Source organism: Silene latifolia, chromosome X (genome assembly GCF_048544455.1).
Source record: "Silene latifolia isolate original U9 population chromosome X, ASM4854445v1, whole genome shotgun sequence".
NCBI classification, from domain to species: Eukaryota; Viridiplantae; Streptophyta; class Magnoliopsida; order Caryophyllales; family Caryophyllaceae; genus Silene; species Silene latifolia.
This window is the reverse complement of record NC_133537.1, coordinates 296,262,843-296,334,931: the sequence shown is the minus strand read 5'-3', so window position 1 is coordinate 296,334,931 and position 72,089 is coordinate 296,262,843. Positions and strand designations below refer to the sequence as shown.

The window sequence follows — 72,089 nt, the reverse complement described above, 5'->3', positions numbered from 1 at the left end:
TGTTGGAAAAATATGGAGTTTATCATAGAAGAGGCTTGGCTTATCACCCACAAACTAGTGGCCAAGTGGAGGTTTCCAACCGTGAGATCAAGTCCATACTTGAGAAAGTTGTTGCCAAATCACAAAAGGATTGGAGTATGAAGCTCGATGACACCTTATGGGCCTACTGTACCGCGTTTAAGACACCTATTGGTACCTCACCATATAGGTTGTTCTATGGAAAGGTGTGCCATCTTCCCGTTGAGATGGAACAAAAGGCTTTTTGGGCAATTAAGGAGCTTAACATGGACCCGAAATTGAGTGGAGAGAAGCGGCTATTGCAACTCAATGAACTTGATGAATTCCGTTTGCAAGCTTATGAGAGCTCCCGTCTCTATAAGGAGAAAACGAAAAGATGGCATGACAAGAAGATCTTGAACAAAGAATTTCAAATTGGTGATAAGGTCTTGTTATTCAATTCCCGTTACAAGCTATTTCCGGGAAAGTTACGATCACGGTGGACCGGTCCATATACCGTCACAAATGTCAACAAGTTCGGTTCCGTTGAAGTGATGACCACCAAGGGCGAAAAATTCAAAGCAAACGGTCATCGTTTGAAGCTCTACCATGAGAATGTGATCGTTGGTGTGATAGAGGAAATGACCGTTCAACCTCTACCAAAGAAAGCTTAAACCGACTCAAGCTCTTTCGTCGTGCGGGACGTTAAACCAGCGCTTCTTGGGAGGCAACCCAAGCTTTTTATTGCTTTAATTTATTTTTGTTTTTAATTTTCTGCAATTTATTGTTTTTCGTAGATTAGTAATAAAATACTCGACTTGACGATGTTTCTTTTTGTGATTTTTAGGTGAAAATGAAGAAAGAAAAATTTGGAGTGAATTTGACACGCTTCCCCATGCAAGAACCCCGTTCGGGGACGTGGTTTTCGAAAAAAAAAAGAAAATAATTCACTTCCGTATGCAAGCAAGTCAATGCGGGAAGAGGCAGTCAACCCCGATCGGGGTTGGGGGGGCCGATCGGGGTCGTGGTTCTGTGACTTTTGTGGTGCTATTTGACAGGTAAGTAAAAAAAAAAATTCTCTCATTCTCACAAACCCGACGGTACCTTGCTCTCCTCTATCTCCATTATTTTCTTCACTTCTTCATCTAAAATCACAAGGAAACCTCAATTTCTTCTTTGATTTGCAAGATTCATTCACCCATTAACATCAATTTGGTAAGTTTTCTTCTCTTTTCTCTTTAATTCATCCATTTCAATCAATTAATTGGATTATGCAAACCCTAACTCAATTTGGGGGAATTCGATTTTGTGCTTTTTAGTGCTAGAAATTGATTGTAGAATGCTTATTACATGTTTGTAGTATGAATTAGTTCACTAATTCATACTATTATGTCTATTAGGATGAATTTTGGTTTGCCTTAAGATGAATTTTTGTCTTCAATTTCAGAAAAATGGCACTAAGAAGACCTCCTACCCAAAGTGCTTCTAAGAGAAGGAGAGGTGAGGCGGAATCCTCCCATGCTGCGGAGGATGTGCAAATGGAAGAAGTCCCGGAGTGGCAAGACCCGGATTTTCTGGGTGTGATCTTCAATTCACAAGCTCAATACAACAATTGGGCCATCTTGAAGAGCAAAGGTATGAAACCAACAAAATTTATCAACCAAGCTTCTTTAAACAACATTGGAATTGAGAAAAATGTGAAAGCTTTGTTTAAAAATCTTGGTATGAAGCATTGTTACACAATGAATTATAAGACCTTCCCCGAACTCAACCTTGAGTTCTTGAGCTCTTTCGAGTTTCATAGGTCTAGGAAACCCGGTTTTGTTGTTTTTGTTACCTTTCGCTTGTTTAACGAAGACCATAGAATGGACTTAGGGGACTTTGCCGCTATCTTTCAATTGTCTCACAAGGACTTGCCCATCGAATCACCCGATGATTATAACCCCGTTTTGACTTGGGATGCAATCTCTCACTTGCCTTTTCCGGGTTGGGATCATACCCCTCATCAATTTATTCATTATCCTGACATAAGGATTTAGGAAAGGTTTATGGGATGGATCTTTTTTGGGAGAAATGAACCTCACTCGGTGAGGAAGATTGAGGTAGAAATTTTGGGTGCTTTCTTGAATGTTAATGGTGCTGAGAAATGGGGAATCAATATCCCCTACCACTTTGTGGTCCACTTGACCAAACAATGTAATGTCAAGAATAGTTGTATTGTCTTAGGAGGTTTGGTCACTAAGATTGCACACCACTTATGTAGGTTTAACCAAGAGAATACCAATTTGAGACTATTGCTTGAGTCTAGGGAAAAGGGAATTGGGCTTGATTATGAATATTTTCTTTCTTGTAATTGGTTTAGGGATGCTTACCCTAACATGGTTTGGAAGATAGGTAGGCAAGACTCCATTCGTCTACCCGAAGAAAAGAAAGAAATTAAGGCTTTAGTTCACACTAAGCCTCATCGTGGAAGTGACCCCTTCACTAGACCTACCTACCATTTAGACCTAAGAGATGAGCCACCTACCACGGTTGAGAGGCGTACGGGATGTCAACCCTCTCAAGCACGTCACTCCACCTCTAGCATTGAGTCACCATCTAGCATAGAAATGATGTATATGATGCGGGAAATGAACTTAGGTGTAAATCAAATTCGTGATGACCAACGACTTGCATTACATCCTATTTATGATCATTTTGCTAGGCAAGGAGTTGTCCAACCCGAGGGGCCACACCCTTCATTCTATACTTATCCTCCGGGTGGATTTCCCCCCCCCCCCCCTCCTCCTAACAATGATGCAGGTACATTTTCTACATATGAACCCAGTCCGGATTTTTGTGGTTCGGATTATGGTGTTGAGGCATTATATGGAGGATATGGTGGCTATGGTGGGATTAGTAGCTATGGTGATGGTCTTGGTAGTGGCCAAGATATTGGTGAGTATGTCACTCCTCTTCAAGAGGATGATTCAAGTGGAAGTGGCCACCAAGGTGAATCAAGTGGTAGTGGTAAGAAGAAGAAGAAGAAAGGGAGGAAGTGGTTCAATTTTTGGCCCTTTTCTTAGTTGATTGATGAAGAAATCCCCCGAATTCATGCTAGCTTGGGGGGAGGGGGGAGGGGGGGAGGGCTAGCGAGTCGAGTAAGTTTTAATTGCTTTGCATATTAGTTTAGATCTTGCAACCCATTAAACATAGCCTCTAGTCCTTCTTGTTTTGTGCTTTGAGCCATTTTTATGGTTTGATTGGGTATTTTGAATAGTTGCCACACTGAGGACAATGTGATGTTTAACTTGGGGGGGGGGGGATTGCATTTGCATATAGTGTAGTTTGCATGTAGTGTAGAAAATTTGAAAATTTTTGAGAGAAATTTTTGCTTTGTGCTTGTTTGTAGCCTACTTTCCTCTTTGCTTATCCTAATAATGGCTTGTTGCTAATGATTTATTCTTTAATGATGGGATAATAGCTACATGGGGACGTCTTGACATAGTAGGTGGGAGATGGGGAATGAACCGAATAGGCTTGATCTTGACTTGTGGCAAGCTAAAAAATGGTGAGGTAGAGCCTCTTTAGACCGATGCATCCATATCCGGTCTCTCTTAGGTGAGTGTAGGTGTCTCCTTATAATGTGTGTTTCATCAAAACGCACAAGTATGGTTCTCATGTCATTTCTTGGTTAGCATGCATTCATTTGTTATAGCATTTTGGAGCCATTCACATGATATTTTAGCCTTTTTGACCCCTTCACAAAATTTATCCCTAGCTACATCATTGAAATTGCCTACCCTTGTTGAGCTAGTAGCTTAGTTGGATAGTGTTTGGGTGCTCATTGGGATATGGTTTATTGTTTGAAGTCATGTGAGCTTGGTCTTAATGCTCAAAAAAATGGAAAAGAAAAAAAAATGAGAATGAAAAAAAAATGAAAAAATGAAGAAAGGAAAAAATGAATGAATGAGAAAGCATGAAAGAAAAAAAAAAAAAAAAGAAGTATGCATTGAAAAGAAAAGAAAGAAAAGAAGAAGAAAAGATGTGAGAAATTCTCAAGCATTATTCATTTTATTTTGGAGAATTTTCTTATGGTTTGAATTGCAAGATTGAGTTAGAATTGGGATTGAGCATCCTTGCATTTTGGTAGTTGTTAGCTTGACTTAGCTCCACATTACCATAATTCCTTTGTTCCCCCTTCTTACCCATGTTTATTTGCCTTCTTCCTACCCATTTGGCTTCTTTATCATGCTTACATTTGATTGTCTTTGCTTGCTAGTTTTGACATGTCTACCATATTAGATTGCGGGCACATTGTTATAAGTTGAGGATAGTTGAGTGTTCATTCACAAAATTGTCCTATTCACATATAAAGAGTTTGAGTGCCCCGTGAGAGTCCATAAGTCAAAAGATCGTGCAAGAGCTTAAAGGTTCATTCAAAGTTTTTCATGCTATGCCGTCGTGTAAATCTCATCCATGTTTTGCTTTATTCCTTGCCCACGTTGTTTCGGGTTTCTAAATCATTATGCTTAGCTTGTTTGGGATATAGCAATTGATGGGATTTTGTTTCTTGCTTGGGGACAAGCAAGGGTTTAGCTTGGGGGAGTTTGATATGTTCATTTTATATATACTTTTACCCCTCATTTTAGCTCGGTTTCTATTATTTATCATACTTTAATTAGTATATATTTGAGCTAATCTTGTGTTCTAGGTGTATTGTTGGGTTTGTTACGGTTCTGTAGGAATCTAAGCATTTAGAGGCTTTTTCCTATGATTTTATACACCAAGTTCACTAAGCTAAACAAGACCAAGTATTGGACTAAGTGTGTAAAGTTGCTTGGGTTTTGTATGAAGATTTAGTGGATTGAAGTAAGAAATTACAAATGAAGCCAAGTGTAAAGTCAAGCCCAAAATAAAGGTCCATATTAAGGTGCAAACATTGGATGCCAAGAAGCTTAGGATGCTAGGAATTTAGAGCATTACCGGGTGATTAAGGAGCATTAAAACACGAGCATAGAGATTACTAGAGTAATTAACCAAGGAATTAAGGCAATTAATCAGAAAACACACGACCCCGATCGGGGCCGCCCAACCCCGATCGGGGCCGCATGCTCATTGATTTCTTACGTTTCCTCTTCCTCTCCTATAAATAGGAGAGGTATTCCAAGGTTTAAAATCTCATTTTTCACGTCTAAGTTTACTTACAATAGCCTCAAGCATTATATTTTCTCTCATTAGTTTTCTCATTTTAATTTACAATTTGTTAAGCATTCCATTAGTTAATCTTTCAACATTTGTACTACAAACTATTGTTCAAGCATTTGATATTCAAGCATTTGGTTATTTTTATTTGTTCTTCCATATAAGTTCTCTTCCATTAAGGTATTTCTAATTCTAAGTTTGCAATTTCACATTACTAATTTAGTTACCACATAATTTATAATTAAGTACTTCATTTTACATTAGCATTATTCCTTTTACATGTTATATCATCTAATCCATATAAATCATACAACCATGTTTAGCATTTTTTACAATTTAGTTTGCAATTTACATTTTAGTATGAGTAGCTAAACTTCCTAGTCTAAAGGCTAGGGGAGCCATGCAAAATCAAATATATAACATGTTTAAACAGGTTGATAATAATATTGTTTAATTGTTTACATCACATGTTTGCATTGTTACGTTTAAATCTTTGGTTATCGGCCGTAATCGTAGATTAAGTTCGTTCATTCGTTCTAAAGTCGAGAGGCACGGAATTGAATTAGACTAAGCATGTGTGGTAGGACGACCTAGTCATGGACGAGAGTTTCTCTAGGACCCGGTATATGGTTGATACTAATGTCGTAAGGTGGGTATCTCTAAGCCTAAACAATTGACAAAATTATTAATACCGAACTTATCATAATCATATGTTTACCTTTGCATGTGTGACCCGAACCCTTTAGACTCCCTTTTTAATTATATAATTTACATCATAATTTTTAATTAATCATCAACCAAACAAACCAAACCCAAATCGAAGTGGACCTTGATAAAAATCTACCCATAGCAATTCACGACGTAATTCCCGTTTCCTTGTGTTCGACCCCTATTACTACATTAATTTGTGTCTAGGGAAATTATCTTTGCATAGGTACGCGATAAACCTATCAAGATGCCCTTGAATTGTCTGCTGACTCGCGCCTAAACAGGCTAATCATTTTCCAATTTTCAAACCAGGACAAGCCTGTTTGCATCCCCGGATGGCTCGCGCCTATATAGACTGCCTGATGCAGACCCTATTCCCTTCCAGCACTTGTATAGGACGATCCCGACTTCGAATAACCCGAATATAGGATGGATCAGATGATAAATCTGCTTTTTTACATTGTATTTGCAAAACGCCTTACTAAGACAAATGGATCACGTTATGCACCATAAACCTAACTCGGTAAATGGATTTTTAATTTCCGTCTTGCATGTAAATCAACATTAAATCCAACTTGACATCAAATACTTGATACTTGGATTAAATAACCGACATAGAAAACTCACATGTTAGGTTCAAACTTGTGGATGCGCATTCATGCATTTACCCGTTTTATCAACTTTCGCATTTAACCAACCAAGATCGATCAGTAGAGGCCGCTGCCGCGGGCGGGATTGGGTGTCTGACTAAAGGGCTTCCCAATACGTACCTTCACCTCTTACTCAGAAACTTTGGATAGTGAACGACCTTATCCAGGGCGTACGAGAGTCATTCTAGAGATAGGATGCTAAAGAGGGACGACTCCTTATCTTTAGTACCTATGTCAAACACCGCTTTTTGCCTTGGTTGACCTAGGTATAAAGTGGATTCGAACGGGTTCCAAGCATCCCACAAATACTTGGTGGCGAATCCGAACATCTCTTACATCGTTTCGAAACCCTTGCCGAGACGAAACCGACCGATCTAAAACGATCCGATCGAAAGCATTTTTACGCCGCCGAGCGTGGCTTTCAAAAAGACTGTTATACGTCCCCACCAGCGTGTAGGTGGCTATGTCCACAGGATTAAGATGCAGCTAGCTTTGGGATACAGGAAGCATGTGGTTCGGTTACATAGGGTACCAAAGGATATAGTGTCAGATCGAGATGCGAGGTTCACATCACGGTTTTGGCAAGAGTTGCAGGACTTGATGGGGACTACCTTGAAGATGAGTACAACATTTCATCCTGCGAAAGATGGTCAGACTGAGAGGACTATCAAGACTTTAGAGGATATATTGAGGGCTTGTGCCATGGAGTTTGGTGGAAGTTTGGAGGATAGGCTGGATTTGATCGAGTTTTCATACAACAACAGCTATAACACTAGTATTGGGATGGCACCTTTTTAGGCTTTGTATGGCAGGAAGTGCGGGAGTCCGGTATGTTGGGATGATAGTGTTGAGGTTGTGGTCTTAGGGCCACAGATGGTGCAAAATATGATTGAGCAAGTTCACGTGATTCGCCAAAAGATGAAAGCAGCTCAGGATCGTCAAAAGAGTTACGCGGATATGCACCGCACGGACATTGAGCTCATGGCAGGTGACAAGGTCCTTTCAAAAGTGTCACCTATGCGAGGAGTGATGAGGTTTGGTAAGAAAGGGAAGTTGAGTCAGAAGTTTATCGGCCCGTACAAGATTCTAGACCGCGTAGGTGAAGTAGCTTATCGACTAGTTTTACCACCATCCCTTGATCGGGTCCACAACGTGTTTCATATATCACAACTCCGGAAGTATGTGAGTGATCCATCACATGTGCTTGAGGTTGAGAACATAGAGTTAGACGAGTCTCTAAATTATGCTGAAATTCTTAAGGAGATCTTAGACCATAAGGTGCGCAAGACAAGGAATAGGGGGACCATCTTACTTAAGGTATTTTGGTCTAATCAAAATGTGGAAAAGACCATATGGGAACCGGAGGTGTCCATGAGAGAGCGTTTTCCTCACCTTTTTTATCAGGTATGTTTGGTTACGGGGATGTAATCGTTGTCTTTTAAGGGGGATAGGAGATGGTCGCGTGCATGTTTTGATTTAGTTTGAGGTCAACATGGTTGTGTTGTTGGCATATTTGAGCTTGGGATGAGTTGTCTTGTTGTTTTTGGTTGGTGTTGTTGGTACCTTTGAGTAGTTGTGGTTGTTGTCTTTGGGTAGTGGGTGTTGTTTTGTTTTGGCTATGGTATGAACTTCGGGGACAAAGTTCGTTTAAGGAGGGAAGACTGTAACACCACTGTTTTCTGGGTCTGGTTACTCAGCCGAATAGGGCTAACTCGGCCGAGTTGAGTGTCGTGTGTTTCCAGGAACACTCGGCCGAGTAGTGTAATACTCGGCCGAGTAAGGGGTACTCGGCCGAGTACTCTTGGTTGTGACACCCCCATATACCAAGGTGCCTTACCAGGAGCACCCTAGCATGAGAGACCGTCACCATCTCGCTTGCCAGAGGTTAGTATATCAAGTTAACAATCCTAAACACACTTATTAAAGTATAAATGATTAAAGTTTACATGATCCAAATCCAAAAACCAAAGTACTACTATGAAAGTTCAATAACTAAGACTGAAAGCTAAATCTCTTGACAGCGGAAGCTAGACTCAAGTGATGACTCCCCACGACGGCCCTATAGCTAGTGAACATCATCACCTGTCACAATCTACTCACCATCCGCGAATGGATCACCACAGATTTACAAAACAACAACGGGGTCAGTTACTGTATAATCAAAATAAGACAAGTAAAAAAAGGCAAACTGTTGATCATCATCCACCTCCAACTCCCGATCTCACATAGTAACTGACTACACACTAAAGTGTGTAGCCCTGCCAAATTATCCATCGCAACAGATAATCCTCACCGCTAGTAGGGGACCGCAGCCAATCCGCACCTAAGCCCCGCTCATCAACGAGCGATAACCTTGTTCATTAATGTACACATCCCCTCCTGTGGCGGGTTCCACAGAGGGCAAAACTAGGGTGTGAAGCCACTCCCGCAAGTAACTCCACTCAGCCGAGGACGCACCTCGCGAACATCACCATCAACCATCACAACTCCAACACCCAACTCCAAATCAACAGTCAGCAGATAATCACAATATCAATCGTACAGCAATCACAATACAATCTTAAATAAATTAACAGTAAACTGAGTAGGGAAACCCTACCTTAGCACAACTGCAATGAGACACAAGAAAAGCAATCTAGAATGGCTTCTCTACGAAGTCCTCACCTAACAACAATCACATAAACTCCAATTACCATATGCAAAACCCCTTTTCCCCCAATTCACAAATTAAGGCAAACCCTAAAAGATCAATCTATTGAACTAATGAAATCAAGGACTTATCGACACCGACGATAAAATGAATGATGAAGAAGACTTGCTAACAATCCACGCACTTGAGAGAGATTTGGAGAGGATTAGAGTTACGTTGAAATGTTTAGGTTTTGTGAAATGATTAGAAACTGTTAATCCACGATTATATAACTCTAACCCTTTCTAAATCAAACCGCGGAAATAACACCCGTCAGACCGGATACTCGGTCGAGTATAGAGTATACTCGGCCGAGTACCCTCTACTCGGTCGAGTATTCCCATACTCGGCCGAGTATTCCTGGGCAGTAAACTGTGCAGAAACACACGACACCCTTACTCGGCCGAGTAAGCCATATTAGGCCGAGTACAGACTTAGGAAAAACCGTAGTATTACATTGGTACTCGACCGCGTAATCGGTCTGACGAGATTTATTTCCGCGGTTTGATTAAGGATGATTAAAGGTTATATAAATCGTGTTTTTATAGTTTCTATTCATTTTACCAAAACCTAATTACATTCTATAGTTCTCTAATCATCCTTAATCACTCTCAAGGCAATTGATCTTTCGTGAGTCTTTTGTTCATCTCTTTAGCATCAGTTTGGTCGGTAAGTCACTAGTTCCTTATCTTTTGTTTAGTATTGTCTTTTAGGGCTTTGCCCTAGTGATTGGATTTGGGGAAAAAGGGTGATTGGCAAGTTTGTGACTAGATTTTTATGATTGTTGTTAGGTGAAGGATTTGTAGAAGAATGTTTCTAGCATCCGATGTGTACTTGTGGTTCGAATCAGTGATAAGGTAGGGTTTTCCTACTCAGTTGCCTGTTTAATTGATTTAAGATGAATTGTGGTATTGGCATGATTAGTATCGTAGTTGGAATTGTGTTTCTTGGTTCTTGAAATTGTTGTTGCTTGTCTATGTTTGCGAGGTGCGTCCTCGGCTTAGTGGAGTCATTTTCGGGAATGGCTTCACGCCCTTGATTCGCCCATTGTGGTAACAAAGGGGGGATGTGCACATTAACGGACATGGGTTATTACTCGTTGCGATGAGCGGGGCTTAGGTGGCCAAGGCTGCGGTCTCCCACTGGCGGTGAGGATTACGTGTTTCGATGGGTAATCTGGCAGGGCTACACACTTAGGTGTGTATCCGGTTACTGGATATGGTTGGAGTTGGGAGAATGATTATACAGATGGATTGGATTGCTTTGATTGTTTCTTTGTATTGTCTTATTTTGATTACTCAGTTAACTGACCTCGTTGTTGTTTTATAAAACTGTTGTGATCCATTTGGGGATGGTGAGCAAGTGACAGGTTATGATGATTTCATGTTAGCTGCGGGAACGAGGATGGGATGTCATCACTTTGAGTCTAGCTTCCGCTGTCACGAGTTTAGATACTTTGTTTTGATGTATTGGGTTTTATATTATTTTACTTTGGTTTTCAGTTAAGATGATATATTCATTAAACATTATTTTTTAATAATTGTTCTTGGATGGTCACTTTTGATATACTTACCTCGGGTAACCGAGATTGTAGCATCGTTATATACTAGGGTGGTTCTTGGTAAGGCACCTTGGTATATGGGGGTGTTACAATTTTATTGGCTTGTAGAGGATTCTTTTGAAGGATAGCTTATTGTTGATTCGAATCCAGAAACAAGTTAACGCGTGATGGCTTGACTCGACATTTCATTTCGTTTTATGAGTAGTTGCATGTATATTATACATTTTATCGTTTTTTCATGAATTAATGTCATATATAGTTTTCGGAAATGGTGTTATTTGACTCAAAAGTTTCTGATGGTTTTCTTATGTCAAAGTGTTTATATTTTTGAAATCTATCATAATCACATGTATTAGAAATGAAATTGTTTGTATTATTGTTGTTATTATTCTATTTTGATAATTATTGTTTTAAATTACTAAATAAATAAATTTCATTTTTGTGTTTATAACATGGTCTTATGATATATTTTATGACTTTAGATGATGAGAAACTCATTCAGATATTTTGTTCAGTAATTATTAGCCTTATTACATTATTTTAGCCAATTTAGTGTTTTTTTGTAATAAATATGAATTTCGACTATTGTGCTTCACAAATTATATTTTTCGTTTTTATAATACATTTAGAAATAATAAAAAAAAATTGTAGAATTCAATTTGGTCATAAACTATTTTTAGTTGTTTAAATCGTGTTTTGCGGTTTTGTTGATTTATCGTTTTAATTACGTTTTAAATATCATTTGAATTGATAAATTCACAAAACTTATTATTCTGGCAGAGAGTGATGAAAATAGTACTCACATAATTTTTCGTGGTTTTATAAAGTATTTAACATATGTGGTAAAACCGAGTATTTTCTTAATAAAAATCCAATTTTTAGAAAAGGGCATTTTGGTCATTTAAATACATTTCCAGAATATGCAATAACCCTATTTCGATATAAATTATTGGCTAAATTATTTTATTGGATTAGCAAAATGATTTAATAGTAATATAGGATTACCCGATTTAGAAATGGCTCTATAAAGTTACTATTTATGACCTTTCTAAACGTTACTATTAGGATATTATTATTGTCTAGGTAAAATGAGTATTATTATGGAATAGTTCACTAAAAATCTGTTATAATCAACCCGAGCCAATATTAGTTATTTTGATATATTAAATAGTTTAACGGTTTTCTATTTTTATTAATTATTATTTTTAGTATATAACTACCTTTAGTAACCTTATATATTTAGCAAGTTTTTATTTTTTAGAATGTTACTATAGTTATGGAGTTTTTATTTTAAGAATGTTTCTATTTTAAGAAGATTTCTACTTTAAGAAAGTTTACACTTTTGGAAAGTTACTATATTTGAAAATTACTATTTGGAAAGTTTTCTTTTAGGGAATTTGTATAATGAGTATCATTTGAAATGGATTTAAATAACTTATGGAATAGGTAAGGTGTAAGGTTTAGAATAATAAACTTAGTCTAAGCTATGTCACGATTCCTGGGATTATCTTTACACCCAGTTCAACCACTAATCCAACCATAATTGAATTAGTTCTATAGTTGTTGACAAAACCGTATACCTAAGTTTATTATTCAAAACCTTATACCTTATTTATTCCATAGTTATTTATATCAAATTGTATTCGCTATTCAAATTCCTTAAAAGAAAACTTTGCAAAAATAGTAACTTTCAAATATAGTAACTTTCCAACGAAATTTTCTTAAAGTAGAAACCTTCTTAAAATAGAAAGCTTCTTAAAACAGAAACTCCATAAATATAGTAATATTCTAAAAAAAATAGAAACTTGCTAAATATAGAAGGTTACTAAAGGTAGTAATATACGTAAAATAGTAATTAATAAAAATAAAAAAATCGTTAAACTACTTAATATATCAAAATAGCTAATATTGGCTCGGGATGATTATAACAGATTCTTAGTAAAGTATTCCATAATAGTTACTCAGTTTGTCCTAAGGGCACATGTTAATAAGTTCATTAGAGAAAGTTTGTTGAGAATAAATCATGAAAAATACATGTACAAACTTACATTTACCATAATTAGTGAAATATTCTCAACAAACTTTCTCTAATTAACTTATTAACATGTGCCCTTAGGGCACATGTTAGAAAATCCGATGTTTTAATATTAACATTTAGAAAGGTCATAAATAGTAACTTTATAGACTCGTTTCTAAATCGATTAATCTCATATTATTATTAAATCATTTACTAAACCAATAAAATAATTTAGCCAAGAATTTATATCAAAATAGGGTTATTTCATATTCTGGAAATGCATTTTAAATGACCAAAATGCCCTTTTCCAAAAATTCGATTTTCATTAAGAAAATACTCGGTTTTACCAATTATGTTATATACTTATAAAATCTATTTCAACTCCTAAAACTACGAAAATTTATGTGGGTACTATTTTCATTACCCTAAACCAGCATATTAATTTTAGTGAATTTATCACTTCAAATGATATCTAAACGTAATTAAAACCGATAAATCAACAAAACCGCAAAATACGATTTAAACAACTAAAAATATTTTCTGCCCAAATTGAATTCTACAAAAAAAATTATTATTTCTAAATGTATTATAAAAGCCAAAAATATAATTTTTGCAACACAAAAGTCGAAATTCATATTTATTACAAAAACAACACTAAATTGACTAAAACAATGAAATAAGGCTAATAATTACTAAATAAAATATATGAACGAGTTTCTCATCATCTAAAGTTATAAAATATGTCATAGAACCATATTCTAAACATAAAAACGAAATTTATAATAATTTAGTAATTTAAAATAATAATTATCGAAATAAAATAATAACAACAATAATACAAACGACTTCATTTCTAACACATGTGATTATGATAGATCTCAAATATATGGACATTTTGACATAAGAAAACAACCAAAAACTTTCGAATCAAATAACACCATTTTCAAAATATATATATTACACTAAATCATAAAAAAGCGATAAAAATGTATAATACATACAACTACTCATAAAACGAAATGAAATGTCGAATCAAGCCATCATGCGTTACCTAAATTCGCTGTTCTAACAATGAAGTACTCATTTTTACAAGGATTTTGACGATAGCCTTCAAAAACAAAAGCATACATATGATTAAAATCATATGACAAATAAATAGAAACAATAACTAATTAACGGCAACGATTAAGGGTGATTAATTACCCTTTAGAATTGGATGAAGAATGGAAGAAAAATCCTTTGCTAGCACCTTAGATGCCACGTCCAAAGAAGAGAAGAAAGGAAGGGTTTTTGCTTGTATTTTTCTTATTTTTGCAAGAGAGAAATAAAATGTGCAAATGCTATAGATTATAAGTGTAAAATACAAATGAAATAATTCACGGCTCAATAAAAGGCAAAGAGGGAATCTTTTCCTTATCAAAATGATCACACAATTTGCAAATGAGGAAAGGATTTGATGGCTTACAAGATGTGCCTAAAATAAAAGATGGTCAAATAATAAAAGATGTTACACATCTAGTTATTTCGGTCACCTAGCTTGAGCTCCAAGCTTTGATATTTTGAAATATGTGATCTTAGATGATCATTCGAATTAAAGTCGGTCCATTTTTACCCCGGTCCAGATTCTCTCCATTTCCTTTCTCTCCATTTCCTCAAAAGAAATGGACATCCATCTCTTATCAACGGTCCGGATCAAATATTGTGATGATCCAACGCTTGTAATCGTTTCATAAAAATAAACGTTTAATGGATGGTGAGAGAAAATATATTAAAATATATTTGTATTAGAGAGAAAATGGAGAAAAGGTAATGGAGAGGATTTAAATTCATTATTACCCATACATCTTATGTGGTCTTGAAAGAGTGCAACAAAAATAAAGATACTGGTAGTCAGCGAAGTTTCGAGTATTCAATCAAATCCCACATTCACTTTACTGTGGTGATTTTTACTCATAACGGAACAAAAAATACACAAGTTTTTTTGGCAACTATTTCGAGGTGTTATTCACACCCAAAATCAGCAGAAAAGGCTAAAAAAAATGCAGCTGAAATTTCGAGGAAGAGTAATGAAACATAACAAATAGTTTAAGCTTTTACCCTGTACACCAAGAATACCCTCAAAAGTTGTCACAAGAATGGCTTAATGAAACCCATCACTGTCTGTGAGATCTTTACAAACTACTAAGTAGAATGATAGTAGTAACAGCTTTAGAACAAATTTACTCTGAGCTTAGGCAGAACAGCAACCAACCTTCTTCACCTCTGAAACATCATCCTTCCCAACATGTATGGTCTGTCCCTTGGGTAAAGCAGCTGGATCACCTCCAATATCGAGGGCCCTACGACTGACAACATGATATACTTGACTGAGGACCTCTGTAAATGCATTTTCGACATTCAAGGATTCTAAAGCTGACGTCTCCATGAAAAAGAGATTCTCTTTCTCGGCGAAGCCCTTAGCATCCTCAGTAGAAATAGCGCGCAGGTGTCGCAAATCTGCCTTGTTCCCAACAAGCATTATCACGATACTATTATCGGTGTGATCACGCAATTCTTTCAACCATCTTTCAATATTCTCAAATGTGACGTGCCGTGTAACATCATAGACCAGCAGTGCACCTACGGCCCCTCTGTAGTACGCACTGGTGATCGCACGGTACCTTCAATGAAGAGGGCAAAGAGCATGAATACACTTAAAAACACTAATATAAAATTATATAGCACATGCACATCTCAGAGAGCATTTCACAATAGAAAATATAAAGGTCCCTAGAAGTGATTACAAACGATAAAATGGTCACAAACATTATGAGTTATGACAATTAATAATAACAAGGATCACTGTCAGCATAAAAAAATGTAGCCTTTTTACGAAAAAATGTACACATTTTCTGATAAAATGTTACCATCAATTTTTTTTGTTAAAAAGTGACAACTTTAGTATAACATTTTATCATTAAATTTTTACTTTCTATTAAAAAATGTTGACATTTTGTGGCCTTGGGATAAGGGTATGATTATTGGTAAGACTCACCAAAGTCTTAAAACTCTGCCACATCAGACTCACCTCAGACTCCATACATTATAGTCAGACTCCCTCAGACTCTACTTTTCCATTTCACTTCTTTTTTTTACAAACTTAATAAAAAAAACAAAAAGAAATGACACATGGGATCCACTCATTGGATAATTTCCTTTGAGAGTGGGGTCGACTCACCCAAAGTCTTAAGTTGAGTCTTGCATTTGCAAGACTCAACTTAAGACTTTGTCAAGACTTTGGTAGATTATTGGTTGTCTTGAGTGAGTCTTGCCTTAAGACTTACCAAAGTCTTGTCTCAAGACTATCAATAATCTTACCCTAAGACCGTCTAAAGAGAGACCTACTCGCCTAGTCCTCCGGGGCTCACTTTAATATCCGAGTAAAGTTATATTAAAATAAAAATTTAAAACTATTTCACAGAAGAAATCATGTAAATTATAAAAATGGTCAGAAACTGATGCACACCAGAAACCTGAAAGAGGAGATTAAACAAGAGCTGACTCAGAATTTGCTGCAAGATTGGCAGACAATGGTCGCCAATTTGCCAACTTAGGTACGCACGTGAGCCGTGTTAATTCTAGTCCCATAAGATCAGTCAGGTATTTTCCCAGTTCACTATTTTTTAGGAAAATTATATTACATCCATTACTTCAAGTACATTTGGGTAGTTTTATTGTGTACTATTATTATCATTGGGGTAGTTCATTCTATCACATTCAAAGATTTGTTGAGCCAGGTACTTAGTCCGAGCTTTCCTTGGCCATCTCAAACTTTCCTTGGTCTAAAAGAGAAGAAAAATGTGCTCAGCTACAATAGTCACTACAAGTTCAACATGGAAGGCACTAATGGTTGAATCTTAAGAAACCCCCTGCAAAATGCATTTATAGACCTACATCGTATTTAAAGCAATATGTACTGCATCGCAACCAAGTTATAAATGTGAAAATTAAGGTGTTTCCTCTAACAAAACTGAGAGCATTTCTACAATGAACAATAACTATGGCCATTGCAAGACGTGACTTAATTTTCACTAAAAGCCATAAAACATCCAGTGATGTTATAGATTTGCCTTTCTGATATTAAAGATTTTCCATTTTACCATTTGAGGGATATTAGATCATAGAACATTGGCATCTAAGCAAGTCATTACTCAGAACACATATTTTGAGTGAGCCATATACTACACAATCGTATTATTCAGAGACATCAATAAAAAGTTTGCAAGCATATAAACTCAAATAAGAGGCACGCTGTGTATTACTGTCCCGGCTGCGAACACACTTAGACAGGGATGACCTATACTCAGGTCATTCACAAGTAGTCATCTGCGCCATTTCGTCAAAGATTAACATTCAATCTTAAGGTTACCACCAACTGCACCGTAGTACACACAGAAAATTTCTCCATATAAGCACGCTATTCGCAATGCATTGCAGAATAGTCAACCCACTAAACAATATAACAAACCACCCAAGCTAAATAAACAAAACAATCAAAATATCACTTCCTTTATTCCATTTGACTGTATGCATTTTTCCATTAAGTGAGAGGGATTTTCAAAAACGTATACAAACGACCCGCCATCGATTATCCAGCCAAGTTACAGTACAAACTCACTATCATCGGTTCTCAGCTCGTAACAACACCCGGTCTGCCTCCCTCAATACGATTAAGAAACCACAATTCAATGGCATAAGCTCAATGTGCATATAGTCAATCAACCAAAATAATCGTCAAAACCTTGATCAAAATCAAGATACACCCTACAATTCCTAGTCAACTCTCATTGAACAAGTCAAAAACTCCTCAAAACACACTATTTTTTCCACAAACTACATCAATTTTTTACACAATCACTAGGAAAACAAATTAACAATCAATTCTAAAACTAAACAAAAGTATCAAATCATGCACAAAAAAAAAGTACCTTTCTTGACCAGCAGTATCCCAAATCTGAGCTTTGACGATCTTTTCATCAACATGAATACTACGCGTGGCAAATTCAACTCCAATTGTCGATTTTGATTCAAGGCTAAATTCATTACGAGTAAAACGAGATAAAAGGTTGGATTTTCCGACACCGGAATCGCCAATCAATACCACTTTGAATAAATAATCATAATCATCATCTGCTCTATACGCCATTGTTGAGTTTCAATTCTAGGGTTTTTGTCTGTCTTCAATTCTTCGTGGTTCTTAGAATTGACAATGTAGAAAATGACGAAAATTGATGAATGTCAACGAATGTTACAGTAATTTTAAGATTGATTGAAGGTTGAGAAATTTGAAAATGGTGGAAGATGATCGTGAAATTGGGGGTTTTAAGGTTAAGCTCAGGAAATGTGGATGTTTATATGTTGGTGGGAAGGATGTCAGATAAATTATACTCCGTACTGGACTTTTATTCTACGTAGCCGTCTTCACGTATTCACGTCGTCGCATGACACTTGATAGTTAGTATTAGAATTCTCATTCCGAGGAACTAGCAAAGTGTCCCAAAACGTTTGGGCATGGGTGGATTTACAGTCTGACGTTTTCATACATGTAATAAAATTTTGTTGTTTTTCGGTTGAGAATAACTAAATTAAATGGAGCTGAGTTGAACTGAGCTGAATTGAATGAAATTGAGGTAAGATGCTGCTTTTTTAGTCTGAACTGAACTGAATGAGCTGATCTGAACTGAATGAAACTTAAATAAGAGTTAATTTATAAAGGGATGAACTTAACTCTATGAAGCTGAACTGAATAAAGCAGAGCTGAAATTAAGTTAAGAAAATTAAGGTCTTACCACCAACAACCCCCCCCCCCCCCCCCCCCTCTGTAAATTGACCCGATTTTCGAATTCCGGCAATAGAAGACAATTTATTAAAAAATAATAGTTTTTTGCCCCTCGATAGTATCAAATATGTCGTGTCTAGTACGATAATTTTAGATTGTTTATTCAAGTATTGGGGCCAAGTTATGAGTTAATCTCGGACATACCGGCTTACTCTATTTCTTTGTAGTTTGGGTCACAAAGGACTTAGTCTTGGATTGATCACCTTTTGAGGCAAAGGAAGCAACCATATCAAAGAGTCAAGGTGAAGATTTCATGTTGTTTCAACCAAGATAAGAAGTCCGTCTCAAGCAAGCAATGACCCCTTTACTTCCACTTTACTATTGTTTTAGTTTAAAGTTAGTAGAGTCAAAGTCTAGGGTATAAATTGTTAATTTAATAGGTTAATTCTAGTATTTTAACGACCTAGTATTTTCTTAGTCAAATTTTGGCGCCGTTGCCGGGGAAGGGCAACATAGCTAAAGGCTTGATTGTTAATTACATGTTAGTTATTTTTCTTCTCTTTGTTTTTGAAAGTAAGTGGAAGTTCTAACTTGTGTGTGTAGTGCAAAGGTTTATGTTTAGTCCTCTACAAAACGGTGAATCAACCCCCGTTGAAGAGGACTCTTTTGGAGCATATTCGTGGTTATTTACCAATCCGTGGTACCAAAGAGCACAAAGGGAACATCGAGTAGAAGAAACACCTTCGGAAGATCCTATTAAAGTGAATCCGATTGAAGTAGAGTATCCCCCTATGGCGAATGACACGAGAACCATCCGGGAGATAAGAGCAAGGAATTATGATGAGCAACCTTTATGCATCACCTATCCTCCCTTAGGAGCCAATGCAAATTTCGAACTCAAAGGTTTCTTCATTCATAACTTGCCCAAGTTTCATGGCCATGCGGGAAATGATCCAAACCGGCAGCTCTCGGAATTTCACATGATGTGTGAAGGAGCCATTCCGAATGGAGTGACGGAGGATCAATTCAAACTACGGGCCTTCCCATTTTCCTTGTTGGATGCGGCCAAAGATTGGCTCTTCTATCTTACTCCGGGGTCCATAAGAACTTGGAAGGAAATTAAAGCGGCCTTCCTTGAGAAATTCTACCCCGATTCACGCCACAACCGTGCAAAGAAGGCCATTACCACAATAGAGCAAGACAATGGGGAAACCATGTATGAGTATTGGGAGAGATTTAAGAAGTTGGTGGCTCAATGCCCATACCATGGGTTGAGTGATGATGACCTTCTTGTGAACTTTTATGAAGGTTTAGGTCAAGATGATCAAAGGATGGTCAATTCCGCTACCGGAGGAGGTTTGGAGAATTTTTCCATAGTGGATGCCAAGGAAATCATTGAGAGACTTGCCTCAACTACAAGAAATTATGGTAGAACTCAAAGGGGATCAAGAAATGCATCTTCAATGGGAACCTCCTCCTCATCTACTCAAAATCTTGAGCAAAGTGTGAATGACTTAACTCACCTAGTGAAGAATATGATGGTGAACAATCCAAACAATGATGGAGGTCAAATGAATCAAGTGGAATGCAACTATTGCCAAGGTCCTCACTTGGAGGAAGCTTGCCCCATTATGATTGAAGAAGGAATTGGGGTGGAAAATGTAAGTGCAATGGGTTATGGGAATTACAATGCTAGGAATCCTTCCGGGGGAGGATATTACAACTATGATCCTAGTGGCAACACTTATAATGTTGGGAGTAGAGACAACCCTCGACTTGGTTGGGGTGGTGACACCTCAAAGAGCTTTGTGAATGGCCAATTCAACCACTTGAGGGACCAAAATTCCCGACAAGGTCAAGGTTCAAATTCTCAAGGAAATACGAATGGGAATTTCAACAACCAAGGTAGAAACCAAAACCAAGGTCAACCATCCCAATTTGGCAATCAAGGTAACAACACCAATTCTCAAAAGGAACCAAGTGTTCAAGACTTGCTTAAGAACATTTTGCAAGAGCAAGTTAAAACAAACAAGCGGTTTGACAAGATTGAATCCGACAAGGGTGTTAGTGATGCCAAGGTTGCCAACCTTGAGGTCCAACTTGGACAAATTGCCCAGGAACTTGCCAAGCAAAACCAAAGGAATTCCACTTCTATTCCCTCCACTACATTTCCTCCTAGAGAAAATGCTAGTGCTATGACATTGAGGAAGGGGAGAACCTTAGAATCCCCTCCCAAGAAGAAGAGAAGGGGCAAGTCACATGAAAGGGTTATTGAAATTGAAGAGCAAATTGAAGAAGAGCTTGTGGTTGAACAAGAGAAAGGGACATCTTCAAAAGTTAATGAGGAAGAAGAAAAGAGCCCTTTGAGCATTGACAAAGAAAAGGAGGGAAGCACCAACACAAAGGATCAACTTGAAGAGATTGAAAAAGAATATGAACCGGAGGTACCATACCCAAGTGCCCTCACAAATCCCAAGAAGTTTGATAAAGACTCCGATCTTTATGAAAATTTTAGGAAATGTGAGGTCAACATCCCTCTGTTTACTATCATCAAAACCGTTCCTAGGTATGCAAAGTTTCTCAAGGAACTTTGCACCCCTAAACGGAAGACAAGGAAAGGAGTTGAAAGAGTCACGGTTAGTAGGCATGTCTCGGCAATTTTCAAACAAAATCTTCCCAAAAAGTGCGATGATTCGGGCATGCTAACTATACCGTGCTCAATTGGAGGCAAAGCTTTTGCTAGAGCTATGCTAGACTCGGGGTCCTCTATTAATGTCATGCCTTACTCAATTTATGAGACCCTAGAATTACCTCCCTTGTCCAAGACCAATGTTGTGATCCAATTGGCGGATCGCTCTACAATTCACCCCAAAGGTCTTGTAGAAGATGTGTTGGTAGAGGTTGATAAATTCATGTTTCCGGCCGATTTTTACGTTTTAGACATGGAACCGGATTCCAAGGCTACACCCCTTTTGCTAGGGAGGCCTTTCATGAGAACCTCCAAAACCAAACTTGACATGTATGATGGAAATTTGACCATGGAATTTGAAGGGAAAGTTTTGAAGTATAATGTGTATGAAACTATGAAAAAGACCGATGATTTGAGCTTTTGCTACTTTCTTGATAAAATTGAACCTTTGGCAAATCGAGTTTACCAATTGAATCATAGGGACCCACTTGAAGTGGCCCTCACTAACGATGTCGAGAAAGAAGGGTTGCGGTTTTTGTTGTCTCATGATGTGCAGGAAAGTATAGAGGAATTGGAGAAGGAAGAACCCTTGGAAGAATCTAAGGAGGAAGGAGAAATGAGAGAAATTGAGGAGGAAATCCCGAGCCAGAGCGCAGCCTGCGCACCACGGCGCAGCCTGCGCATCTCACCAGCGCAGCCTGCGCAGTTCCCAGCTCCACCAAGGCTTGTTTTTCCTCTTCTTCTTATGACTATCAAGTCAAATTCCTTCCTCTAGATGCCTCCCTTGAAACACCACTCCCATCCATTATAAAACCACTCACCCCCAATTTAAAACCACTTCCCGACCACTTGAAATACATTTTTCTTGGGGAAAACAACACTCTACCCCTTATAATCTCAAACCAACTTGAGAGTGGCCAAGAAAAGAAATTGGTGGGTGTATTGCACAAATACAAAGAAGCTTTTGGGTGGAACATTGCGGATCTCAAAGGGATAAGCCCAAGCATTTGCATGCACAAGATCCGGTTGGAGGGAGAGGCAAAACCGGTGAGGCAACCACAAAGAAGATTGAACCCACCGATGATGGAGGTCGTGAAGGAAGAGATCATCAAATTGCTTCAAATGGGAATCATCTACCCCATTAGCGATTCTCAATGGGTAAGTCCCACTCAATGTGTACCTAAAAAGGGTGGTGTGACGGTAATCGAGGGCAAAGAAGGAGCTTTAATCCCCACCCGGATTCAAACCGGGTGGTGAGTTTGCATCGATTATCGCCGCCTAAATGCCGTGACATTCAAAGACCATTTCCCTTTACTCTTTCTAGACCAAATGCTAGAGAAGCTAGGGGGGAAGGAATTATATTGTTTCTTGGACGGATATTCCGGATACTTTCAAATTCCCATACGTCCGGAGTATCAATCCAAGACAACATTCACATGCCCTTTCGGAACATATGCATACCGAAGGATGCCCTTCGGTTTGTGTAATGCTCCGGGTACATTTCAACGTTGCATGGTGAGTCTTTTCTCGGATCTAGTAGAAAGAGTCTTAGAGGTCTTCATGGACGACTTCACCGTCCATGGAGACAATTTTGAAGCTTGCTTGGACCACCTAACTATGGTCCTATCATGATGCACGGAGTCACACCTTGTGTTGAATTCCGAAAAATGTCACTTTATGGTTAAAAGCGGCATCGTGTTAGGTCACATAGTCTCAAAGAGAGGGATTGAGGTGGATGTGGCTAAGGTTGAAGTAATAAAAACCTTGCCATATCCCACTAATACTCGGGAGATAAGATCGTTCCTAGGACACGCGGGCTTCTACCGTCGATTTATTAGGGACATTTCCAAGATTGCTTACCCCTTGTGCAAGCTTTTGCACAAGGATGGTTGAGTTTGTTTTTGATGATGCTTGTAGGTTGGCATTCGATTCTTTGAAGGAAAAGCTTGTGACGGCCCCGATAATTCAAGCTCCAAAATGGGACCTCCCGTTTGAAATCATGACCGATGCTAGTGATTATGCCCTTGGCGCGGTTTTAGGCCAAAGGGAAGGGAAGGTTGCTCATGTGATACAATATGCTTCTTCACTTTTGAATGATGCTCAACGGAACTACACCACCACGGAAAAGGAATTCTTGGCGGTGGTGTATGCCATTGAAAAGTTCCGGGCTTATCTCTTGGGTGCCAAGGTCATCATTTATACCGACCACAAGTCTATAAGACAACTTGTAGACAAGAAAGACACCAAAGCAAGGCTAATGAGATGGGTTCTTTTGTTGAGCGAGTTTGACATCGAGATCAAGGACAGGCAAGGGAGTGCTAATGTGGTAGCCAACCATTTGAGTAGGCATCACATCAATGAGGATCTAGTGAAGACCATGGGAGTAGTGGACGGTAGCTAACCACATGAATCTCTATATTCCATGAAGGCCGTTGAGCCTTGGTATGCTAACCTTGTCAACTACATGGTAACAAAGAAGTTTCCCACCTCACCCTCATCAAGTCAAAGAAATAAGATAAAGGCCGATTCTAGATTCTACATATGGGATGACCCATATCTATGGAAAATGTGTCAAGATCAAGTCATTCGACGTTGTGTACCGGATGTAGAAATCCCATCTATCCTCAAACATTGCCACGAGTACGCTTGTGGGGGTCACTTTGGGCCTCATAGAACGACACGTAAGATCCTTGAGTGCGGGTTCTATTGGCCCAAGTTGTTCAAGGATGCTCACATTTTCGTCAATACTTGTGATCGATGCCAACGGGTTGGCAACATCTCACGACAAAACGAAATGCCCCAACAACCGATGCTTTATTTGGAGGTTTTCGATGTGTGGGGGATAGACTTCATGGGTCCATTCCCCAAGTCGGATGGGTATCTCTATATCCTATTAGCGGTAGACTATGTTTCAAAATGGGTCGAGGCTATACCAACTAGGAATGATGACGCAAGGACGGTCTCAAGCTTTGTTCACAACAATATCTTCTCAAGGTTTGGCTATCCTAGGGCGTTAATAAGCGATCGGGGGACTCATTTTTGTAATCGGATTTTGGAAGGGTTGTTAAAGAATAACTGGGTCGTGCACAAAGTCTCCACCGCCTACCACCCACAAACCAATGGGCAAGAGGAAGTATCCAATCGGGAGATCAAGAATATCTTACAAAAAACAGTGAACCCCGATAGGAAAGATTGGAGTCAAAGGTTAAATGACGCTCTTTGGGCATACCGCACCGCTTACAAGACACCAATTGGTATGTCTCTGTACCGACTCATTTATGGAAAGGCATGTCACCTTCCTTTGGAAGTGGAACATAGAGCCTATTGGGCCATCAAATCTTTCAACCAAAGCATAGATGATGCGGGCCTCCATCGGAAGCTTCAACTTCAAGAAATTGAAGAAATCCGTCTTGACTCTTATGATAATGCCGCCATATACAAAGAGAAAGCTAGAATATGGCATGATCGAATGATAAGTCGGCGGGTTTTAAAGGAAGGCACCAAGGTTCTTGTTTTTCAAAACCGGTTAAAGTTGTTCTCCGGAAAGCTAAGATCAAGGTGGGTTGGACCGTTCATTGTGAGAAAAGTCCACTCTCATGGAGCGGTCGAAGTTGAGAACCCAAGCACGGGAAAGACAATTAAGGTGAATGGACAACGACTTAAAGAGTATCATGAAGGCATGGAAGCACAAATCGTTGAACAAGTCAATTTGGAAGACCCCATTTACCAAGCATGATCATGAGAAGCACTAAGTCGAGCCATCGACGTTAAACATACGGCAACCTTTGTAAATATTCTCTCTTTGTAGCATAGAATTTACCGCTTTCTTGTTAATTTATTTACTTTTAACATGTTTTAGAAGCATCAATATTGGAATCCTTTGATAGTTTGTTGAAGTGTTTGAAGGTAGTCGGATGAAATTCCTTGGGAAGCGTGCCAAAAGTCGAAATGAAAGTTGAAATGACTCGGGACACCATCTACACGAGTCAAATGAAGGGAAAGCACAAAAAGAAGGCCGAAAATCCCAGCAAGGAAGAAGTTGAAAAATTGCATTTTACACGACATCCAGCAGAAAGCGCAGCCTGCGCCACAAAAGCGCAGCCTGCGCAATATGGTGCAGCCTGCGCACTGAAATTGCGCAGCCTGCGCAGTTAGCAGCTACGGGATTGAAAAAGGCCTATTTACAAAGGAAAATTCACTTCCCCTTCTTCATTTTTCGACACCTTCACCATCCAACTTCCCCCAAACCATCCCAAACCCCATCACACTACATTCAAACCTTCAACAAACTCCTTTTCCATCATCAAATTTATCTCTCAACCCAACATAACACTTTCAAACACTCACTTCACCCTTCAAAAATCTGATTTTCCCAAATTTCGTCCCAAACCCTAACTTTCCAAGCTTTGGATTCAAGTTCTTTTCAAGAGATTTCTGGGCCCATTGGAGCATTCTTGGAGGGGTTTTAGCATTATACTTCGATCACCTAGCATTTTAAGTGGATTCGGGGAGGTATAACAACTTTTCCAATCTTTCTCTTTACTTATTTAGCATTAATCCGAAATTTGATGTTTCTTCATTGAACTTTTGGATTTTCATGGTTGATTGTAGTCTATAATTGCTGGGATAAACTTATTTTCTAAGAAAGGGGAAAGGTATTTAACAAACATCACTCAATTCTACCTTCTTGAGTTAGTTCCTAGAAGGTGTTTGTTGAATTGCCTCAAAGAGAGCAAAATCATTTTGAGTGTTTTTGTTTGTATATTTGTACTCTTGCTTGCTAGGTACCATGGTTTTTGGCAAAAGTAAAACCCAACAAGGGGAGGGAATTACCCCCAAAGTGTTCAATGGGGATGAGGGACTTAATGCCGAACAAAAGAAAATTTTTAGAAAACTTGAAAAAAGACAATCCCGTTCCCATCACAAAATTCCTCCACCGTGAAACCCTTCAAAGCCTAGGAATAGAGGAACTCACCTTCCAACTCTTGAGTCGGGTGGGGTTAGAACAATACATGGACCTTTATGATGACATCTACCGATCTTTCACATATGAATTCTTGTCCACCATCTCAAAAACGGGGGAGGGGGCAAATGAGAGAGTGAGTTTTCGGCTTCATAAAGTGTGGCACTCTATTTCTTTTGATGAGGTGAGAGAGGTTTTACGAATCACAAAAAAGCCTTCCCCGGTTAACCCACCCAAGGGCAAGCTAAATGAAGTGTGGTGTCACCTCACGGGGAGGCAAGCACAAGATCATAACGACAAACTATCCGCCATCACCAACCCCGTGATCCGTATTTTAACAAGGAGTTTGGCTTGTTGGTTCTTCTCCATGGGAGAGCCAACAAAAGTTAGTGACGCGGTGAGGGAGTGCATTTGGACCATGCTTCCGGAAGGGAATGGTGTGCCGGATTGGGCAAGACTTTTTGTTGATTCTTGTTTGAAGCATAGGAAGAGGAAGGGGGGTAACATCAATGGTGGGGGTTTAATCACCCTCTTTGTGGAAAGATATGTGGGAACAACGTCGGATGACCAACTCCCCGTTTGGGGAAATCATTTTTACAATGCCCAAGGACTTGAGGAAACACACATGATCAAAGTCCTAGATGCCATCAATTTTCGATGCAATTGGTTGGGAGTGGGGAAAACTCCTTACATGGTCCTACCAAAGGATGGTCCGATTCCTCATGGTACCCATGCCATTCATTTCTATTGCCCGGCCGACACACAAGAGCCAAGGGTACAAAGGAGAAGGCTAGCCACACCCTCGGTTGTCCATCTTGATAGTGAAGAGGAGAGGGAGATAGGGAACATGGAGAGTGACCCACCCATTCAAGACACACCAATGTTTGAGGCGGGGGGAAGCTCTAATCCACCAATCGCCCCATGGCAACAACAAATGTTTGAGTACTTCACTGAGACCCGAGGGACTTTGGAGGCGATTAGCGGGAGAGTTGATAGCTCTCATGCTTGGCAACAACAACAAACGCCAAGACTTGAGAGTTTAGATCAATGGAGGGCAGCTAGCATGGAGCACCAAAGATTGAGTGCGGAGGCCGAGAGGTCCCAAATGAAGATGCTTCAAGAGATGGCCAAAAGGCAAGATGAGACCTTTGCTTGGCAACAACAACTATCCAAGCAAATGGAAGAGAATCAAGCTATGTGGAGGTCCCAAATCACATGGAGAGAGGGAGTAAGTCAACAATTCGGGGTGCAAAATGAAAGGCACCACCAATATGTTGAAGACTCCTTTCATGATGCGCAAGCTCAAGAGGATTCTTTTCGCCTCATCCGTGGCCTTTTCGGCATGACCCTCCACCAAAATGACCCTCATTACAAACCAACCATCACCGAGCCACAAGTTGAGGAGGCTTATGAGAGGGCCACAAGAGAAAGGAGAAGGAGGAATCAAGGGACATATGAGCATGGTGAAGGCTCGGGTCCCTCCAACCAATCTTGAGAGGATGATGGTACTCCTCCACATTGAGGACAATGTGTGATCCAAGTGTGGGGGAGTAAGAGGATATGAATTGTAACATATGTACATAGTTTTTATTTCCGTTGTGTGAAAAAAAAAAAAAAACGAAAATCCCGGCTAGGTGAAAACCCACAAGGGTGGGTAACTAGGCAAGATTGGTAAAGGTGGCCGATGACGGAATGAAAACCCGAAAGGGCATTCCGGGCAAAATGAAGAATCGAGTTGCGAGCCACCGATGAGAGGAAAGGAAAAGCTAAGGTGAAAACCCGAAAGGGCACCTTAGGCAAAATGAAGGATTTTCACAAAAAAAAAAAAAAAAATTGAAAAATTGAAAAATGCACCACCAAAAAGATGGAGGGATAAGAAGGGAGCGATAAGGAGGATTTAGGAAGGAGGCTAGATTTAGGATTTAATTTCTTTTTTAGTCAAAGAAAATTGTTTCAAATTGGTGGTTTTCATGTTGGTTACTAAGTTGTTGATCTTTATTGGTGTTTGGCCAACTTAGTAGCATGCCTTGCATTGCTTGGAGTGATAAGGGGGTGATATAAGGGGAGCATGAATGATTTGGAGGATTGTGTAGGTGATCGGTCCGTTTCGTGTTCACAATTGAATAGATGTTGTCATTGGGTCACGTCCGAATCAAAACACAATTTATAGCTTCACAAACAACTCTACAATTAGTAAAGAGGCAAGTAAAGGTCGGATCCCAAGGGACGGGAATTGAGATGAGATTTCTATTGAAACTAGTGGTGTCTTAGGGGTGTCACAATTTGGGTTAATGTAGAAGGTCACTAAACTAAATAGCAATGTAAGTAAATAAGCAAGATGAAATGAAAGGGTTGTAAACAATTGATAAAAAGCACTAGGGTATCATGGGGTCATAGGGGAATCATGGGAATTGATCATACAAACATGTTCTCAAATTATAAGCAAGCAATTATTGTTGTGATGGATTGAGTTGGGTTATATCTTACAATCCTAGGAAAGTTTGGGTCCCGGAGCCGAATCGATTAGATTGTACAACACCTACAAGTCGACTTAATCTTCCCTACTCAACAACATGCATGGTCTAATGAGACTCGAGTTGGTTTATGTCTTACAAGTCTCATTGAAAAGATAGGTGATGGGTAAAAAATGCAAGGATTCATAGGCTCGCATTTCATCAAACATAACATGTGCATGAGTTGAGATCAAAACAAGCAAGCAAATAAACCATGAAAGCATATTAATTTAAGCATGAATCATCCCCCATGTTGGTTTCCCCTAATTACCCATTAACCCTAGCTAGGTCACTACTCACTCATTATCATGTTGATCATGCTAGCAAGGTTGTCAATCATACCAACAAAAGGAAACATGATGAATAAATGAAAGTAATTAACAATAATTAAAAAGGGATTAAGAGAATTATACCTATTAATGATTCCAATAATAAAGCAAAGAATAAAAGAAGTACTTGATGCTTGATTGAGAGGTTGTCAATCTCCCAATAATAACCCAAATAATCTTCAATTACCCAAAATAAAGGATGAACAAAAGAAAAATTAAGGAAATAAAACTTGTATTAAAACTTGATTAATTGTTGATTATAATAATAAAGAGAGATTTGATTGATATTAACTACTCTAATAATTGATAAGAAGAACATGCTCTTCTAATTAGACTAATGGGGTATTTATAGTGGAAATTAGGTGGATGCATTAGGGTTAACTAAGGGCTAAACTAGTAACTACACTTTTTAGATTGAGCAGGGAGACGCCGATATTTTTCGAAGGAAGGGCTTCTTTCTTTCAAGCTTGAAGAAGACGAAATTGCGCTGGGGAGGAATCCGGGCGTATTGGTGTCGGGACGGGCGGATTGTAGGAGGGGAAGACGGGCGTCTTTGGCAGAAGACGGCCGGATTCTGGTGGAGCTGCCCGGGCGTCTTTGAAGGAAGACGCACAGATTGTGCTGTGGAGGATGGGCGGATTCAGGGCAATCCGCTCGGATTGTAGCTCAGCATTGTTTCTTCTTCTTTTCTTTCCTTTTCTTCATAAAATCCTTGGGGATTTCCTCGGGGATGCAAGGATCCTTTCTCGTCATTGCCTAACTACTATAATATGTACAAAGGCCTTCTAATCTTGTCTCTCCTTGATGCTTGGTCATTGAATTCAATCAATTTAGTCTCGTTTTGCCATGAAAATGCAAGATTTGCACTCCTTTCCTACCAAGGGATCAAAATCTCAAAGAATATGCAAAACAAAAAACTAAAGACAATAAATGACCCAAATATGCACTAAAAAGCATGGGAACAAGGCTAATTCGGGGGCTAAATATGCGCTAATTATGGTCACATCAGTAGGTCACCTTGTTATTGCCTTGGGATAAGGCAAGGGTGACCATTGCTATTTTGGAGAGACAAGAAGGGTGGTGAAGTTGATGAGTCGGAGTTGGAGGTGTGTTGTGTCTTGTTTAGAAGGATGACATAAGGAGGGCGTGTGAGAGAAGAGAGAGTGTGTCAACTTTGAGTCTTTGTTTTTCTTTTCATAGGTGGTTGTTAATGAGGGAGACATAAGAAGGTCGTGGTAAGGGAAGAGCGGTCATTTACCCTCGTACTTACCTTTAGGCTTGTGCAATTGCTTGTTTCGGGTTTTGCTCGGGACGAGCAAAAGTCTAAGTGTGGGGGTATTTGATAGTATAAAATATGTCGTGTCTAGTATGATAATTTTAGGTTGTTTATTCAAGTGTTGGGGCCAAGTTATGAGTTAATCTCGGACATACCGGCTTACTCTATTTATTTGTAGTTTGGGTCACAAAGGACTTAGTCTTGGATTGATCACCTTTTGAGGCAAAGGAAGCAACCATATCAAAGAGTCAAGGTGAAGATTTCATGTTGTTTCAACCAAGATAAGAAGTCCGTCTCAAGCAAGCAATGACGAGTGAAGTTTGGAAAGTAAAGAAGCAAGCAAAACTTGGAAGTTCATAGGGGAGTCCCGAGCTGGGGCGCAGCCTGCGCCAAATTCCTGCGCAGCCTGCGCAGCCTGCGCCACTTTCAGAGTGTCTTGCGCCAGTCTATTTTAAAAACGGGCTTAGTTAAGCAAACCATGTTTTGGGCTGATTTTTGGAGGATTTAACTTAGAAAGGAGTGCACCCCTATATATACTCCTCATTTTGAAGACCTACTTATCATCTAATTATTGAATAATCTCTAGAGACTTTTAGTAGCAAGAACACTTTATTTTGGGTAAAAGTTGTAATTTTTTAGCTTTGGATGTTAATCTTTCCTCATTTCTTGGGTTTTTCTAAGAAGATGGAAGGCTAATCTTTCCTTTGCTTGATGTAATTTGATCAAAGTATCCAACTTTGGTATTGTAAGACTCTTAAACCTCTCTTAATTTATCTAATACTCTTTTCTTGTGCTTAATTTCTTATGTTGAGTAATTGAATGTTCGGTTTGATCATCCTTGCATGTTATTTACTTGACTAGTGCAAATCCTAAAGAAATGGTTTAATTTAGTTGGGATTGTAGAAGCAAGTTTGTTGTTTGTTGATTTGGTTTAAAGGATTCATATAACAAATAGGAAAGTCTATGTCTTTTGCTCATTTGTATGGTTTAATCTTATGAGGAATTGATCCTAACTTCATCTTTTGGTTAAATTCTTAATGCTCATGCTTAGTCTCTTTTCATGGTTTAATGATTTGTTGCTTAAGTTTGAAGGGTATATGTAGATGGTTTAATTTACATGTATCAACATCTTGAGGTGATAGTATTGGGTAGATATTTGTAAGAGAGTAAAAAGAGTCAAACTTTATCATTGTTGGGTCACTAAGAGAGAATTACATCAAGTTTTCCCCTTTATATTGAATCTTGCATACTAGTTGTTTGTGGAATTGTCTCAATAGGAAGATCTCCAATCTTTACTCATATTTCCATGTTTCTTTCCCAAAACCAATCCTTTTTTATCTATGTTTCCTACTAGTTGACCTTTGTTAATACCCATTGTTTGTGATTAGTGCCTTTTGTTAAGTTTAAATTGTCATTAGGATCTTAATTAGTAGTAGAGACCTAATTAGTAGTCAATAGTTTACAATTCAAGTTTTTAGTTGTTAACCCTTCTCTTGGGTTCGATCCCTTTACTTCCACTTTACTATTGTTTTAGTTTAAAGTTAGTAGAGTCAAAGTCTAGGATATAAATTGTTAATTTGATAGGTTAATTCTAGTATTTTAATGACCTAGTATTTTCTTAGTCACCCCCTTATACTAAAATCCCGCGCCCGCCACTGTTTACTTTGTCATGGGCAACCTTCATATTAGTATTTGCTTCCTCCCATTAAGTAATTTATTTACACTTTTATTCTTTTGTGAATTGTGAGGAGAATTTTATTCAAATGAAAATAATCTGCTGACTCAAAAGGAATGTAAATGTTACCATTCACAATCTAGTCGGCTAAACGAAAATGTTATTAACTTTTTTTTTTTGACAGAAGGTTGAATAACTTACATTATTGTAAACAATACAGAGTATGCTATTCGACTAGATAGCACTAGACACTTAACAAGATCTAGCACTACAAAGCCATACATCGAGATTACATAACATTTATATAAAAGAAAAGATGCGATATTAAGATAAGCAAGATAAACGATGGTAGAATGGCACGAGACAACATCTTGGTCACGAACGCTGGTATCACCATCATTAACACAAAAGACCTCCAAATACCGTTGATACATACTCACGCCGGAATGACAATAACAAGGTGTACTTACGCTCTTGCGAAAAGAACATAGAAAGAAAAGATGAGAGGCAAGACGAAATCTGCCCTCGACGGAGAAAAATCTCCTACACCTTAGAGATCGCACCCATTGATCGTAGGATAGACGGACCGAGAAATCCAACATGCAATGTGAAACACGAACCTCCAAAGACAGAAGCACCTCAACACCAACACCGTAACAGAGACTTGACTTACCACTAAAGAGACGATCAAAGCTCCTATAAGAGGAGGTTATTAGGAGATAATAAAAAAACAGGAAAATTAAAGGAAACACCATTCAAAAGACGAGAAAACCACCACCTCCGACCCCAACCAACACCACCATCGAAGACCCAAAAACCACCCTACCCAACACCCCTCATACACAAAGAAAAGGACCCCAGCATACAAAATCTCACTCCAACAAAAAGCAGCGGATCCATCAGACCATCCACGAAAGACACGCCACCCCCAACAATCACAAAACCACTGAGACTCCAAATTCCAAGCGAACCCCCGCAGGACTATCGGCAGGCATGCAAACTAGACAGAGACACAATAGACCGTCAACAGGAAACCGGAAAAAGGACCAATCTGGTGGGGGAGGGGGCGAGGGGGAGGGGGAGGGGAAACACCATATCGTCCCAAATACACCACCATTAATAGAAAAACGCACCACCAAGAGAAGCTATGCTCCTCGACACAACAACGACCGATGGTCATCAAGACACCGGAACAAGAACCAGGGGTGGGGAGAAGGGCGAGGGAGGGGGGAAACACCCCTGGAAAGCATGCGCCACTTCGATGACAGGACAGGGGAGCACGGAACGGACCGACCTCAGACCAACCACACGAAAACCCGCGAAGCCCATCGGACAAGCAGGACGGAAAGACGATCCAATGAAAGGGAGGAGCGAAATCAGGCCAACGGGGATGCCAACGGGGATCGCAACAATGATGAGGGGTGATTAATCACCGGAGATGGGTCAAGGAAAGACCCCATCTCCGGCTATGGGTAGGGGGAGAAGGGAGAAGGTGGAAGTTGAGGAGAGGTGGCGGAAACAGAAAAGGGGATTTAGGTTTTTTTTTTTTTAGAGAGAGGAGGGAGGTTATTTTTAGAGAGATATAGTGGTTTTTTTTTTTTAGAGAGATACAGTTGTTATTAACTTATTACACCTACATCTTTTGTGAATTGTGAGGAGAATTTTAATCAAATGAAAATAATCTTCTGACTCAAAAGGAGTATAAATGTTACCATTCACAAACTAGCCGGCTAAACGAAAATGTTATTAACTTATTACACCCTACGTCTTTTGTGAATTGTGAAGAGAATTTTAATCAGATGAAAATAATCTGTTGAGTCAAAAAAGTATAAATGTTACCAATCTTACCATTCACTATCTAATCAGCTAAACGAAAATGTTATTACACCCTACGTCTCCTGGTGAATATCGTTTACAATGTTACCATTGTTAGTCTATGCTTCGTTTGATTGGTTGATATTGCTAATATAAATAAATTTCTATAGCTAATTTTTTTTTTTTTTTTTTGGCAGAAGGGAAAAAAAATCATAACTAAAAATAAAATAGAACTTACTCAAACATAACTGAACTTATATACTTCCTCCGTTTCATTTGTTTCTTTACTTTACTTTTTAGGCACTATTCATTAGTAAGGAGAATCTTCAATACAACTTCTAATATACTAGTTGGTTGCACCGCGCGCGAAAGCGCGCGGTTCCCCAAGATATTTTGATTATTGACATTTTATGTATATGTTATCGTATCTTTATTTGGTTTGATTTTCTGTACATGTTAAGTGACGATCACAGTGAAACTCTTGTTATATTGTTTTTTATGGTTGAATCGATTTCAAATAAAATTACAATCATTCGTAAATACTTTGTATTTTATTTTGTTGAGAGGATGAATACACGGATATAACAACGCCTTTTGCTTAGATAGTTAGTTGTTAAATAACACAACTATATGGACTACAAAAGACATTAGTATTAGTGTAGCTCGCAAAGTAACGTAAACACATATACAAAGCTTTGTCCAACTACACATACATATTTTTAAAAACGGTTTTTTAAAGAAAGTTCTAAATATTTTCATGCAAAACTAAGGTTTGTCGACACACACCGCCCAAATACATTTGTCTTAGATAAACCATAAGAGATTAGCATTATATTTAAATTTGGGAACAACCATAAACATACACTGCTAACATTAGTTGGTTGCATCGTGCGAATCTTTCCCCTATTTCTCGTGTCCTTTGTTTCCAACGGGCACAGTGCCCTATTTTTGTCTTTTGTCGTACGGTGCCCCTCCTCACTCCTTTTTTTTCCCACCTTCCTCACCCCCCACCTTGTCCTCCTCTCTCTCTCTTTTTTTCCTCACCAACATTGCCGCATCCTAAACCATTTCCTTTCTTCAACCTCATGGTTCTCCTTCTTCCATTTCACCTTCCTCCTCCCCTATACTTTATATATTACCCCATCCTCCTCTTATATATCCTCCATTTTCCTTCCTTCTCCACCATTTGCTCTGATATTACTCCTCCCATTTTTCCTTGTACTGCTCATGCATATCATCCCATTTCTCCTCCTCCTTCCTTCCTCTTTCCCTTTCCTTTTATCGTTCGCATCCTTCCATTTTCCTCTCTCTACCCTCCTTTTCGTCCCCCTTACTCTCTTTCTCGACCTCTATCCCTTTCCTTTTCCCTTATCCGCATTCTCCTTCTTCTACTTATCCCCCTCCCTTTACCCCCTTCCTCCTTAATTTTCTTCCTCATTCCTCTCCCTCATTCGTGTATTTTCCTCTCTTTTCTCTTTAACGGTGCTGCCTTCTCACCCTCCTTCTTCTTATCATCCTCCTTGTCCCCTTTCATATTTATCCTCCCCCTTTTATTTTCGTGTCTCCCCGCCTCCTATTGTGCCTCGTCCATCAGTGACGCTATGCTTCTTCCAATAAAATAACATTTTGATTAATATTGTCTTTATTAACCGATACATTGCTAAAAAGGAAACTTGATAGGTTTAATAGATTTTTTTAGTAGAGTTTCCTTATATTTATTTTTATTGTTAATTTTATTCTTTTCTCTTCCTATGACGTTTCCTTCTCCTTCTCCTTCTTCTTCTCCTTCTCCTTCTCCTTATACTACTCGTCCTTCCCTCCTTATACTACTTTGCTGGCGTGACACCCCTAACAAAAGCAAGAGTGACTTTATCGTGAAAAAAATTCCAAAAGAGTAAACTTATTGAGCATTCTATGTGACCCGAAGTATTCATGTCGTTATAATGTCTTGTTTAACTCCTAGAAGACGGTTTCTTATATGTTTAAGACAAAAAAAGATACTTTGTGTTACGTTAACAACTCATCTAGGCATATAGTATAGGACGTAATAATCGACCTAAAATATTATATTTTAGGAGTAGCCCAAAAATCATATAATTCGCAAATGAAAATTTTTATATTAACGCTTTTAAGTTGAAATTGGGCCACCCTTGAAAGAAGCTCGATGTGTCGATGTGGCAATGTCTTGCGACGTACACAATCATACTACTCGTCCTTGAAAGCGCACGATCCCCCAAGATATTTTGATCGGTGATGTTTCCCGTGGATGTTAACGTATATTTATTTGGTTCGGTTGTCTGTATATTTTGAGTGTCGATCACAATGGAACTCTTGTTATATTGTTGTGGCAAACAAAATTATAACCATTCGTAAATAATTCGTATTCAACTTTTCCGAGAGCATTAATATCCGAATATAATTACGCTTTTTGCTTAGATGGGTTAATTGTTAATGAACACAATTACATGGAATACATAAGACAATAGTATTATGTTGTAGCTTGCAAAGTAATGTAAACACATATATACCAGACTTTGTCCAACTACACATAGATATTCTTAAACATATTTTTTTCAGAAAGTTCTAAACATTTTCAATCAAAACGTAGGTTTATAAACACACACAGCCCAAATAAAATTATTTTAGATAAACCATAAGACATTATGTCCAACCCATGTAGAGATTCTTATACACGGTTTTTTCATAAAGTTATAAACATTTTCACTCAAAACGTATGTTTATAAACACACATCGCCCAAATAAACCTGTTTTAGATAAACCATAAGGCATTTGTATGTTTTAACTCGGGAAGTACCATAAATATACATAAGTGACCTAGTTAACTACACATAATTGTAGAACTCGGTCTTCAGAGAATACATAGCTTGTTTTACTACAAAACGGAACTATGAGCGATGCAAAGAACATGGAGTATATTTTAGAAAACCTTGAAAAATCTGTAGTATAATTCCAGAACTTGTTCTTCAGGTAATTAGACCGATATTTTTTTATAATCTCTTTATTTTTCATTAGAATCACTTCCCTTCCTATTCTCCTCATCTGCCTTCTTCTCCTTCTCCTCCTCCTCCTCCTCCCGTTTTTCTTCTTACTACTCGTTCTTCTCCCCTTAACCCTTCTTACTTCTCCTCCTCCAACGTTTTCCCTACCTTCCTCCCCCATTTTTCGTCCTCCTCTTTCTCTCTCTTGTTTCTCTTTAACGTCGTCGCATCCAAAATCACCTCCTATTTTCATCCTCGTAGTCCTCGTCATTCCCGTTCTCCTTCCTCCTATAACTTCTATTACCCTCATCCTCCTCTTATATATCCTCCATTTCCCTCGTCCTCCACTTTATCTCACATAATACTCCTCCCATTTATCGTCATACTACCCAATATCTTCCCCTTTCTCCCTCATTCCTTCATCTTTTCCTTTTCGCCTATCGTTCGCATCCTTTCATTTCTCTCTCCTTACCTCATCTTCTTTCCTTTTGATCTCAACCTACATTCCATTTTCCTTCCCCTCATCCGCATTCTCCTCCTATTATATATCCTCCTTCTCATACCCCTTTCTACTTCTCTTCCCCTCATTTCTCTCCCTCTCCCCATCGTTTTCCTCTTTTAATCTTTCTTCTCTCTTTAACGTTACTGCCTCCTCCCGCTTCTGATCCTCCTTTTCTCGTTTCCTATTCTATTCCCTCTTTTATTGTTCCTTGTCTCCCTCGCCTTCTATTGGGTCTCCTCCATCAGTTCCTCATGCCTCTTCTAAGAAATTGACATTGTGAATAAGATTGTCTCTATTAACTGATTCATTAATGGAGATGAAGTTCGAAAATTTTAATAAATTATATTTTTTAAGTCGAACTTTCTTGTAATTGTAAATTTTTTTTTCATTATAATCACTTCTCTTCATATTAGTACTCCTCCACTCCTCTTTCTTCTCATACTACTCGCCCTTCTCCCCTTAACCCTTCAATTGTAACAACTCTAAGAATTATGAAAAAAGGAATTATACATCGAAGTATTATATTAGAAGGTTTACTACTATTTTTTCTTCAGATTTTTATTTAATTTCCTTCACTTTTGTGTGATTATATAAATTGAAACCAAGCCCTCAATCACACATTTCCTTTCTCATCTCAAGGTATCTCTTTGTAGGTCTCTTAGATCTGAATCTTTCTTATCAGTTTGATCCGAGTTAACTCCGTGTTACTCCGCCATGTATTATCAGTTGTCTGCTTTATGTTGATGGTCTTGAGGTTATTTCTTGCTTACCCATCTGTTTATTTTGCTTAATTTTGTGTTTTGTTGAGTTGGGTTCATGAATTATTGAGAAAGTTTGAATCTTTGATCATTTGAGTGTTTAGTTGAGATGGGTTTCGGTTTGTTTGATGGGGCTGAATATGAGCATATGAGCAACGATATCATTTCGAAAGGCTAAAATATGACGAATTTGATTTCATATCTTTTACTTTGAATTTAATTCCGATGTCAATAACAAGTGAAAATGGAGGCTTTCATTAGTGATATATTAATTGATGCGAATCTCAAGGTTTCTCCTTGTATAATTAACATGTACCATCACAAGTTCAGAGTTTCGTTTCTTCCAAAGTGATCGAGTACATAGCACAGAAGTGTAATCCAAGAGCACATAGTTAATTATAATGCCCATCCTCTTACACAGAAATATAAGAGATCCTCAAAAGCAAAAGGCTTCATCCATCATTAATGTCCAATAATAAAATAACACCAATTCTCATTTGTGACGGGTACTATTCCGTCACAAACACTATTCACATTTGCGACGGGCCAAATGTGATCACTTTATGAGAAAATGTGACCATTTTTTTAAAAGTAAGATTTTATGAACAGTACTTGAGTGGTTACATTTTATCAAAAAGTGGTCACATTTGCCCATCGCAAATTGTGACCGTCACAAGGGAGAATTGCTGATAAAATAATTACATGGGTATTTTTCTTGCTTGCGTACGTACATAGCACTTCACACCATTGAAAAGCTAATTACTTCTATTATTTATCAAGTCAACTTTCTTGCAGAAGTTCCTCTCCAGTAGAAGACTCTCTCCAGTACTTCCAGTACTTATCCTATCTCTCTCCATGGCTTTATCAGATATAGTCTTCATCTTTCAACTCTTCCACAGATCTAACTGTGCTATCAGCCGCTTTCAGGCTTAATACCATTGCCTCAACCGCCGCCTTTAAGAGACCAAGTTCTTTGCCACGAGTCTCAGAAGTTTGATCTGACTGTACTCCCTTCGTCTAAATCATTTGTTGAACTTTGATTAAAATATTCCTCACAAATAATTTTAAAAGATAAACAAATGATTAAGACGAAGTGAATATATTATTTGTGACAAGTACTTCAATTAATTAAAGGTAAACAAATTATTCGGGAGGAGGGAGTATTAAGATTTTGTTTCACAGGAAGACATTTGTCAGATTATGCAATCCCTTGAATGGGTATGTATTATTCACATCAATATATAGGTAGAGTACATGATCATAGGAGATTTACATTGCGTATAATTAGGAGATATGCTAACTAATTATGGTTATATGATATATACACTATCCTAACAAATATATACAATATATTTGACTAATACACCCCCGCAGTTGGAGCGGTAGGAGCACGAACGCTCAAACTGGCACGGAAACGCTCAAACAAATGGCGTGGCAAACCCTTCGTGAAAATATCGGCGTATTGGTATTCGGATGGGACGTGTAAAACTCGAACTTCACCAATACGAACTTTGTCGCGAACAAAATGAATATCAAGCTCCACATGTTTGGTTCGCTGATGTTGCACGGGGTTACCGGATAAATAGACTGCGGAGATATTGTCACAGAAAACTAGTGTGGACCGAAGTATAGGTACGTGCAGCTCGAGAAGAAGATTTCGGAGCCAACAAGTTTCAGCGACAGCATTAGCGACACCACGGTACTCAGCCTCGGCACTTGACCGAGAGACAGTAGGCTGCCGTTTAGAAGACCAGGATACCAAGTTATCCCCCCAAAACACACAGTATCCGGACGTAGAGCGTCTAGAATCAGGGCAACCTCCCCAATCGGCGTCGGAATAGGCCGTCAAAGTAAATGACCGAGAGGGGCGTATGGTTAGACCGTGGGATGTCGTGCCTTGAATATAACGGATTATCCGTTTTAAAAATTGAAAATGCGAGGCACGGGGATCATGCATGAAAAGGCATACCTGTTGAACCGCATAAGTAATGTCTGGCCGAGTAATTGTGAGATATTGAAGCGCGCCGGCTAAACTTCGATAAAGGACGGGATCCTCGAATTTTGGTCCGGTGGCAGTGCTCAATTTAGCACCCGGTTCAACAGGCGTGGAGCATGGCTTACACGAGCCCATTTTTGCACGTGTAATAATTTCCTTGGCGTACTGTGTTTGTGACAAAAATAAATCATTGCGAGAACGAGTCACATTAATGCCCAAGAAATGATGTAGTGCACCCAAGTCCTTCATGGCAAATTCATTGGAGAGACGTGAAATAATGGACCGTAAGAGAGTTGGAATAGAGGCCGTTAAGACGATATCGTCCACATATAATAATAAGTAGGCCGTTTCAGAAGCAGTCTTGTAGATAAATAATGATGAATCACAGACACTGCTAACAAAACCCTGCGAATGAATGAAAGAAGCAAAGCGAGTAAACCAGGCGCGAGGGGCTTGTTTAAGGCCATAAAGGGACTTACGGAGTTTGCAAACATGATGAGGGGAATTTTGATCGACAAACCCGGGAGGCTGATGCATATAAACAGTTTCATTTAAATTTCCATGAAGAAAAGCATTTTTGACGTCCAGTTGATGTATAGGCCAAGCTTTGGAGACGGCAATGCTGAGAACGGTCCGAATGGAAGTGGGCTTTACAACTGGACTGAATGTTTCGTCGCAATCAATCCCAACCTGTTGTGTCTTGCCATTGACGACAAGACGAGCTTTGTATCGTTCGAGGGAGCCATCTGCATTAAACTTATGACGAAACAACCACATACAACGAATAATAGACGCGTCAGTCGGTCTTGGAACCAAATCCCAGGTATGGTTCTCCTTTAATGCGGAAAATTCATCCTGCATGGCACGGTTCCAGTTTGGGTCCTGGAGAGCGAGTTTAGGGGACTTGGGTACGGGTGAGATGGCGGTGGATGCGGTAAGGGCCTTCGGTTTGAAGATACCGTTCATGGCGCGGGTGGTCATTGTGTGAGAAGGGAGAGGGGGTGGTGGAGGTGGTGGTGGAGGTGGTGAGGGAGTAGCGGAAGCAGGGGATTATGTGTGAATAGGTGATGGGGATGGGGTGGTGACAGGAGGTGAGTTGAGGGGAGGGGATTGGGTTGGGCAATGTCGGGTTGGGGAAACAGGCGGGGTTTGTGGCGGGTTCTGGTCAGGGGTCTGGTGTGGTTGGGTGTGGGTGGGTGCAGGGGAGGGTACGGTTGGGTTGAGGGATAGGGGAATGGAGTCGGTGTGGTCGGGTATGGTTGGGTTTGGCTGGTCAGTGGAGGGTATGGCGAAGGGGAAAACGCTCTCATCGAAAATGACGTGACGCGAGATATATATTTTGCCAGTGACGGGCTCGAGACAATGGTACCCACGTTGATTGGGTGGATAACCAAGAAAGACACATTTGATGGACCGTGGGGCGAGTTTGTGGGGACCGGTGGTCGTGGTATTGGGGTAACATGCGCACCCAAAGACTCGTAAATGGTCATAAGACGGGTTTTTGAGATAAAGAATAGAGGTCGGTGTTTTGTAATTGAGAGTGGAGGTGGGTAAAATGTTGTGGAGATGGGTGGCGACGTGAAGGGCATCGACCCAAAAGTGAGATGGGACGGAGCCGTGTTGGAGGAGAACGTTGGTAATGTCATTATGGCGTTGAAGCATACGTTCCGATTTTCCATTTTGGGGTGAGGTGTGTGGGCATGAAAAACGAAACACGAGACCATGTTCCTTCGCAAAAGTGGCAAATTTATTGTTATCGAATTCACGACCCATGTCACATTGGAAACTTTTAATGTTGATGTTGAATTGGGTACGCACAAATTTGTGAAATTGGAGAAATTTATCAAAGACTTGGGACTTGAATTTTAGAGGGTACACCCAAACAAATTGGCTATAGTTATCAATGAGGACCATGTAATATTTATGACCTTTTTTGCTTAAGATGGGGGAGGTCCATAGGTCACTGTGTACGATATCAAAGGATGCAAGAGTTTGTGATGCGGAATCGTAAAATGGTAATCGTTTGCTTTTACTTATTTGACATGAAGAACAAATAATAGAGTCTGAAGATTTATTACAAGCAATACGACTCGAGGACTTCAAAATGCGTAAAATAGAATGACCGGGGTGGCCAAGATGTGAATGCCATACGTCATGGCCGTGGACCAAGAAGGCAGGCGGTGGACTTTGGTGCTTTGTAGACGGACTCGGGTTGGACACGGGGTAGAGCTCGTCGTCACTGTCACTCCGCAAAATCATTTTCCCAGTCGGAATATCCTTCACAGAGAAACCAAAGGGATCAAATTCCACACTGACATTATTATCTTTTGTGAATTGTCTGACCGATATTAAGTTCTTAATAATGTGAGGGGTATGGAGGACGTTTTTTAATTGGAGGGTTCGGTTATTTGTAGGTAAATTTGTAGTGCCAGAACCCAATACAGGAATACTGTTACCGTTGCCAACATAGATAGAACGAATTTTGCTCGAATTAAGAGGAGAAGAAATCATACCTGGGTCAGAAGCCAAATGCGATGATGCGCCCGTATCCATATACCACGGGTCCATTGGATGATGCACCGATAGAGCTTGGAAGGACTGAGCCAAATCAGTCGGTTGTGGAGGCTCACTTTCAAGTACATAGGCCTGCCCAGAATGTCGAGGCCGTGTATATCCCCGACTGAATTGTCGCGGCTGCTGCTGTGGGGGCATTTGGGGCGGCCACTGAGGGGTCCAACCGGGATATGTCGGGTAGGGGCATGGTGGTGGGGTCCATGGCGTGGTCCATCCAGTGGGTGGTGGCCACGGGTAGGTGGAGGGAGTGGTGTTTGGAGTCGCATTTTGCTGTTGGTATTGGTTATTAGTATTATTATTGTTATTTCTATTATTGTGGCGACGACGGTTTTGATTATTATTGTTATTATTGGATGAAGGCTGACGAGGGGGAACCAGGGTGGTCTTGGGGTTGGGTTCGACCCATGGGTCAGCTTGAGGGGCCGCAGGGGCTGCCAAGGCAGTGGCGGGCTCTTCTCTACCGGATTTGCGGTGGAGTTCAAGTTCTAACATGCTACGAGCCATCTCAAAATTAGGAGACGATTGATTAATATAGGATGCAACAGTATCGTACTCACCGGGTAGACCACGAACCAATTGAATGACAAGGCGAGCATCAGACACCGGAGCATCGACATCCTTAAGCATTCCAGCGAGCTCCTTGAGGCGTTGGCAGTATGCATCCAAGGACGGCATACCTTCGAGTCGGAGGCCATTAAACTCGGACTCGAGTGCAGCAGCGCGGGCCCCTTTGTTGTTGTTGTTGAAAATGTTTTCCACCTGGAGCCATGCTTCACGAGCGGTGGATTTATCTTCAAGAACACGGGGTAGGAGATCGTCACTCATCGTCCCGTAAATCCATTGCAAAACATGGGCGTCAATCTTCTTCCATGCCGAGTAGGTCTCATCAGTGGAGGCCGGAGCGGGTGTGCCGTCAATGTGAGCGAGCACATCATATCCCTCAGCGTGGAGACGAAACAGACGGAGCCAAGTCGCGTATGTCACTTTGGTGCCATCGAGAACTTGGACTTTGTTTTGTATGTTTGTTACGGTGAAGACGGGATGGAGATTGCTTTTAGGAGGAGGAGGTGGGGTAGCGTTGGGAGCCATGGAGAGGCACCCCCGATAAACGGCGCTAGGGTTTTGGGGATCGAAAAATGGAGGAAACGAATTTCGCACCAATCAGGCTGATACCATGTCAGATTATGCAATCCCTTGAATGGGTATGTATTATTCACATCAATATATAGGTAGAGTACATGATCATAGGAGATTTACATTGCCTATAATTAGGAGATATGCTAACTAATTATGGTTATATGATATATACACTATCCTAACAAATATATACAATATATTTGACTAATAACATTAACTCTCTTCCTTGAAATTCTAGCAGCTGAAACAATGTTGTCCAACTAAAACTCGCCATCAATATTCACAAAAAACACCACTGACAGCAGCTAAAACCAAAGCCACCAACAGCTTCCCATTTCCATTGAAGATACATCTGTCCATCAACGATATCAACTCAGTAAGCTGAACATGCTACAACAATTCAGACTGCAATTAACTGTGATCATAATGCCACGTAAACAGTTGTCCTTCAGTTATACCTTTCCAACATTACAATTCACCCTCAACCGCCGAGAGATGAACATTGAGACAAAGAACTACTGATCGTGAACGGATATTTTAAGCTAATAATCTCATTTTGATATCTACGAGAGAATGGCTGAATTACTCTACTTTATTTAAAAATTCATTATGTATACAAATTTGCGTGTTTTGGTGCGGTTATGACACTTTCTAAATATATAGGTAGATACATATAATCAGATACACTCCTTGAAGATATCATGAATGCAGAAGGATCAATATTTGAATTGAATGAATATATGACAAAAAAGGAGAGAAACCAGGAAAAAAAGGATAAAAAAAACTTACAGTGAAAAGACCCCAAAAAATCCGCCAATAGGTTCTAAAACTAAACTTCCTGATTTTAACAAATCAACACGCCAGCAAACAACTGGTTTTCTTCTCCAGTAAGGGCGTAAGGCCTTTGGAATCTGCTATGGCACCCACAGAGTAAGCACTGGTAGTGATCGGGACCAGAATCCCCAAGGCAGCATGATGAATGTGGTGGAGGTCTTCAGTAATACCTTCTGCTCATCGGATGCCCGTGTTGTGAACAGACTTGATCCCGAGGTGAAGCAACAGCTGCAAGAAAAAAAGGTTCTGTGAAGCATTTGGATACCTGGACTCAGGTACCAGGTTCGGACACAGGTAATATCCAAGTGTCGGAGTCGGTATGCCTACTCTTTAGACAAGGTGGGGGTATTGAAATAAGGCTACAGGTTGGCCGTTAGGACACATCTTCTAAACAAATAACACGGTTACAATTTGAAATATTTAGGAGTTTAAGAATTACAAAGGAGAATTGTTTGAGAATTAAGGCTCGAAATCAATAAATATCATACTAAATGCTTCAGACAGTGTTTCTCCCACTATTGTTATCATGTGTGCCTCTGTTTTTAGCTGTTCTAGTATGTCATGAGAGTAGAGAGGGGTCAGATCATATCCCATTACCCAAATATTCAAAAGTCGTGTACTCGTGTGGTTTCTGCGCTGCGCTCCAAAACTGAGTCTAAGTATCAGATTATTTTTTTGATGGCAGTGGAACTTACCACCAGCTACTAACTTAGATACACAAGAGGTAAAACCCCGGGCATATATGATAGCCTAGAAATCACGCACACCACATCATTTCTTTTGTTTTCGCAAAAAGAGAAAATGAGTAGACTTCAAAAGCAATAAATGGTGTGAAATATCATTTATTTTCTTTTAAGAAAAAACATTACTTCTCCACAACTTCACATATGCCAATGATCTTTCATTTCTAGACAATTGTTCAAAACTAAGCCATATATCAGCTACATATATTTTCATGATAGTACATAACAAACATACAAAATCATATGTAATTAATAGTAATACCAAAATGCATATAGCCCAACATCAAAGATTAGATATTATTACCATATCGAACTCAAAAGGGCACCTCTAGAGATTCATCCTAGACTTCAGCACTTCCATTAGAAGCTTCTTCAACATCCTCTTCCATTGAAAGTCTAATATACTCTCTATGTGCAAATCGGTCCCATTCTGTCAAGGTTGGATTCTCCCTCTATTGTTCAGAACATAAGTGACAAAAAGTTCATCTCTTTATACAACAATAAATTGATCAAACTTCCGAAACATTAGTAGAAATAAAGCAATAAAACAATGAAAAGGTGATTACTTGTAGCCATGATTGGAAAATTAAGCAAAACCCACGAAGTGAAAATATACCTAAACCTGCAAAAATCATCAAATAACATCAAAATTTGGTTTTATTTTTCAAATTAATACCCAATTAGAACCAAAACATCTCATCACATATGGGACGACTCAAATCCTTGTGTATATATTATCTCATGAACTCATGGTTGCTAACACAAAAAATGATAATAGTAACAACAAGAACAAGAACGGCAAGAACACTACCACCACCAACAACAACAACAACAATAGTAACGAAGCCGATAATAATAATAATAATTATTATAATAAGGATTATTTAATGTGAATACTCCAAACTATTACACCCCTTCTCAAAATACTCTATACTTTAAATTAACTAGGAATACTATTAACTAATATACCTCCTCCCCCATAATAGAACGGATGGAAGGGCTACCGGTTAAACCGGTTGCCTTGGATTAAAATTTAATTTTTCAGTCTTTTTTCACTTTCACTTCTCCTGGGTCTCTTCATCTATTACAATTTCTTCATCCTTTTTCTTGTTCCCTCCCTATACTCTTCACATGTTCATCAATCATGTCATTATGAATCTTCGTCCCAATTTATTTCTCTGTAAAAATCAGGCTCCCTAATTTCAATTTCGCCCTCAATTGATTCCACAATGACAAAGGTAAATAAATTTCGGCTTTGATTTTTCCCAAGTTGTTGTTCCATCTTGCAGTGCTTAAGTAATTATTTGTTGTTATTATTCACAAAGATACAAGAGAAAGAAAGATGAACAATAGACTCAAAGATTTGGATTTTAATTGCGCATGATTGTAGCATCCGTAGCATCGTGGATAGTTCTCTTGTCCATGGATGTCAAGACCAGCGACTAATTTTGGGCCTAGATCTATAGTTTCTGAGGGCGACGGTTGATTCATGGCAAAATTTGGGGAAAATTAACGGTGTTTTTTAGGGTAAAGGTCAATTTGCGGTGATAAGTGACAGTTCACATTGGTGTGAAATCGTTTTGGGGCTGAAGGTCAGATTCTCGACTGAGCTGAGTGTGGTCATGTATGGTTTGCGTGGAGTTGTGCGGGTGGTGGTTGGTGTGGTGTTAGAGTGTGGCCAGTTTACAAGTTGTAGATGTTAGGTGAATTTCCCATTGATGATGGTTGCTATGTAAGAACCGTGCTCAAGAACTCTTCATTGAAGATTGAGTATTAATGATAAATTTGATGAATTGTGATGTTGGTATATTGAGATAGAGAATTTACAAATCAAAAAAAAGTTGCAGGTATTCTTTTGAAATGCAAGAGGAAGAAGAAGGAGTGAAGAAAAAATTGGGGTTACGTAACACATTACCTGTTACATCAGGTCAAAAAGAGAGCAATTTTGTTAGATGGGAGGGTGTCCATTAGTTAGTAGTATTCCGAGTTAAATTAAAGTATGGAGTATTTTGAGAAAGACTGTAATAGTTCAGAGGATTCCCATTAAATAACCCTTATAATAATAGTAGTAATAGTAGTAGTAGTAGTAGTAGTAGTAGTAGTAGTAGTAGTGATAATAATAATCAATTCAATAATACCAATAACAAAACCCAAAATCAGTATAATACCCTAACGATTATACATCTGATGTACTACCTCCAATTCTATAGTTTATGAGCATTATAGTAACGTTTTTGAGTTTTATTTTAAAGTTTCTGAGTTTCATTATGAAGTTTCTGAGTATATTAACTTAAACATTAAGCTCTAAAAAATTACAATAAAACTCAAAAACATTACATATAAGTTTAGTTAAATTTGAGTTTTGACGGAAAAAATATTAAAATATAACTTATAAATTTTAATATGCTCAAAAAAATACACATATGCTCAAAAACAAATAAAGTTTGAGGTGATAAGCTCAAAAAAAATGCATATATGCTCAAAAAACAAAAAAAGTTGGAGGTAGTACATCCGATGTATGTTCCTTTTTCTCCTAACGGAATAGAACTAAAACGTCAACTTAAATTGGGCCGCAGACCTGCTTACCTTTGAGGAGATTCAGGTTTTCTGAGGGTGTTGGAGAGTCGATGAGTTTATGAGGTGTTAGATGGAATGAGTGGGCGAGAAATGAGAGGGTTACTAAGAATGGTGTGATGTTGTGGCTGTGAATGCAAGAGAAATGGATGGCGGAGATGAGAAAGGTAATCAATGGAGATGAAAGGCCATTGAAGCATTAGCTTTTAGTGAGTGAAAAGGCCCAAAAGGAAGGAGTCAGTAGTGGACTGGACACGCCCGACGCACAAACTCGCCACAAACATAAATCCAAACCCGCACCAGAACAGCCCATCTTGTGACACTATTCATTAGAAGAGTTACTATTCATAATGAATAGTAACTTAGTGCTCACACTTTTTAGGAAGGTGTAAGATAAACATAAAAGATGCTCATGTGGGATCTTGTTTAAATCGTCTCACCGAATAGATTATAAAAATCAAACTTTTATAATTTTTAGTAACATGTAGCTAAAAATATGAACAAAAGAAAACGTGCATTTGCATATGTGTATATAGCAAACTTAAAGAATTAAATGTAACGGAGGAAGTATATTGTATTTTGTTAAAAACTGTCAAGCTACATCGTAACTTTTTGACAACCAACTTGTGTAAATCTAATTGAAATTATGTGCATTGTTTAGCAATAACAATAGTGGTTCTTAGTCTTGGAATGATCACTAAGAACTCACAAAAACAAGTTCTTCTATTTGCATGTGAAAAGTTGTTCTTAATTTTAAGAATAAAGTTCTAAAATAAGAACCCAGTTGATACTTATATTGAAATTTGGGGTGCAATTAACATAACCTTGAAAAGTGTTAAATCCATTTAAATTTAAATTTTTCCTGTTTTCTAGAAAAAAAAAGGGCTGTTGAATGTACATAATTAATTTCGTACACCAAAAATAATGCATACCTATTTCTATTAAAGCCCATTGCTTGAACTTGCATGTATTATCCTCTTTTTATCATCATTCATCACCATCAAATCATATATAGAAGATTTTAGTAATGGTAGAGGGTAGGAGAGACCAAATTAATTTAAACATACCAACTTCACAAAATGTGTATGTCAAATTTCCAGAACTTCCCACAACATAGTTCACCAAGTATGCAGTTTCAAAATATGAATCACTACCCAAATTCCTTCACAGGCGTGTTGATGTCCGTGATCGTGACATTCACCACATACAATTTATGTGAATTGTATGTGTATGCCAATAAGTTTCTCTCAAATTATTTTGTCTTATATCATGTATTTTTAGATTATATTACGGAAAGTAAATGTTCCGTTTTAATAACTTTACCTCGGTATTTTTTTTATTTTTTTCCGTTATTCAACTAAAAAATAAAACAATAATTTCTTTTGGTGCTAAAAAATAAATTAATAATTAATAATCATGATTATTTAATGAAAATGTAGGATAGTGAAAAATGGGCTCCATTTAAAAACTTTATTTAAAGGTCATCTATTGTACATAAAAGTTCTTAAATATTGGAATTAGTAAAAAATAACATGGCAATAGAAGAATTTTATATAAAGTTCTATTGCTATTGCTCAAGTGTTCGGAGTTGACACACTAATTCTCGAAACTTGACATTTATGTGAAAGAGCTCTAAAACTTTATATCAACTTATACACTTTACAACAAAGGTCAAAAACTTGAACTGATTGTAGTAAGAAGTTACATTGGTATATACACTGTGCAAGTGCTCATTAAAGCTGATGACGGTAACAGTTTTTTCTACAACTATTCATTACCTCAGGTCTGCTGCAGCCTGCAAGTGCTCTCTGGAGAGGAAAATAAATGACCAAAAACTACATCAAAGTTCAAACCCATCGCCGTAAAGTATGTGCAACCCTACGCTTCTATGACAAAGAGCCAAAGAATCATAAATAGAACCATCAAACATCTGACCCTCTTCTCTCATGTGTTCTCAAGTTTGGTGCGTTGGACACGCTTCTTGGTTTGACGAGCGTCAGGTGGTAAGGAGAAAACTAGGTGTCGTAAAAAGCTAGAATTAACCTACCAAATTAACAATTTATAAGCCAAACTATACTCTAGACTACTCTAAATGATAAAGTAATATAGTGCAAGTAAGGGTCGGTCCCAAGAGAAGGTCTTTTAAGCTAAAAACTCGAAATGTAAACTATTAACTACTAATGACAAAGCTATAGACAAACAATGGCTATTCACAATGGCAAACAATAGAGAGACATGAAAAGGGGGGTTTTTGAGTTGATTGGTAACATGGAACAAAGTAAAATTTGCAAACTTGGTCTAACAAGCAATACAACAAACACTTGGTGAGTAAGATGATTCAATAATTAAAAGGAACTTGGTGCAATTCTTCCTTTGTAACCAACAATGGTAAAGTTTAACTCTTTAACTACTCTCCTCTTAATTTCTACCCAATACTTTCAAGTCAAGATGATAACATACACAAATTAAACCATCTATGTATATTCTTCAAGTTTAACCAACAATTCATTAAACCATGAGTGCAAGTTAAGCATGAGCATTAAAGATAAGCCAAGACAAGAAGCTAGGATCAATTCTCACAAGATTAAACCATACAAATGAGAAAAGACATGAAATTTCCTACTTATTGCATGAATCCTTTAAACCAAATCAACATACAACAAGCTTGCTCCAAACAATCCTAGACAAATTAAACAAATTCTCTAGAATTTGCAATAGTTGAACAAATAAGAAGCATGGATGGCCAACCCAAACATAAATTCATTCAACATGAAGATTAAGCATAAGGAAAGATCATTAGATAAATAAAAGGAGATTAAAAGAGTCTTACAATACCAAAGTTGGAGACTTTGGATGAATTACACCAAGAAAGGAAGGATTTAGCCTTCCATAGTCTTCAAAACCCAAAGAAATAAAGAAAGATTACAACTTTGCATCAAAAATAAAGTCTTCTTCTACTACAAGTTTCTAGAGATTATTCAATAATTAGATGATAACTAGGTCTTCAAACATGAGGGGTATATATATGGGTGCACTCCCTTCTAGGTTAAAAACCTCAAAACAAGCCCAAAAACACGGAATGCTTACTTAAGCCCGTGTTTAAAAACAGATTTGCGCAGGTCTCTCTGAAGTCGGCGCAGGCTGCGCATCCTGCGCAGGCTGCGCAATTCTTGGCGCAGGCTGCGCCCCAGCTCGGGAGTCAGCTTCAAACTTCTCAAGTTTTTCTTCCTTCTTTACTTTCCAAGCTTCACTCCTACTTCTTCCAGCTGGTTTCTAGGCTACATGGGAGCTCCTTGCTGCTTGTCTTAACCTTTGAAGGGTGCTCTATGCCTCTCGGGTTCCATTCATGAAGATCAATCGTCCAACCGAGGTGAATTACACAAGTTCAACCACATCAACCCCTATGCCAAGTGCTAGGAAAAACATACTAAAAGACCCATATTAAAAGACACGAGGGCGATAAAATCACCCTCTTAGACCGACACAAAACGTTACTATCAAACTCCCCCACACTTAGACTTTTGCTAGTCCCGAGCAAAACTCAAGACTAAGTAGGAAGGTACACAAGTCCATCAAGTGAGTGTAGGAGAATCCGATCACTCTTCCCTTACCTCTTCCTTCTTATGTCTCCCTCTTGAACAATCCACCGATTAAAAAGAAAATCTAGACTCAAAGTTTTTGCACACACTCTTCACTCACTCAACCTCCTTATACCATCCCTCACACAAGACACGACACATCTCCAACTCCGACACATCACACAACTCCACCCTTCTTATATCACCAAAGAAGTAGTAATGGTCTCTCTTGTCTTATCCCAAGACAATAGCAAAGTGACCCATCAAAATTCTCCTATCAATCACAACTCATCACTACTTATAACACCCCCTTATCACTCCATATATGAAAATTGTGCTACTTGGTCGGCCAAACTCCATTAAGCATCAACAACACAAGTAGCCAAATCAAAAATCCACCAATTTGGGACAAGTTCTTGTGACTCAAAATAAATTAAATTCTAGACCTAACTTCCTTCCAAGACCCTCCTTATCACTCCCTTCTTATCCCTCCATCTTTTTGGTGTTACAATTTTCAATTTTTCGACTTTTTTTTTGTTTGAAAATCCCTCATTTTGCCTAAGGTGCCCTTTCGGGTTTTCACCTTAGCTTTTTCCTTTCCTCTCATCGGTGGCTCGCAACTCGATTCTTCATTTTGCCCGGAATGCCCTTTCGGGTTTTCATTCCGTCCTCGGCCACCTTTTCCAATCTTGCCTAGGTGCCCACCCTTGTGGGTTTTCACCTAGCCGTAATTTCCAATTTTCAATTTTTTTTTTTTATTTTTTTCAAAAATATGCATTAAAACATGAAATAAAACTTACATATGTTGCAATCAAACTCCTCCCCCACACTTAGTTTCCACATTGTCCTCAATGTGGAGGAGAGTACTAGAAATGCAAAGGAGAGTAAAGAAATGTAGAAGGAGTACGGGTTGCCTCCCGTAAAGCGCTTTTGGTTTTCGTCGTTTGCTCGACGCCTTTTCAACATTTTTCTTCTTCAAGAATCAAGAGCGGAACAACGCAACGCCCTTAGTAACTTGTCATACACACTAGCCCAGAAACAAGAAGCATGACCATAGTATATATCACCCACATAGCAAGCATAAGTAAGGACCGAGTGTGCACAAGACACATATTTCAACTTTGCATGCCTAAGGAACGGTTTCTTGTCACGATAAGGTTCTTTGAATGATGGGATGGACTTGGTAAAAACCAAGTAAGAATGATGGGATTCATGAGCTTCTTTGGGTGATAAGTTTGATGGCTTTTCAAAACAAATTTGAGATGGTTCCTCCTTGAGGGGGTATACCTCTACAAACTCATTTTCCATTTCTTGTAACACCCCGTAATTTCGGACCGTTATTATTTTGCGAAAGTAATTTATTAATCAAGTTGAATTTAATATTAATGTATTTGAAGTAATAATAATTCAACGAAATGTAATACTATTATATTTTGAAGTAAATTATTTAATTTGATAGTTTCGAAATGTTTAAAAATAGTTTAAACCATGTAAAAACCTTTTATTTCGAAATAAGGGCATATCGGGAAAAATGGCAATTCTTTTGAAAATTGGGCAAACGATTTTGGAAATGGGTCATATGAGTACTCAATCTTCTTGTAATCTCGTGTTTAAGAACTTTGGCATCGTCGGAATTTGCATTTGACAAACGGTTCTAATTATCGGCGAAACGAGCCAAAACCGACTAATGAAATTCCGCGGGAAAAATCCCGTCTCCTTTCTCCTAGCCACGCCACACCCTTCCTTCACCTTCCCTTTGCATTTTTATTTTCCAACTTCATCTCCCTTGAATGTTCTAAAGCTTTCTAAACATAAAACACCATTTTCTTACCTTTTTAAGCTAATTTTCATCATAATTCACTCGTTTCTACTCCAAATTTCATAAGGATTACATATTTGGAATCCTCTCTTCATTTCCAACATCCTAGTATGTATTAAATTCATTTGCCCTAAATTTATTTTGTCCACCATTTTTGGGGTTTTGATTATTAGTGCTTATAATTGTGTTTTTATTGTTTATTTAGGTGAAGATTTAGAAGACGAGTTTGGAGACTCGTATATAGTTGAAGATAGTGGCTAGTTTGCACATTAGGGTTTGGTGTTCAAGGTGCTAGTTGCTCATTTTGTTGCTAAAGGTAACATATTTCGAGTTACTCGACGAATTAATGTCACATTCTTTGCTTTTTGTATGATTTTGGTGAATGTTATTTGAGTAGTTTATTTCACATGAATATATGGGTTAAAATCATGTCCTTTGTTAGTTTAAGTTCACATATTAGTATGGAAATGAAATGGGAATGATTAATTGATGCTTCAGACGATGTTAAACTGAACAAAAATGGAGAATTGGAGGGTTTGGGGTGGCGGCCCGAAGAGGCCAAAGAGGCCGCGGGCAGCCCACGGCAGTTCTGGGTTGGCCCGGGTCGGCCAGTTGCTTGTTTCGCGGTTTTTCATGCGTTGTTCGTCGTTTCGGGTTTATTAATGTTACATTTAGTATAAGTAACATATGGGTAATCTTTTGAAATGAATTATGTCAGTAGTAAATATAATGTTAATGGTAAAATTATGCTTATATTGGTAGTTTGCACATGTTAGGATAGGTTATGATATGAAATTGCAATGAATAGGCTTAAAATGAATTTTATAGCGATAATTACAATGTTGGATGATTATGCCGAAAACTGAGCCCTTAGTCCCTTTGACTGAATCGATGTCAGTCAATTGTGTGATTGGTCAGCCGCGATTGAACCCGTACCTGTCGCAGGACTGGGGTTGCGGGTAAAAATTCGGTTGGATGAAATTATTGTGAAAAATGGATAGTTGGCCTTATTCTTGTTTTAGGCCATTTATTATGTTTTTAGTTCACATGTGTTGTTGGTTGAATTGAATGGTTTCTTATATTGTAGAAACGGCCTTAGATTCCCTGAAACCTTTAATATTGTTAATATTGCTTGAAATGGAATTGGTATTGAATACTTCTTGCAGGTTGTTGTGTTTGTCATAGATAGGTCTTTATAGTCTTTGACGAGTATATGTTCACTGCTTAATAGCCTTTGTGTTCCTGACTTGGTGGGTTTATATCCAAGTTGGGGCATGACCTCGTTACTTATTTTGAGGGTAAGTGGTCAGCTTAAGTACTAGCCAACCCTTTGGTGGACTCCTTCTTTGGTGGACTCCTTAGGGTACTCACTTTGTTTTAAAAAAATTGTGGGTCTTGGGTGCGGTGGTGTGTATCCGCATGTCTAGGTCTGCGCAGATTTAGGACTAGGGTTGTGTTTTGTCTTGGCCATGTTTTGATAGAACCTCTGAGCCAAGATACCGGTTCGATTACCTTCCCTACCTCGTGGTATAGACTCGAGTTACAGAGTGACTATTGACGGTGCTAAGAACTTATGCCTGTCTTTGATATATTGCCCTTTCTTGTATGGTGACTTTATGAATTGTAATAGGTGAGATGCAAGCCGGTTACAATTGATAAAGTTTGGATTACTGCTTGTTATATGCTTCACATGATAGTTTAATTTGGTCAGTTTAGTGTTCATATGTTAGAATACTCGATAGTTAATTGATTTATGATGTTGTTTGCATGTTACATTACATGTTACATTAAATATGACATTTCGTGGCTGGGAGGACTCGAAGTTACTCCCCACTGAATTGTGGCTTTCGTGTTTGTATAAAATGTGATTGACAGGTTGATGATGATTAGATGGGGTACACGGACGAGCTAGTGAGCAAAAGAACCTTGGACTTAGTTTGGTTATATTTTGTAGTAAACCTTTAAACATATGGTTGTGTTTATATTTTGGAGGGACATATGTCTCCCTCTTTTACTTTGGTTTGTATCACTTTATTCTCACGACTTAGTATTGTTATGTAAATTAGTTTGTTAGTATTTGCAGGTTTTGGCACTCTTCATTTGGGAATGTTTGTGAATGGTTTAGAAAAGTTTTAAAAATTACAGGTTTTATCTAGTTGAACCAATTACAAACATATCCTGTCAGTTTTTCTGTAGAATTTACGTGTTTATTTAATGCTAAAAATGAGGGTGTCACATTTCTTCTTTAGCATCTTCCTTGACCCCACACTTACAAGTTTCATAGGCTTTGGAGGTTCCCAAATCATGTCTTCAAGAGCCTCCACCTTCTCTTTTTCTATCTCAACCACCTCAAAAATCATTGCTTCTTGGTCATTCTTCTCAAACACCTCACTCCCCGATTCTTTAAAGGTCAATTCCGGGTAAGAGTTACTACGAACCAAAGAGTTGTTTCCAAGGTGTGAGGCGTCAACTTCGGTACAAGGAATGTGAATAGGTATCTCAATGGATGGCAAGGCCAAAGAAGGTTTCAAGTCACACATATCATCTTCCTCATCAAATAGACCCTCAAAATAAGAGTTGTCAAATGTGCAAACAACCTCTTCCTCAACCTTACTTCCCTCGTGTTCATCTCTTTCAACAATTTGACCCTTGAGGGGAAGTTGAAACATTTCTTGGATGTTTATTGAAGGTGTATCATGAGTGGGAATTATCTCACTTTGTTGGTATTGGGTTTGACAAGAGTTTTGGAACTCCCATTTCCTAGTAAGATTGATTAAGTAGTGGAAGAGTTCCCATTTATCCTCACAACTCCATTCAAAGAATCTTCCATTACTCATGATATGCACACGAGACACATATTCCTCATTCAAACCACAATAAACCATACGACCAAGCTCCCATGAGTCAAAAGAATAATTGCATTGCAAGAAATATTGCTCAAGTCTATCAAAATAATTGCAAAACAATTCATCCTCATCTTGTGTAAAATAGATCTTAGCCATTTAATCAAACAAGTAAATAATCTATGACAAATAAATGAGTCCTAGTATTTACAAAGACTAACTACACTAATTAAAGACCAATAGTTAAAAACAAGCTTTAGCTATGTTGCCTTCCCCGGCAACGGCGCCAAAATTTGGTAAGGAGAAAACTAGGTGTCGTAAAAAGCTAGAATTAACCTACCAAATTAACAATTTATAAGCCAAACTATACTCTAGACTACTCTAAATGATAAAGTAATATAGTGCAAGTAAGGGTCGGTCCCAAGAGAAGGTCTTTTAAGCTAAAAACTCGAAATGTAAACTATTAACTACTAATGACAAAGCTATAGACAAACAATGACTATTCACAATGGCAAACAATAGAGAGACATGAAAAGGGGGGTTTTTGAGTTGATTGGTAACATGGAACAAAGTAAAATTTGCAAACTTGGTCTAACAAGCAATACAACAAACACTTGGTGAGTAAGATGATTCAATAATTAAAAGGAACTTGGTGCAATTCTTCCTTTGTAACCAACAATGGTAAAGTTTAACTCTTTAACTACTCTCCTCTTAATTTCTACCCAATACTTTCAAGTCAAGATGATAACATACACAAATTAAACCATCTATGTATATTCTTCAAGTTTAACCAACAATTCATTAAACCATGAGTGCAAGTTAAGCATGAGCATTAAAGATAAGCCAAGACAAGAAGCTAGGATCAATTCTCACAAGATTAAACCATACAAATGAGAAAAGACATGAAATTTCCTACTTATTGCATGAATCCTTTAAACCAAATCAACATACAACAAGCTTGCTCCAAACAATCCTAGACAAATTAAACAAATTCTCTAGAATTTGCAATAGTTGAACAAATAAGAAGCATGGATGGCCAACCCAAACATAAATTCATTCAACATGAAGATTAAGCATAAGGAAAGATCATTAGATAAATAAAAGGAGATTAAAAGAGTCTTACAATACCAAAGTTGGAGACTTTGGATGAATTACACCAAGAAAGGAAGGATTTAGCCTTCCATAGTCTTCAAAACCCAAAGAAATAAAGAAAGATTACAACTTTGCATCAAAAATAAAGTCTTCTTCTACTACAAGTTTCTAGAGATTATTCAATAATTAGATGATAACTAGGTCTTCAAACATGAGGGGTATATATATGGGTGCACTCCCTTCTAGGTTAAAAACCTCAAAACAAGCCCAAAAACACGGAATGCTTACTTAAGCCCGTGTTTAAAAACAATTTGCGCAGTCTCTCTCGAAGTCGGCGCAGTGCAAGATCTGCGCAGGCTGCGCAATTCTTGGCGCAGGCTGCGCCCCAGCTCGGGAGTCAGCTTCAAACTTCTCAAGTTTTTCTTCCTTCTTTACTTTCCAAGCTTCACTCCTACTTCTTCCAGCTGGTTTCTAGGCTACATGGGAGCTCCTTGCTGCTTGTCTTAACCTTTGAAGGGTGCTCTATGCCTCTCGGGTTCCATTCATGAAGATCAATCGTCCAACCGAGGTGAATTACACAAGTTCAACCACATCAACCCCTATGCCAAGTGCTAGGAAAAACATACTAAAAGACCCATATTAAAAGACACGAGGGCGATAAAATCACCCTCTTAGACCGACACAAAACGTTACTATCATCAGGCAATACATCCAGCTTCTGTAATGGTTGAACATGCATTTTCATGCGAAGGTAAACTCTATGATGGCATATTGCGTACCTGTGTTACGGTTCCCACAACTTTTCTCTATTTGTATAAGAGCGATGAAAACCCTAAATGGATGATAATAATAGAATAAAATAAAATAAAAACCAATTTTCGTCCTGTATAGAAGGTTAGAGCAACTTTTTCTTGGTCAAATAAGAGAAAAAACCAAGAGAATTCTCCATGTGTGTTTGCAGAAACGATAAAACCGTCTTGTTATGCTCCTTGGTAAAGGCATGAACCTTAACGACATAATCGAAATCTCTTCCATAAAGATGGGACGCACAAGCTGCCTTATAACTCATTATCTCCCAGTCACCTGGAGAAACACAGTTCAAATTATTAGCCGACGAGCGACTAGAAGTTATTAATGGTTACACCGTTCAACCCAACTAGACGATTGAATGGAGTTCTTATTTCTGCAAGTGTTTCATCTTCCATCATTTTTCAGGACTTTTAACAAGTCTCCTCTAAGTTGATCGCAACCCAACTAGACGATTGAATGGAGTTCTTATTTCTGCAAGTGTTTCATCTTCCATCATTTTTCAGGACTTTTAACAAGTCTCCTCTAAGTTGATCTTACATTAACTTATTGTGAGACCACATCACTAAAATGATAACTTACATCAATTGAGAAGGGTGAAGAAATACAAGGGTAAAAAGGGCAGCCCGGTGCACGATGGCGTCCCCGCTAGGCGAGGGTCCGGGGAAGGGTCCCACCACAAGGGTGTAATTGGGGCAAGCCTTCCCTTGCCATTTTGGCAAGAGGCCGCTCCAAGGACTTGAACCCGTGACCTCACGGTCACAAAGCAACACCTTAAGCGGTGCGCCAAGGTTCCCCTTCAAGTACAAGGGTCAATGTTAATAATATAATGGTCATTATACCAGTAACTAAAATGTTTATTGGGGGGGGGGGGGGGGGGGGGGGGTTACACAGCCTTAACCTTATGTTAGAAACAAAGAGGCTGTTTCCGAATGACACAAAATGAAAATTGTGTCGATAACTACATCGAATGATTGTTACTTCGTAATAAAAAAAGCAACCACTTTAGTGAATCATTTTGCTTTATTCCATCATACTCCAGAATCAAAGAATAACGAGTCTTTGTCTCCATTGGTCATGGAAACAAAAAAGGTTTACTGAATATCAAAGGAAATTAAGGTGGTCTCACGATAATCAGTCATTAGCTAGTCTTATATGAAAATCTGTGTGCTGAAAGCTAGGAAGAATACCTTTCTTAGTTTCAGAGGTCAGAACATGCTTGCTGAAGTGACGGTTCAACCACCATTTACAGCGAAGTTTCCAAGTCTTTTTGGACACCCCCTCCACAAACATAGCAGGCATCCTACTGAAACGTGTACTATGTCTTTGGTCATTCTCGACTTCCTCCACCTTCATACACACTGATGCTCTGTCTTCTATACAATTGGAAATCTTCAGCAGACAAGAAGCAAATTCCCTCCATGAGATGACATCTCCATATGTCGCTTCCAAGTGTAAAGATATCACCTCAACCAAACGATCAGGGGCATAATAACCTAAATAGTACCAACATATGATGTGATGAGAGAACTGTCCATTTATAGGCACAAAAATAGATGTAGCGTTCAAAGTCGTGACAAACCATGAAATTGACTGCTTCATATAAACTTATGTGTCAACAACAACAACAACATCATTACCCCAGCGCCTCAATGGCTCCTGCAAATTGCGGGGTAAGGGGGGGGTCGGATGTACGCAGCCTTACCCTTGTGTTAGCAACACAAAGAGGCTGTTTCCGAATGACCCAAGATGAAAATTGCATCGAGAACTGCATCGAAGGACCACTACTTCACAAGAGAAAGAAGCGCAGCCACTTTAGTGAGCCATTTTGCTTTATTCCATCATAATCCAGAACCAAAGAGTAATGAATCTTTGGCTCCATTGGAAATATAAACTTATGTGTCATTCTACAGAATTTAAGTAAAAGGTCCATAGTGAGAAAAGAAGATGGGACAAAGGTAATGAATGTATGCCAATTTACGCTACTCTGACACGAGTACGGGTGTCGGATAAACCAACCGAAAATGTCAAACCGTTGAAACAATGCTCATATAAAAAAGAAAATTGATCAGCAAATGCTTGAATGTGCAGACATAATATTGACTTTCAAAACAGAAAAGGAACAGTACAGACTTCCAAGGTCCGAATCCTAGTGCTAAAAACAGGGACTCATAATAATAAAAAAACCATACCCCTTTGATGCAAGTCCATGAGCCTTGTCAAGGAACGCCTACATGTAGGGTCCTTCTTAATAACACCCTCAAAACATAATGATATCTTGTCGGGATCTTTGGCTTCTGTACACTCCTGAAGTCGAGCTCTCAGCCTTACAAGCATAAAAATTAGTATGTTATATGAGTCATGTAGCAAATGCTTATGATTTACTCTGTAATGAACAAACTCGTAGCATATCGTACAATGGAACAAACATGCATGTCAAAAAAAGGAAAAGGAGAAACATACGAACTGTACGTAAAATACTCACTACTAACAATAATTAAACCAGGGTGAGCACTAGCCTGTTAGGTTTACAAGTCCAAGCACCCGAAGTGGAGTTAAAAAAAAAAACAGCAATACATAAAGTGATTGTCCATCACCTCAAGACTTAAAAGGGGAATTCCTCTCAAAACATCATTTACATAAACAACCCAAAAGCAAATATGCAGTGCTTCTCCTCTTCTCCACAACAAATGCTACCCCACCCTAAACCCACACACCCACAACTGTAATTAACAATACCAATCATACTAGCAGTAGCAAGCATGACAGTAATCTTAGAGTAGTTGGACTTGCCAAAAGCTAAGATTTGTTGACATCTTTAAGGTGCCTTGTAGGAGTAACAAATAAAGTATGCAAACTTCAACCATTCTAGTATTTAAACTCCAGCGGTCTGTCATGACACTTATCCAGATGTCCAATGAATATGAACCGGAACGCTTATTCTAATTCTACTGTGGTCAAGTCAATAAGAGTCGGGACAACAAAACTGGACGCAGATACACTGAATCCTCAGATTCCAGTCCTCGGAAATAAATCTATTCTCATCCCAAAGGAAGAGGAATCAACCATCTACTAGGGCTTTAGTTTCGGTTCAAGTAGGGTTGAAAATTGAGAATTTGAGATAATCAGGTTTTAGTTATCGTTTGGCCTCACGTCAGTTTTGGTTCACTAAAGAATTGAGTTTTATTGGGCCACGTTTCGGAATATTTTGTGCTCCTCTTCCATGAAAGCAAGATGCATTTCCAATTCCACAAACCATACCTATGAGGCTATGACTTCAACCTCTCCTCAGCAGATTTATCTAACATCTCAATCTATGTTCATCATCAAGCATTCGCATGTATCTAATCAATCCCAACTTATATATCCATCACCAAACATAGCATAGCAAAGCATTAATGGCGTTCTTTTTACAGACGACACAGCTACTTATAAAGACTACCCGAACAGGTAGCATTATATCTGCCAACCTCATCAATATAAATTATGTCGAACAGCAACACTACAACAGTGCAATGATAAAAATTTCTAGAAATTTCTTGAAAATTTTGCATTTATCATATCAGCAATTTCTCAAAGCAACTTTAAAATTTAGCATTGCACTTAATCATCCAAGAATTAATTCCTCCCAATTTTGCCAGTTATGTCGGTCAAGAAAAGAGATTTTCACCTGTACGGAAGAGCAGAGTTTGACCCATAGCAGAACTGTTCAATCACAAGTAAAGCTTCGTTAACTTGACCCCCAAGTAGCAGCAGCTAGAAGAACATACATCAACAAATAAACCATTAGACAAGTCAAACAAAACCCAGTAGCGTGCTCTTTCAAAGGGTACAAGTGATTTGTCAACGATCTTTGGAACCAGTCAGAGGTAAATTTTATCTCATGAATCAAACGAAGGATACCCTCAAAAGCTACATGAAGATAGCGATAATAGGACGAGCCGAATTGTCAGATGCTGTTTTGAGATCCCTAGTTTATAAGAAAATTAATTTTCTTTGGTTCCCATTAGATTTGTTTTCGATTATATCTATCCTTTGTAAGTGCCGTATGGCGTTCTATTAATGAATTGTTCTTTTCTTTAAAAAAAAAAGTAACTGTGGCAATAGTGCAATACAGCAGCAAATACAATAGCATATAACAAGCCCCAACTGGCCAACTTTACAGGCCAAATGGAGAAGGCCAAAAGGTATAGTGACTGAAGAAAGTATATGATGCAAAACAATCGACAGATACTGAGCTTGAAACTGAAATAATTGTGGACAACAGTCATGTCAATACAATGGTTGTGCAGCTTTATATACACAATCATAATAGCACAGAATTGTCCTGTTCTTTATGCTTGATGATTAGCATGCAAGGAAGAGAGGAACATGCACTCTCATATTCCACCATGTGCAGGAAATTCAGGAGTGAGCAGTTAGGCTACTCAACTTGCCATCAAAATTATGGCTATTAGGACAGTTAACGGGGTGGGGTGGAAACCTGGAGTATAGCCCTGGACATACTGTTAAAAGCAGTATGAGAAACCATCTGTGTAAAGAAGGTGTCAGGACTCAGGACTCAAGCTGCAATTATGTCAAGGCATGGTATAGAAAACTGAAAAACTAGTCGTTATGCAAGTGAACGGCGAGGATGTCATTACAGAATTTTATGCAGTCACATTTTGGAATTCATGTTGCCATTGTGTTAAGGTTTCAACTTTCAAGACGCCATTGCTTGTGAAAATAGAGAACATCAACTACAAACATGAAAAGTCAAACTCATATTTCTAGATCTCAAGATGTGAACAACCAACATATTCGGCAAATTATTGAAATTCAGGTTGTGACCCATTTTACTACGTTTCTCACATTACTTTGATGCCATGATTGTTAGGGTAACTGTGACCTTTTGTGAATTACATCAGGTAGGAGTTGTAGGACCATTGGACCTAAAAGAGTCGACACCCAAAAATAAAAGATATGTAGACCAAGTTGCTGAAGGATGAAATAATCGTCATCAATTATCAGTTGAATTAGTAGATTTAGGTTTTCCAGCAGGACGTTTCAAATTCAATGACAGAAAGAAGCACCAGAATACATTCTTAGCTGGCTTGGTACTGTAAAGCTGTAAGCAATTCCATATATTTTCAAAACGTTTTAGAGACTAATATATGTACTTCAAAAAACATGAATATACTTCCATAAAAATCAATTCGAAATTAGCAGTATGAACACTTCTTGTTGACGTTTCTGCTTGTGGGGATCTAAAGTTTTACAGGACACAAATCATGACCTAAGTTCAGAGAGGCAGGATTATCATGAACTTTGTCTTATTTAACAGTGTTTAATTGTTTACAGTGTAAAAATGTACCTGAACTAAAGGAAGTAATGATGCTTCTGAGACCGGAGGAGGAGATTGTAGGGCAAGTTTCAAGTACTTCACAGCATCATCATAGTAATCTTTATAGGAGGGCAAATATGCCATATCATCCGGAAAAGGCATTCTAAAGGGCAACAATGATTGCAGACCTTCAGTAGGGACATGACCACAAACTATTACAAACAGCTAAATGCGATTGAGTATACTATCTTAAAATAATGAACACAAACCTATAAACAACAATGGAAATCAATTTCTATTGAGGAAGTCTTTGTCAAAACTTTTAAATGCTCAAAAGTTTAAAACGCCTTTCCACATTTTAAACTTCCTTCATGTGTACTGTGTACATATAATGCTTTTTCTGTTTTTTTTTTCTTTTTCTTTTTTGCTCTAACAAGCCCTACTCTCTTGATAAACCTGCCCATCAACTGACATTCCACTTTCATATCCCAATATCCCATAGGTTGATAGGTGGATGATTTTATGGAGTATACCGGTAAAGTAACAATGTAACATTAGTCAGGTTGAATAGAATTTTACTCAAGGGTCTCTAATTCAGGAAACTTCTCCATTCTTCTCCAAGAGACTACCAGCCCAACTTGTGGATACTAACTTCTTTTGTTCAAACCGAGAAAATATACTCCCTTCAAATACACACCTTGGTCTCACCCTTTTGAGAGGAATTTTAAAATTATGGGTGTTAGGATTTGAAGGGAAAGGAGTAGGAAAGAAAAAGAGGTTGTTCAAACTTGCTATTATTTATAATCCCCACATGTAACTTTACGAATTTGATGAGAGAGAACAAAACAGAAGACATAAGGATGCATCAGCAAACCTATCAAGCACAGTTACACTACACATTTTGTGCTGGAAAGTGTAAGTGCGGTGAAACATTGCAAATGGCCAATCCCACCCCACTTCCCCCTCTTGGCGCAGGAGCCCTATTTGAGACATTAGGGTGATGACGAATTAACCTACTCATCTATCCACATACATATGATACTGTATATAAAACTAATTACGGCAATTTATCCAAAACAAGTGAATATTTTGACGTGTATGCGTATCAGTAAATCAAGTAAGTCAACACATCCTAACAAACACCACATTCTTATAATATATAGGAAAGTAAAAGAACTAACCTTCAAAATTGAAAGAAGTGGAACAATGAAATTGATCATCACGATCTTCCATGCTATCATCATTTTCTTCAATTGTTTCAATAGTGTTTTCACTGACAGCTTGAATTTTGATTTGATGGCGATGCTCAACTCGCAAATTAGTGTAGGCTTTAGAAGATTTTTCATCAGGCTTCTGACCAAAATTGGAATGTGCACCATTATCATTGACCACTGACACCTCTGAATGATCATTCAAGTCTGAGCAGCTCTCATTAATACTATCTGCATCCTCTTCCCTCATATCATCTAATAACCCAAAGGAAGTACTGTCTACTCCCTCCAAATGCAAAGGCTTGCACACATCATCCAAGTTTCTCTGTTTTATCTCTTCTAGGAGACCAGAATACCAAAACTCATAACTGGCCAGCCCTATGACCAAATAAGCCAAAGGATCTCTTCCAAGGTCACTAGTCTGCTTCAGGCTACAGAACACGACCAAGATATTCAAAATTTAGAGTGCATATTAAGAATGAACCAAAGTCAATGCAAGGAATTCTAATACTACAAGTCTTCAATAAGATCAATTAATGAAAACTGAGCCTATAAAGCTATCGACAAAATGCAATATAGGACACGACACCGCATGTTTTCAATATCAAACTATGGGATCATATATTTGGAAAAAGAAATGTTAAGTGGAGAAAGTAAGATAATGCATAATGTGACATAATGTCCATAATGTATTAACGAAGTAAAGTTATATGATATCAAGGTCTTTGGCAGTAATAGAGCTATCTTTTAGGGATTTAATTTACAGCAAGTCACCACAAAAACTAAATTGATAGTTTGTTTTCGATATCACTGTGAAAACCCCTTTAACACCAAATGATGTTGGGACCTAGGCTTTGTTTGTTGTATGATAAGACCTACGACCTCTGCACAAATAACCCTTGTACGTCACAAAATGTTAACTTTGTTACAATGCATGTGGTGTCATGTGTGATTACCAGACCAGGTTTTAAATTTACTTTTGGTTAAAATGAGAGGTGAGGAATAAATGTTCCCAAGTATCGCTACTCACAAAAGGAAATATCAACATCTATCCAGATTCAGTACATTGTCTAATAAAATAAGAAAATAGGCATAATTGGGTACATACCTCTTCAAAGCATCATTAGCAACGCTATGCTCGTTCCGTGCAAAGGATGAGACGATGTAATCCAATAGTATATATCTATCCTGCCAAGCAAAACTAATAAGCATACACAGAAAATTAAAAACAAATGATGCAACACAGCAAAATTTGCTTACATACAAATTGTTTAGCTTCTCAAACAGTCTGACTTTGCAGCTAAAAAGGCAACAATTCAGCAAGACTAACTGACATACATGCAACAATTCTGTTTGCATCTACTAAACCTCAGAAAACAGTTTCTACCACTTGCATGGCTACATGCTTAACCAGCATGTAATCAGCAATACTTTAACTTGGTCTTCGTGCAAAAACAATTGCTTAAGAGGGCATCCTAAGGACAAGGCAGGCTGCAGAAAGAAAACCAATTCAACACGGGGTCCCAAAGACCGGACGCCCTTACAGTCTCACACCAGTAAGGAGTTTGGCATGGTATTAAAATAAAAAATAAAAAAAGCAGCAGGAAAAAAGAAAAGAGCGGAATAAGAAGAGAGAACGGAAACAGCAATCAGAGATGTAACGAAATATAAGGCACCAGATCTAAAACCAAAAAGTTCAGCAGATTATTGTTTTGAGAAAGATGAATATACACAGCAACATATAATCCTCATACAAACATTGAATAATGCATCTTCTCATAGGTTGTACCTTGGATGGTCTGTTCTTATATGACCTTATTTTCAAAATCCATGTGCGATACAAGTCCTCAATCTTCGATGAGAAGGTCTTAGGATCACTTCCCATGTGTCTGCGAAGCTCCATTGCCACCTGAAACATTGGAACATGAAACACTTATAAGCAAACTTGTTTTTCAGAAGGCAGCACTTATGTCAAACTATACAACTACTTCTAAGGGCAAAATTTGAACTCGTGAAGTGGTACACCATCAAAATAAATAAAAAAAATTCCTTTCAAACGAAGTACGCCAAATGGCCAAAGGAATTATCTTTCAAACTTGAGCAATCCAAACATTTCCATCCTCTTTTCCACGCCGGAAAACATTTTTGGCCTTATGAAAGAAAAATACAAACTCAGACCAAAAGATTAGTCTTTAAATAAATAGCGGTTGTTGATAAAAATTGTTACTAGGAAATGAACTAAAATAACCGTATGTTATGTCATTCACTTCATTTACGGCAAATACATTATTGTTACAACTCAATAACTACATCATATACCAAAGATCTCAACTGCATCCAAACATTGAAACTTATTATATAAACTCAAATATTTTATACCTCATATACTACTAAACCCTTTTTATAGCCTCACAGTCATCCACAGATTATTAAGCTATTAACATATCCATGACGCAAAATGATAATTGCATCAAATGACGCTGTTTCATCATAAAATGAAAAGTGACAACAATTTAGGGAGCTATTCTACTTTATTCGACTATAATACATAACCAAAGAGAATTAAGTCTTCGGCTTCAGTAGAAACGAATCAATCAAGCAAATAAACAATCATACCGAATACTTGAATCGATCACTGCGAAGGACACGATCCGGATGAAGAGGTGCGCGTTCCTTGCAAGTAGCCTTCAATAAAACACTGAGAACTCCGCTAGCTTCAACCCAATTGTGCTGCAACACAAGTCTACGAAGGAGATAACGCAATCTGACACGGTTTTCATAGCGTAGACTCTTAGCACCAGTAGCTAGAGTGTATGAAGGCACCGTTAACAATAACTGTTTTCTATTGTGCTTCCTTTTCTTCAATTCAAGACGGCTTATCGTTTCGCGCGGCCTTTTTTGGTTAACATCAAGGACGGATTTGGGGGAATCCATGGATGTACAACTGCGAGCTCAATTATGCTGGAAATTTTGAGATTATTGTGTTTGATTTAATTTTCTAGGGTTTTGCTAAAGCTTCAATTGGAAGCTGGTTCATTTAAGCAAAATCCGAATATGATGGTTTTTACCTGTCCGTTGAAATGAAAGAGAGGATGCGTGCGAGAAAGAAGGGGATTTGGACCTACTTCTGCGCCTGAGACTACTTCTGCAGCTACTGGAGATGGGATTCCTTCTGCCCAACAAGTATTGCGAGGGAGAGCGTTGGCTCTAGCCTCTACAATACAAAAAAATTCATACGTTCACGACCTACGAGGTTCTTACATGTGAAAATAGAAAAGGTTGAACGGTCTGTTGAGTAGAGATGTCAATTTCACCCGTAATGATTAAAATTCGATCTAAACTGATTCTAAAAGATGGATGAAAACCCGACTTAAATGGATGATGGATGAAACGGATGGTGGGTTGGATGTAGAAATCTCACCTGTTATCCATCCATTACCCGATAAATATTTGTCTTTTTAGAAAATATATATAATTCTTACAATTTTTCTAGGGTTCATTAGTTAGAACACTACCACAAGATATATGGGACAAGAGTAATGAATGGAATTGTGAGGAAATGACCTTAATTGAGTAATAAAACGGCACTTATGAACCAACATTGACCTTTATACCTTGAAAATCGTTTTAGTGAAGATAAAATTCATTTTGTTAGCTTTATATGTAATCCGTTTATTACCTGATTCACCCGTTTCATTTACGGATGATGGATGGGTTGATGACGGATGATATGTTTCACGGATGATGGACAGGTTGGATGAGATTTTAAATGACGGATGGATGATGGATGAAGGCTCACCCCGATCCGAACCTGATCCATTGACATCCCTACTGTGGAGGTGAGTAAAACCGTATATTCGATATAAAAGTCGTATTGGATATCCGTAGAGGTGGCAATCGGGTCAATCGGGTCGGGTTTGGGTTGGGCCAAATCGGGCCAGGTCATATCGGGTTTGGTTCGGGTCAAACGATGTATCAGATCGGGCCGGGTCGGGTTTGTGTCGGGACATTTCGAGTCAAATGATGTATCAGATCGGGGGGTTTGAGTCGGGTCATTATCGGGTTCGGTTGCTTTATCGCATTACTTCAATTTTTGACTATTAAATTTAGTTTTTAAGTATTATTTGGTTTAATTATTTCATTATTAAGTCAAACATATCAATCTAAATACAAAATCACTCTCATTTTGATCAATATTAAACTTAATAATTATCGGTTCATCAAATTAATCGGGTCAGTATCGGGTCGCGTCTGGGTCGGGTCGGGTTCAGGTCACTGATCATCGGGTGTCGGGTTACGGTTCGTCATCGAATCGGGTCGGATTGGTTTCGTGTCACTGATCATCGGGTTATGTCGGGTTACGGGTCATCATCAGGTCGGGTCAGGTCGGGTTGCTTTCGGGTTGCAATATTCCCGGCTCCTGTCGGGTCGGGTTTGCTCGGGTTCGGGTCGGGTCAGACTTGCCAGCTCTAGATATCCGTTTCAAAATCTCAATTATGAGTATTTTTATCAGATACGCGTTTTCTGTATATACGGTTTTCGTTTTCCATATATCCGGATATTATGCCATATTTTTTAGAATAAATTACATATAACCACCATTTATTTACGTATTTTACAAATTACCCTCTTGTATTTGTTTTTCACAAATAACACCCAACCTTCATAGTTCCCCAATCACTACCGTATTTTTGCCCCAAGCTTCATTTTTCGACTCGCTATTAAGTGACGAATCTGTTGGAGTATGTGTCCTCGACAATAATGCGATCACATGTTTAAATCTCATATTAAGAATATACAAGGGATTATAACATTTTATTATCAACTGATCCACATTTATCGGTAATGGTTGGCTGACTAGAGTTTGACATTACTGTCGTGTGACGGTGGTGATCAGTTGATCCCTTTAGGGTAACACTCTCAATCGATAAATTAATTAATTGTATAATGATACGAGTTAATTAATCCTTTTATTTAGATGATGTTTTTATTGTTTGTGAAACAATTACAATTAGAATGAATAATGTATTATAATCACAAGATGTTGTGAATTATAATTAAATGGTCCATTTTAAATATATCAAGTATATGTTGATATTTTGTCATTACATGTGATTTATTTTATGTAATGATTCTAATATGTTAAAATGCATTACATGAACATATATCTTATAATATGTCACATATGTCACATTTACAAATGACAAAATAACAAAGTTAAAATGGAACACCATTTTAAGATGGAGAACCGGTTTCTCCATGTAGTGGGAGACATATTGCCTTTGTCTTAATTGTTTTATGACAACCTAATTATGATTAGGTTTTAGGCATGCAAGCCTATTATTCTTGTGAAGAACAATTTGTAGAAAATAGGAGCATGCATTGGCCTTGGGTAGACCAAGGGTGTCGGCACCCCTCTCTCCTCTTCCTCCTTATGAAATTGTTTTCATTTTGATTATTCGTTCCAATTATATATGTTTAGAAAGAGAGAAAGAAAAAGAAATACATCATTCTAAAATACTAATATTAAAGATCTCATTACTAGTAGTAGTAATAATTATATTAGTATAATTAAAAGGGAACATCTACTAATTTCTAGTATTATAATTAGTAAATGTATTGAGAGTGATTACCTTGGTACAATCCTAGAGGAGAGATTCCATAATTGAATCTTGTTCATCCATTAGGAAAGCTCAAGAACTAAATAAGATAGGAGACCTTACTAGTGCCCTAATAGCCGAAAATACATATGTAAGGATCCGATTTTCTTCACTCTTGTATTTTGTTTTGCATGCATAAGATCTAGAATTAATTTTATGACTAAATTAATTTATCATATATTCAATATGTAAACTTTTGTGATTACCGAATCAAACAAGTGGTATCAGAGCAACACGGTTGTTGCATGCAAAATCAGGTTAGTTTTTCCGAGTTAATTTATTAACAAATAAAACTTGTTATTTAGGATTTATGAAGATAAATGCCACGAAAATTTTGCATGATAAACATGCTGGTCCTAAATTGATTTTAGGTCATTTTGATGATTTATAGTATTTTTATTGCTCTCTAATATATTTGTTAGTATTTTATTACATTTTATTGAATAAAATGACATTAAAAATGCTAAAAATAGTTAGACTATGATTCTGACCTTGAATTTTTTACACGGACTCACATGCATATTTTACAAATTGTATGTAAAGTTTCATATAAAATGGTTTTATATAGCATGATTTATGATTTTTACAAGTTAAAAGTCGATTAAATTGAGGTATTTACGTTAAAAATGGTTAGACTTTGTTCCTGCCCATGAAAATTTAGTATAATGTCACATGCAATATTTACACACTGTATGTAAATTGTTAACTCAAATGATTTAATTTTGCATGATTTATGATTTTTAGATGTAAAAATCAAATAAATAGTGACTATTTTAGCCAAAAATAGCTAAATTAAATTTTATGGCTTGAAAATTTTTCCCTATGTTGTTTATGTGATATGAACATAATATCTAAAGTTACATGTCAAATTTCGTTTAATTTGGATAGTTATTAATTTTTATGAGATATAAATTGATAAAAAGCAACTTTAATAGTCATAATTAAAAATTCGAATTTTGAGCTTAAAAGTTTTGCCATTTCCAGGTTCTAGAAACTTGTTAAGAATTTTTCAAAATTTTAATTTTGATTTATTGCATATTTTTATAATTAATTTGGAATTAATGGATTAAAATTATGTTTTATGCAATTTATTTGTGAAATAAGTTAAGATAAATTAAAAGGTAAATTTTTATTGAAATTATGGGATGTTGGAAATTTTCCAGAATATACAAAATTATGATTTTGAATTTTTCGAATTTTTATGACTAATTGGGAATTATTTCCTTATTATTTTGAATAATAGTGATTAAAGAGCAATTGTGTAATATCAAGTTGAATTATTGTCAAATGTTTAGTGAAGACTAAATTTTGAGTCCTTAGAAGGTTAGGGTAATTAACTTGAACATAGATTTGATTTATGTAATATTGTGTGACTTTAAAAGTATAATGGTCACACTAATCCATAAAACCGGAACAATATACGATATTAGCTTAAATAGGGCGATTTGGCATTTCACATGGCATGTTTCATACATATATTAATGCTGAATTTTAGTATGATTGTCATATTTTTATTTTATATAATTTTTGAATTATGTAATTTGTACTTAGTATGGCCTTAGTTTTTAATTGGTATTTCCCGAAATGAATGAGGATATCGATTCGGTTGTAATCATTGTGATCTCGTATCACTTTTACTTAGTATGACTGTAACACCCCGTAAATTTGAAGACCTTTATTATATTTTAAAAGTAATATTTTAATCTATTTTAATTTAATATTAATTTATTTGAAATAAAATTTATTTGATAAAAT

General features: G+C 38.0%; 3 protein-coding genes and 1 long non-coding RNA gene across 5 annotated transcripts; all 4 read right to left on the bottom strand.

The window, feature by feature from the left end:
* Positions 1 to 14,857: 14,857 nt before the first annotated feature.
* LOC141617059 (ras-related protein RABA1f-like) lies at positions 14,858 to 18,362 on the bottom strand. Its single transcript, XM_074434229.1, has 2 exons — positions 17,774 to 18,362; positions 14,858 to 15,466 (listed from the first exon to the last, which is right to left on the bottom strand). Exons 1-2 carry the CDS (start codon positions 17,989 to 17,991, stop codon positions 15,037 to 15,039), a joined length of 648 nt encoding a protein of 215 aa, XP_074290330.1. The 5' UTR covers positions 17,992 to 18,362; the 3' UTR covers positions 14,858 to 15,036.
* Positions 18,363 to 39,007: 20,645 nt separating this feature from the next.
* LOC141620346 (uncharacterized) lies at positions 39,008 to 43,802 on the bottom strand. The gene is made up of 4 exons (XM_074437244.1): positions 42,218 to 43,802; positions 40,113 to 40,885; positions 39,540 to 39,878; positions 39,008 to 39,160 (listed from the first exon to the last, which is right to left on the bottom strand). The coding sequence occupies exons 1-4, from the start codon at positions 43,800 to 43,802 to the stop codon at positions 39,008 to 39,010; spliced, it is 2,850 nt and encodes a 949-aa protein (XP_074293345.1).
* A 264-nt stretch (positions 43,803 to 44,066) lies between these two features.
* On the bottom strand, positions 44,067 to 48,149 carry LOC141621879 (uncharacterized). Its single transcript, XR_012532754.1, has 5 exons — positions 48,014 to 48,149; positions 45,994 to 46,049; positions 45,732 to 45,879; positions 44,640 to 44,912; positions 44,067 to 44,202 (listed from the first exon to the last, which is right to left on the bottom strand). It is a non-coding gene; the product is annotated as an uncharacterized LOC141621879 (long non-coding RNA).
* Positions 48,150 to 58,159: 10,010 nt separating this feature from the next.
* Positions 58,160 to 67,895, bottom strand: LOC141617052 (uncharacterized). 2 transcript variants are annotated; one of them, XM_074434222.1, is made up of 10 exons: positions 67,743 to 67,895; positions 67,291 to 67,618; positions 66,464 to 66,583; positions 65,783 to 65,862; positions 64,645 to 65,105; positions 63,494 to 63,651; positions 61,811 to 61,896; positions 60,333 to 60,466; positions 59,331 to 59,636; positions 58,160 to 58,416 (listed from the first exon to the last, which is right to left on the bottom strand). In XM_074434222.1, exons 2-10 carry the CDS (start codon positions 67,606 to 67,608, stop codon positions 58,229 to 58,231), a joined length of 1,851 nt encoding a protein of 616 aa, XP_074290323.1. In that variant the 5' UTR covers positions 67,609 to 67,618; positions 67,743 to 67,895; the 3' UTR covers positions 58,160 to 58,228. The 2 variants fall into 2 exon arrangements, with proteins under 2 accessions (XP_074290323.1, XP_074290322.1); XM_074434221.1 differs by having other exon boundaries at positions 67,291 to 67,635; positions 67,743 to 67,874.
* Positions 67,896 to 72,089: the final 4,194 nt, after the last annotated feature.

What these genes read in the sequence shown, in the direction of transcription:
- LOC141617059 (XM_074434229.1), bottom strand. Translation starts at nt 17,991, where the DNA reads ATGGCGTATAGAGCAGATGATGATTATGATTATTTATTCAAAGTGGTA. An exon ending in GATACTGCTGGTCAAGAAAG is followed by an intron (nt 15,467 to 17,773) that starts GTACTTTTTTTT and finishes TCTTCATTGAAG; the next exon opens with GTACCGTGCGATCACCAGTG.
- LOC141617052 (XM_074434222.1), bottom strand. Translation starts at nt 67,608, where the DNA reads ATGGATTCCCCCAAATCCGTCCTTGATGTTAACCAAAAAAGGCCGCGC. An exon ending in ATAAGAACAGACCATCCAAG is followed by an intron (nt 65,863 to 66,463) that starts GTACAACCTATG and finishes TTTGCTTGGCAG; the next exon opens with GATAGATATATACTATTGGA. An exon ending in CATTACTTCCTTTAGTTCAG is followed by an intron (nt 61,897 to 63,493) that starts GTACATTTTTAC and finishes ATGTTCTTCTAG; the next exon opens with CTGCTGCTACTTGGGGGTCA.
- LOC141620346 (XM_074437244.1), bottom strand. Translation starts at nt 43,802, where the DNA reads ATGGCTCCCAACGCTACCCCACCTCCTCCTCCTAAAAGCAATCTCCAT. An exon ending in GTCCTCGAGTCGTATTGCTT is followed by an intron (nt 40,886 to 42,217) that starts GTAATAAATCTT and finishes AGTTTAATGCAG; the next exon opens with ATGGCTCCCTCGAACGATAC. An exon ending in TTACTTATGCGGTTCAACAG is followed by an intron (nt 39,879 to 40,112) that starts GTATGCCTTTTC and finishes TCTAAACGGCAG; the next exon opens with CCTACTGTCTCTCGGTCAAG.